This window comes from Phacochoerus africanus, unplaced genomic scaffold (assembly GCF_016906955.1).
Source record: "Phacochoerus africanus isolate WHEZ1 unplaced genomic scaffold, ROS_Pafr_v1 Scaffold_5, whole genome shotgun sequence".
Lineage (NCBI taxonomy): Eukaryota > Metazoa > Chordata > Mammalia > Artiodactyla > Suidae > Phacochoerus > Phacochoerus africanus.
This window is the reverse complement of record NW_025927421.1, coordinates 189,148-255,794: the sequence shown is the minus strand read 5'-3', so window position 1 is coordinate 255,794 and position 66,647 is coordinate 189,148. Positions and strand designations below refer to the sequence as shown.

Here is a 66,647-nt window from a genome sequence, read left to right as displayed (position 1 = left end):
TGTGACCTGAAGCAAGTCTCTTACTTTGGCCTCTGCTTCTCCCTCCTTATGCTCAGAATGAGGTTGATTATGCTATCCTCATAGGTACAGGGAGAGAAGGAAGAAAGGAAGGAAGGAAAGAAAGATGGAAGGAAGTGAGGGAGGGAGGGAGGAAGACGGGTTGGAAGCTAAGATTTCTGGCTCCTAGTGGGCACTGAGAAACAGTAACTTCTCTGCTCCCTACAAAAGGTAAGTCTATTCCTATTTATGGACAGAAAAGACTTGAAGTGGATCCTACACAATCTCTGGTAGGAGGATGTAACATGAGTGCAGAAGCGTAGACTGTAGTGTTTGAGACCTGGCTGAGCCCTCAGCATCATCCAACCTCCATCAGTCAAGTCTTCTGAAGAAGACCCAGAAAGGCCCAGAGAGGGGAGGGCATCTGCCCCAGGTCACACAGCTCATCCATGTCAAAGGTACAGCCAGAAATTCAGGTCCCCTGAGTCCCATCCTCTTCTAGGAGCAGACCTTTAGGGGTCTGACTTTATTGCCAGCCTGCCAATCAGAGGCTGTGTCCAAACGAGGATTGAAAACTTTCAAAGCAGAAGACTACACGGTGTATTGGAAAGTTGCTGAGAGAGTAGATCTCACTACAAGCTAAAAAAAAAAAATTAGAAAAAGGTATAGTTACATATGCTGCTGGGCAAATCATTATGCTGTACATCTGAAACTCACATAAACTCATATGTCAGTTATACCTCTATAAAAACATTTCTTTTAAAGATGAAGTTTGTAAATGAATGTCTCATGTCTTTTTTAACAATTCAATGTATTTTATTATATTCAATGAACGGTGATGGTTGTTCAACCATCATCACAGCCAAATTTTAAAACATTTCCTACCCTAACCTCCCGTCCGGTCCACTCCTCCCTCTCCCGCAAAAAGCTCCTCTTTCAGAGCAGCTGGAGCCTTTCTGCAAAAATTTTATCACCTCCCTAAGTGAGTCAAAACAGCACGCAGGCACATTCCTTGCTCTTTTTTCACCAACCATGAGACCTTGAGGGATCCTAGTCACCTTTGAAATGTGTGCAAGAAATAAGGTCTACTTTTAGGAGGGGGGATGGGGGGGTTGTTTGGTTTTGTTTGTTTGTGTGGAGTCTGGCTGAAGGAGATGATGCATATGAACCTGCTGGGTTATTGGCCACTTCCAGTATTTTGCTGAATTGGGGTTTACAGTTTCTGGTACACTTATGAGTCACCAGGTCCCTAACTTGGTTATTATACCTGCTGTAAGGGAAGGCAACTAGCTCCTCACTGGGATAAGTTCTCACCTCCTTGTCTTTCTTAGGCTAATTCTGAAGTCCTTCTCCTTTGTTAATTCAGCATCCTTAAAAATTGTGCTTGAAGTTCCCGTTGTGGCTCAGCTGTAACCAACCCGACTAGTATCTATCTGTAAGGATGCAGGTTTGATCCCTGGCCTCTTTCAGAGGGTTAAGGATCCAGCATTGCCATGAGCTGTGGTGTAGATCACAGACATGGCTCGGATCCCAAGTTGCTGTGGCTGTGGTGTAGGCTGGCAGCTGCAGCTCCAGTTTGACCCCTAGCCTAGGAACCTCCATATGCCATGGATGTGGTCCTTAAAAAAATATATTGTTGGTAAAGATTAAAGGGCACTGACTTGCTCAGGTGAGACAGAGGGCACCATCCTGGCTGTGGGGCCTGGGTAGATGGTCCTCTCTGTTCCCAACACAAATTCAAAGAGACAGTTTTCTCCTTGAGAGCAGAAGCCCTGGATCCCCATCTCCCCACCCACCCCCATATCCTACACCTGTGCCCTTTCTCTTTGTGTCCCCAAAAGTGTCCCAGCAGGCCTTTCTGGGCGTAGGCGCAGGAGTCCCTGCGGACAGTCTCTGGGACCAAGCCTACCTGGCTGCATCCTCCAACCTCACTAAGAGCTGGGCCACCCAGGCAATGTGCCAGAACTCTCTGGGTCTCAGTTTCATCAGCCATTTGATGGGCTGATGGATTGCTACGAGGATGGTGACACTGCACACGTGGTACTGATCCCAGACCTTCACTCTAAGAACTGCCCAAATAATTGGGAGCCATCAAATCTGCTCCATCACTCCAGGTAAATTGGGTGGGGTCAGTCACAAGGCCTAGTCCCCCAGCCAACCTGCCCTGCAAGCCTGCTTGACTTCAAAAGGAGAGGCTTTCACTCCTGGGGTGCCGGGGAGGATGTGAGTGAGTGGGGAGGCCCTTTCCTCATGTGTCTGGCCACAATCCCACCCCTGGTTCTGTCTCATCGAAGTTGTCTGTGTCCCTGTGACTCCTGCCCACCCACGGGGTGCCTCTGACTAAACGTATGCTTGGCCCTTCACTCCACTTCCTGAATGAAGGTTCCTGACCACACCACCAGGAGGGCTCTGCCTCTCCAGTCAGCACACTGTGCTTTTCCCCCAGCCCCAGACCTCACAGCTGTACCTGCTGCCTTCCACGTGCTGAGCCCTGCCCTGCTAGACATCGGTGACGTGAGAAACGACTAAGACCCACTTAAAGGGAAACTGGACAGCCAGGCTGAATTCGTGTCCTAGGAGTAACGCGGGACAGGCTCTGTGGGGACCCCACAGTGAGCCTTCATCGTTGACGCCTCTACAGTGTTCAGTGCAGTCTGGCCATATAGGAAGCATTCAATAGAGGGAAGCTCTTTCTTAACTTCAGTTAATGGCATCTTTCGGTTCCTAGGATTTCCATTACTTCCCTTTTTTTGGGTATGGTTTCTAGTTCTCTGCCAAAAGTTTCAGTCTTGTCTTGTGAATCCCTGATCCTATTCTTCATTCATGGTTCTTTCTTTCAAAGGCTGTTCCTGTTGACGCCATTATTTGAATCCCCTGGGTCTCTTTCTAGTGCCTTTTTTTCCTCTGGTGCACAGACTGTCTGGCATATGCTAGATTACTTTGTTTTTTGTTTGTTTGTTTCTTTGGGGGGGCCACGTCTATGGCATATGGAAGTTTCCAGGCTAAGGGTCTAATCAGAGCTGCAACTGCTGACCTATGCCACGGGCACAACAATGCCAGACCCGAGCCTCGTTGCTTATTTACTCTGCAGCTTGCAGCGGCACTGGATCCTTAACCCACTGAGCAAGGGCAGGGTTCGAACCCACATCCTCATGGATATTAGTCGGATTCTTAGCCTGCTGAACCACAATGGGAATTCTGCCCAATAACTTTGTATTGACTGCTGGACACTATATAGCCAACAATGTGGGGGGCATCTAAGGCTCTGGATGACATTGTAGGTATCCAGAGACAGTTCGCTTCTGTTCCTGCTGGGCACTGAGGCCAGGGGCACTGGAGCCCCAGGCGACTTCGCCCAAACAGGGCTTGGAATGCTTCAGAACTGGGCTTTGGGAATGGTGAGGGCTTCTCCTTTTCTGTTCAATCCTAATGCTCCAAGGTCCCAGCCCAAACCTGGAGTGTTTACGGGGACCCTTCCTTCTCAGTGGCAGATAAAGTGCAAACTGTATCCTCCTCCGACCCCTGAGAACCATGAGCCTGCCCAAAGGAGTGATGGAAAATGTGAGCAGGAGCCAGAAAAGGAAGGAAATTTAATTCCACTCCAAGGAGCAGGGAATTTATCTAAAAGAAAATTGAATCAGACGGCGACATGGTCAGATTTGTTTTATTATGATCATCCTGGGGACAGGGGACAGGGGGATCAGACTTGGACTGAGCTTTGGGGTGACCGAACCCGAAAGGTCACATCAGGCATGACCCTGATCTCGGCAGTGGGTGTCGACTGCTGAATCTCCAAAAAGATTTCCCATGTAGAGCCTCTGCTCTCAGGTGTAAATACACCTTTCATGATACCCATGTTATGGAATGTGAAGTTGGAAAAAGATGGACTCTTGCTGCCTCCAACATCCTTCAGGGACAGGGAAACGTGACTGCTCTCTAGTCTTTTGGAAGAAAGAAATCATTCCCGCATTTCATAACTCCAGTCTCCCTCCTCCTCAGCCCAAGCGGCTCACCCCACAGGTTGCTGTCCCCTTGCCAAAAAACAATCTCAACAGCTAAATCCAGCTTATCAGGAAACTTGATGAATCTTGGCACAAATATTTTCAGCTGTGCCTCCTGGAAATGCATTTCTTGTCACTGAAGTACCTTTGGTAAACATTAAAGCTTCTGGCTTTGGTTGGACAGGTGTGCACCCTGTGTTGTAATAGCTTAATCTCGTATTTAGAATCTTCAGCCAATTCTTGAATGCTTGAGTATCACAGTGCATACAACACAAGACAGGCAATGCCATTGTCTAAACTTTGTCAATTTTTTACTAAGATAATGGCACAAAGACTCCAGTTACTCTCTCCAAGGGATGAGTTAATATATTAATACAAAGAGGGGGAAAAAACAAAAATACAAGCTCCCATAGTATAATCTGCTGTTTTCTCTTTTTTTCACCTACCCAGCCCTGCCAGATAGCCAAGTCAGTTTTAACTAAATCCTGCAGTTTATCAGAAGCTCCCTAAAAGAGAAGGTCAGGTTCAGAGACAGGAGTTCTCAGCATCTCTGCCCATTGACCTGGCTGATGAAGTTCAGGAGATTGTGTATAAAGTCAACCATGAGTGACTGCTTCTCAGAAGCTTGCTATCCTCCCAAGTTTAAATGATAAACTTACTATGAATCCTTTCTGAGGTTTGGTGTTTTCCAAGATGGTCTTTGTCCCAGCGGTTGCTATGTTGGATATGGAACTGCATGGAAAGTCATTATTTATCTAGTGATCTTGTGTTTTCTGAGGTGCATGTTTGCTCTTGCCTTCTGGGCTTTGATGATTAGCTTTGTGGCAGTTTCTCTGCAGGCAGGAGGAGATGGGGAGGAATAAGAACTTGGGGGAGGCAACAAAAGTTCTTGCCTGCAGTGTTTTGGTCTCTGTGTTCTACTTTTTTTTTTTTTTTAACGAACAAGGCATGGCATTTGGAATCAGAAGAACATTTGCTTGTTTGGATTTTTCTGGGGGTGGGTTGGCTGTGCCCACGACACGTGGCAGTTTCCAGGCCAGGGACTGAACCCGAGCCACAGTGACAATGCTGGATCCTAACCTACTGAGCCACCAGAGAACACCCGTGTCCTACTTTTCCATACAGATATTATTTATTCCTCATAATACCTGTGCAAAGCAAGTATATTCACACCCACTTCTCTTGAGATGGGGATATACTTATAATCAAGGTTCAGAAGGATTAAATCACTTTCCCTAGATCCTGGCTAAGTCAGGATTTGAACCCAGTTCTTGTATTCCTTCCCACATCGCAGTCCTGCCAGAGAGGCAGCTGACATTTTTTCCTTTCTGCTTTATTGCTCAGTTAACAGAAACAGGAATTATAATTGTTCTTATACTGTTCCTTTTGTTTTGAACTTACATCTTATAGAGCAAGGTTGGATTCCACAGTTGTTTGGAAATGTTAGGAGGTTTTCTACTAGTGAGGAAAGAATGATTCTAAAACCTTACATAGGTTAAAGAGAAACTGCTTTACCTGGTTATGGACCAGGGTGGCCAGTTGCCTGGTTTTTCCAAGATCCTCCTGGTTTTAGAACTAAAAGCCCTGCATCCTGGGAAACCCCTCAATCCCGGGAATCAGCCCTATCATGTGAACCCTTAAAAGGTGCCGGCACCATCTGGTGGCTAGTGCTGCAAATTGCAAGCATAATTCAATCGTCGTATCTTGCCAGATTAGCCTAGTCGCAGAGGTGTTGTCCATTGTATTAGATGGATAGACAGAAAAAACACACCAGGAGTTTCCATCTTGGCTTAGCGATAATGAATCCAACTAGTAACCATGAGGATGTGGGGTTGGATCCCTGGCCTTGGTCAGTGGGTTAAAGATCCAGCATTGCCATTAGCTGTGGTGTAGGTTGCAGATGTGGCCTGAATCCCATGTTGCCATGGCTGGCAGCTGTATCTCCAATTCGATTTGACCCCTATCCTGGGAATGGCCATATGCCATAGGTGTGGCCCTAAAAAGCCAAAAAAAAAAAAAAAAGAAAGAAAGAAAGAGAAAAGAAAAGAAAAGGAAAAGCATACCAGAAAAATGTAGTAAGTCTTCCACTCAAGAGAAGAGACTATAGCAGGTACAATATTGGTCAATCTCTCTCATTCTGATCAAGTTAACATTTATTTAAGCCATTCATATTTAATTTCCTCCAACTATGTAATCAAGATACTCTAGTAGCTCAAAATTACTATCAAACTTAGGTCAATAGAAAGGATCTACTTTTTCATTATCATTGTCTCCCCGTCCTCCTCCTCTTCCTCCTCCTTCCCTTCAGGTCAGCAGTGTAGAGAGGAAGCAGGTCCAGTGAGATAAATGCATTGTCCAAGGTAACACAGACTACACACAGGATGGCCCCATCTTCATCCTTGCCTCTGTCCTTACTTTCCCAGCTCTTCTGTCAAACCATGAATCTTTCTAGGTTTTATCTTCTCAGAGCCCTGTTCTCTGGTTGGTATCAGTGGTACCACCTATACTCCTGGTCTTAGATGGACAACGTGGTTCCTCTGCCAAGGAAACATGGTGTCTTCACTGTACTTACATGCACTTGTCTCCTCATCTCAATCCAATTCAAGTCACACACTTTATTTAGCACCTACTATGTGTCAGTTTAATATTTTGGATGAGACTTTTATAAGTATAGTGAAGCCTTCACATTATATCCCTGTCTTGTTCCTGTCTTCTTCTTCCTTTACACATTTGAAAGAGACATAAGACCACGGGCTAACAGTTTAACACACCCCACTGGAGACTGTTACACCCACTAGGGGAAGGGAGAAGGCTTGCTGCTCCTGGAATCACTGCTGTGGTTTACAAAGCATTTCTCCCTCCATGATCTCATTTGGTCTCTGTGCTCCTAGAGCCTATCCAGTGGTTTGGAGAGAGATTGCTATCAAGGCCAGCTCCTCCCCCTGTACTGGCTGTCTGGCCTTGGACAAATTACTTCACCTCGCTATGCTTGTTTCCTCTTCTGAAAAAGGTGAACCATAACAGTCCTTCCTCATATGATTATTGTGAGAATTAAATAAGACAAACCAAGTCAGTATTTCAGCAGAACGCCCAGCTTGTAGTTGCACTGTGGGAGTACTAGTTATTACTGTGCTACTGAAACCTCAAGTTTGCCAGCTTCCTCTTGACACTGAGGAATGTGAGACTCAGAAAGGAGAAATAGTTTACCCATTAGAGGCCAACTTAAAATTAGAAATTGGATCTTCAGACCACTAATCTTAAGATCTTTTCTCTGTTCCACACATATCTTTTTTTTTTTTTAATGTCTGCACCCACAGCATATGGAAGTTCCCCAGCCAGAGACCAAATCTGAGCTGCAGCTGCAGCACCAGCAGATCCTTAACCCATTACATGAGGTGAGGATCGAGCTCCCTCCTCCACAGCAACCCGAGTCACTGCAGACAGATTCTTAACCCGCTGAGCCACAGCAGCAACTCCCCCCATGTCTTAACCAGAGGCTGCAAACCAGTGGCTCCTAGATTGAATATTTGGTGTGCTCACGTTATTGTTTCACTTAACTAGAACACTACACATCACAAAATCATAATATCTGATTCTTTTAGAAACATGAGAGGTTCTGGCCACTGGGGCTTGCATGCCCATGGGGCAATCATCTGCTGGAAATGACACGTGACAGGCCCTAATTCTCCACAGTCTCTACCCTTCCCTATTACCCCTCAGATCTATGGCTGAGTGCCAGATTCTTATAGTATTTCTCATGGAGCTCAAGCTGTTCTTTCTCACTTTTTACAGAAACATCTCACCAACTTCCAAGTCTCTATCAACAGTAGGAAATGACCGATGGACTCCGAGGTCGCCATGATTTTTCTCACTGCAGGCATGCTTCCTCTGTTCACCTGCTTCCCCAGCACGCACCAGCTTGCAGCCCCTGCCTCCAAACATCTGCATGTTCTCCCCATGGATGCCGTTGCCTGCACACTGGCCTGCACCAGACAGGCCCAGTACTCCATGCCCTTGACACTTCCCTTGAAGGCTGCTCTTCAAGAGTCTGAAAGTATTTAGTAAATACTTTTCATTACCATTTTTCAGGTGGAATAATAGGAGTGGAAGGAGCTTACCTAAAGCTATGAGGAGGGCCTGGTAGAATACAGGTTCTTCCTAGCTCTTCCAGCTTCTGGCTCTAGACTGAGTGGTGGCACAGGAAGGAAGAATAGCCAGGCCACTTCTGTGCTACTCTTCCCGGGAGAGCTGCCCCCTCCTTCCTGATGACCTGTGGAGGGGAGAGGAGGAGCCCCAGCCTGCCCTCCCACATACCCATGCAGGGCTGGCCACCCCAAGGAGGTGGACAAGCCCAGCTTCTGGAAAGGTGACTCAGGCTAACAGAAGCCAAACTGGTTCTGATCTGCATAAAACTGGAAGTCACATGTGAGGAGCCAGATGAGTGGGGCTGGACATTTGTGCCCATCCAACGCCAACTATCTACGTGCAGTCATTCACCCATACGAGGTGGGTGGACTTAACCCTGGGCGCCAGGTACTTTTCCAGGCACAAAATGTCCCTGATGTGCTAATGGAGGAAGGGCAGACAAGAAACAAGTAAACAAACTAACTTCCTATGGCCATAAATGCCAGAGGGAAATAAAAAACATGAGGTTTTCAGAATTCCCTGGTGACACAGCAGGTTAAGGATCTGGTGTTGTCACTGCTGTGGCTCAGGCAGATCCCTGGCAGCGCGGGTTTGATCCCTGGATGGAGAACTTGCACATGCTGCAGGCAGGACCCAAAAAAGGGGGGTACCTAGAATGGGTGGATTTTAGGAAAAGTGGTCAGAGGAACCCTCCCTGAGGTGACATTTGAGCTGACACTTGAATGATTAAGGAAGGGGAAAAGTGTTCTGGGGGAGGACAAGCAAGCGTAAAGGCCCTTGGGAGGAATGATCATGGTTGGACTGAGGCCAGTATGGTTGGGGCATGGCTTGGGGGCAGCAGGGTACCCGTCCTCTCCTCAGTTACCCTGCAGCCGCATGCCCAGCTGCTGATGTGATGCTATGCTCGAGACCGGTTACCCTATTCCCATCTTCTCTGGAAGATTCTATGTTCTAGACCTCCTCCTTTAAAAAATTATTTTATTTTATTTTTAATTTAATTTAACTTTTATTTTATTTTATTTTATTTTCATCTTCTTAGGGCCACACCTGCAGCATATGGAAGTCCCCGGGCTAGGGGTTGAATTTGAGCTATAGCTGCCAGCATATGCCACAGCCACAGCAACATGGGATCCTTAATCCACTGAACGAGGCCAGGGATCAAACCTGCATCCTCATGGCGATTAGTCGGGTTCTGATCCTGTTGAGCCACATCAGGAACTCCTAGACACTCTCTTCCTCTTTGCCATTCAGAACTGACCTGCTCACTAGCTTCAAGCCCTGGGACCCTGCCATCTGGGAGCAGACAATTCAGGAATACTTAAAACCATCATCCAGGCTGGCACTGGATCCTCACAAGGCTTCGATCCCAGGTCTTGTCCCCAGATCTGCAGATACGTGACTCTGGGCATGTGTCCCTTCCCTTCTCCAGGCCACTTTCTGATAACTGCAAAGGGAGCAGCCCCACCCTGCCCCACCCTGCCCTGCCCCAGGTGAAGGGCTGGCAGAAAGAAGGGATGACTGGAAGACCACAAAAACCTTTATTTATTTATTTGGTTTTTAGGACTTCACCTGAGGCATATGGAGGTTCTCAGGCCAGGGGTTCAATCTGAGCTGTAGCTGCTGGCCTATGCCACAGCCACAGCAACGTGGGATCCAAGCTGTGTCTGCGACCTACACCACAGCTCACTGAAACATCGAATCCCTAACCCACTGAGCAAAGCCAGGGATTGAACCCCTTATCCTCATGGATACTAGTCAGATTCATTAATCACTGATCCACTATGGGGAACTCCCCCAAAATCTTTTTTTTTTTAAAAACTTTTTTACTATAGTTGATTTGCAATGTTCTGTCAATTTCTCTGTACAACAAAATGACTCAGTTATACATTTATATACATTCTATTTCTCTCATATTATTTGTACAGCAAAGTGACCCAGTTTATATATATGTATATGTGTATATACACACACACACATACATATACATATATATACACACACACACACATACATATATATATATATACATATATATATATATATATATATAAATATAAATTTTCTTTTTCTCATATTATCTTCAGGCAGATCCAGACAGATCCTCTAGACAGAAAATCAGTAAGGTCACAGAGAACCTAAATGATACAATAGAACACTTAGACTTGATATTTTCGCCAAGAGCTTTATAAACTCTGCCCTTTGCTGTAGGTGATGTCTCAGGGAGCAGATGATGGGGAGGCCAGCCTAGTGGCTGCCCCTGATCATGTCACCATCAAGCCTGTCATCTCTGGAGGGAAGGACAGGCCAGTCACTTGAGGAAGGGGTCGTCATTCAGGACCCTCTCCAGAGGGGTCTGGGAGGAGCAGTTCACTGTCCCCTAACCCTGTCTCTGTGTTCCAGGGCCCTGTGGCTCAGCGCCCCCCAGGGGGCCTCAAGTGGGGCTGGGAGTTGCAGGGTGCCAGATCCTGGCAGGGCTGATGCCCTGACCACAGGGACTTCCCATGGGGCCTCACTTCCTGCTCTCGACAGCCTGGCCTTGCCACCTAGAATGCCAAGGCCTCTGAGCCAGGGCTGGGAATTTTTGAAGCAGGTTTTGTAGAGAAACCTTGGTTAATGAATCAGGAACTCAGTTTTGTAAACCTGGAAAGTTGGGTCTCGGGGCAGCTGGGAAGGTGCTGGAGGATGCGAGCTCGGTCACTGTGGTGCGTGTCTGTTATTACAACAGTAGGGCTGCTCTGGGAGGTGGGCTCTGGTGCCCGGAGTTTCAGCTCCTGCCCAAACGACATCTATGTGATCCTGAGCGCCTCTGGAGAATAAGAATAAGACTGGAGCCCCTGTCAGGGGGGTGGCTGTGAGGTGGTGCTCAGAATACAAGAAGCACCATTTAAGGATTAGCTATATTGGAATTCCCTTTGTGGCTCAGCATTAACGAACCTGGTTAGTAGCCATTAGGACATGTGTTTGATCCCTAGCCTGGCTTAGTGGGTTAAGGATCCCGTGTTGCTATGGCTGTGGTGTAGGCTGGCAGCTGTAGCTCTGATTCGACCCGTAGCCTGGGAACCTCCACATGCCATGGGTGTGGCCCTAAAATTAAAAAAAAAATGTATTGGCTACATTCTTGCAGGGCGTGGGTCTGATGTCTCTCCTGGGGAGCCAGGGGCCCAGCAGAGATGGTAAACTGGGCTTCCAGGCAGGGCCAGGGGATGGCCTGTGGATCTGAGCACAGCCTGGCCTTCCCTGACATGGGCCACATCCAGGGTGGAAGGACCCTTTGTGGGCACCTCTAAGCCCCCAGGCCTGGCTCACCCTAGAGCTCTCCTCTGCAGGCCTTTCCGGCACACCTCCAAAGCTGCAAGGCTCTGAGGGACCACAGCCTGGCCTTGGGTACCCAGAGCCCCCAAGAAGCCTGGAGCTATATGTCCCAGAGGTTGGGGAGACTGGCAGTGGTGGGAAGAGCTGGCATTTGGGAATCTGAGAACTCTCGGTGGCTGGCGACCCTTGGCTGTGGAGGGCATGGGAATGCTTCTGAAGAATCCCAACAACAGTGATGGACCACTCCCTCCAGCACTGACTTGCCTTGGGCCAGCCCCCTGCACAAGGAGGAAGGGTGGTGGGGGTGGGTGGTGTTGGAAGAAACGGTGAAGGCAGGAGGGAACAGGGGAGCAGGTGTCAGGAATGAGGGAGTGAGATATTGAGGCCAGCTGCCATTAGAACCCTGTTTTGGATTGAGATGGTCGCAGGTGAGGTCTCCTGGCAGGAAAGTTCCCAGGGCCCCAAAGAGAAGTCCTGCAATGAAAACAGAAGGCTGGGCCACTGGCCACACTCAAGAGTGGGGCTCCTGGCCTGTGGGAAGCCTAAGAACGCAGGGAATCCCTCCACGGCAGCCAGGGCAGCGGCCCCGATGGGTTGTCCTGGTTCCTGAGGGTCTGGGTACACGAGGCCACAACACTGAATCTGAGTTTTGACAAGAACTGGCACCAGTTTTACAATTCTCCGAATGGGAAATCCTCGCGATATTTCCTGTGGTCTTGGATAAACCCTAAAGCACTTAGGGCGTCCGTAAGCGCTGCACCACCAGATCCATTCTAGCGGAGCTCACAAAATGACCCCCCTTGTCCTTGGAACTCCAGCCACACAGGCCTTCTTTTGACTCTTCAAATTCACCTCTTCCTTCGGTCTCAGGAAGCCACCTCTCCTCCTCTGCTGACTAGTCAACCATCCTCACCCTTAAGATCTCAGATCAAATGCTCGTTTGGGTGATCCTCTGCTTAGCGTCCACCTCCCGGCAGCTCATGGAAAGGACCATACTTTGTTCACCACTATGTCCCTGGCCTGCAGCACAGGGCCTGCCATGCACAGAGATGAATCAAAGAATGGATGGGAAGAAAGAACGCATGGACACAGTGACCCCCCCCCCCACCCCGTCTCTCTCTTTCCAGATAAACACGGTTCCCAGGCATGGCATTCATAAACAACCACACACTGAAACACACAAGTTCACATCAATCAAGGTCAAGAGAAGCAGACTCTGCTTAACTCAAGATCCCCCCCTTCAGGGAACCACCCCCATCACCACCATCACAGCTCACAGGGCTAGTCACCTATAATGTCCTGACCTTGTCCCCAGACCATAGCTGCTTGGACCTGTGGGGACAGCTGCCTCGAACTAACCCACTGCCAGGAACAAGAAACTAAAAAGCAGAGAGGCCAGGCCATGGGTAGGCTGCTCTCAAACCAAGGATTTGAAACCCATCCGCTTGAAAAGGGGCCACTTAAGGCAGGTGTACAGAGAAGCAGAAAAAGCCATTCTGCTGGAGAAAAGAACAGAACAGACAGACAGATGCAGAAATGAGAAGGCAGTGGCCTTCAGCTTACAGATGATGATGGCTTCATTTCTCATAAACTTAATGTTTCCAGTTAGAGTCTCTCATGAGATCCTGCAATTTCTGCCACCGTGTCCCGTCTCACAAACTCCCCATTACAGCCAAAGGGAGCTGGAGCTTGTCTCGCAGCCAAAGGCTTAAATGAAACAATCCTATGAAACCCAACAAGCAAAGCATAAGGAAACTGATGAGTCAATCAACATGAAACTCCGGAAGGGACCGTCCTGAAGGCTGGCGTGCTAGCAGGGAGAATCATTTCCTGATCTTAATGGTACATCCCAGCTGATGGCTCCCAGCTGAGTCCAGGCTTCAGCAGCACCATCTGAGGTTTTGTCTACTGCGTACCCTGCCCCATATTGGCGAGCCGCTCTGCCTTTTCTCACTCCAGCCACCTCACCCCATCTTCGGCCACAGTGGGATCCAGGACTGGCATCAGAACAAGCCACCTCTGCCTAGTGCTGTCCAAGCTGGATCTGAAGGATGAGAAGTTCCTTGTGTTTTCCTGTGGCCACGTGGTAGAGCTGTCAGCTAGTTCAGGATGGGTTGGGTGCCTGCAACAGCCACCAACAATCAAAACCTAAAGCACAGGAGTTCCTGCTGTGGCTCAGCAGGTTAAGAACCCAACTATACTCCTTGAGGATTCAGGTTCGATTCCTGGCCCTGCTCATTGGATTAAGGATCTGGCATCGCCATGAGCTGCATCATAGGTTGCAGATGCAGCTTGGATCTGGCATGGTGGATCCAGCATGGCTACAGTGTATGCTGGTAGCTGCAGCTTCAATTAGACCCCTAGCCTCAGGCTCTTAAAAAATAACAACAGGAGTTCCCATAGTGGCACAGCAGAAACGAATCTGGCCAGGAAACATGAGGTTGCAGGCTCGATCCCTGGCCTTGCTCAGTGGGTTAAGCATCCGGCGTTGCCGTGAGCTGTGGTATAGGTTGCAGACTCGGCTTGGATCTGGCATTGCTGTGGTTCTATCGTAGGCCAGCAGTTATAGCTCCGATTGGACCCCTGGCCTGGGAATCTCCATATGCCATGGGTGTGGCTCTAGAAAGACAAAAGACAAAAAAAAAAAAATTAAAAAACACCAACAGCAACAACAACAAAAATCTAAAGCACATTTGCTTCCTGAAGATTCACTCCCCACCCACCCCTGCCCCCACCTCTGCCAGGTGCTACATTAGATCCCAAGGGCACAGATATGAGCAAGATGGGCATGTGCATGTCCTCCAGGGACTCAGTCTCCACAGCTCCAGAAAACAACATCACTGGGTGATGTGTGCTTGGAGAAAGGAAGCACAGGCTTTTCGGGAACATACAGCAGGGGCACCCCAAAAAGACTTGTGGGTGGGTCAGGGAGGGCGATGGGTCAGGTAGGGGAGGAGGAAGGGAAAGAGGCCCCAAAGGGAGAGAGAAAAGCATTGATGGAGGCTTCCAGTCATCGTAAGGAAGTCATTAGAGCCGAAGTGTAGAGTTCAAGGGGAAAAGCCTGGGAGCAGCCTAAGGGTGACAGGGGCCCACGCATCCAGACCCTTATCCATTTACTCCATCAAGGGCTCCGGGGGTGCCAGAACTTCCAACAGGACTTGGGGTGGCAACCTGCTTAGAAGTGGAGGGAAGGTCAGCAGCTCTTCAATTTGCATTTTCCCTCTTATATATTATCTATATGGGGGAGGGGCAGTTAGGGAGCTAATGGTAGTTATGGGGTCCTAGCCCCTCCCCACCAAAAAACCAACCTGAACTAAAGTGGACCTCTGTTGTTTCATGTTCCAGAATGGCTGGGCCCTGGAAAGCCCTGTCCCACATGTTAGTCACCTGAGAACACTTCCTTTTCTGAGACCAGGGGCTTTCATGGGGAAAGTAGAAGCGTACGGACGATAGGGACTTTGCGGTGCAGTCAGAATTCCTGGAGAGACTGAGCTACAAGCTGCTCTCTGCTGGGTAACAGGAACCTGCAACTGACCTGTGGGCTGTTACAAAGTATTGCACCATTGGGGAAAAAGCCTGTGCCCAGGAACAGAACAGCCCCCGAGTCTGGGGTTGCCCCAGATCAAGAAGCAGCTTCAGTTAAGTGGATCCCAGCGCTGGGGGCTGGAGTCACAGGCTTTGACCTCAGGAGGGCCTGCCTGTCCAGGTCTGTTGCAAGAACACAGGGCTTGTACCTCAGCCAGACCAGCCTCTCCGCAGTGTCCAGGAAGAGTGCTTCGCGTGGATGGCTCCAGGCAAGCTCACTGCCTCTGTGGTTCATGCCTGCCTGACAGAGGGTGTTTTTTAGTTATGTGCACAGAATCTAGTGTGCAATGGTGATTGGCATGCAGGCATTTGTTGAGGAGTTATCTCAGAATTGCCACCTGTACTATGTGAAGAAGGAAGGACTGGAATTTCTGTCGTGGTGCAGTGAAAACGAATCCAACTGGTATCCATGAGGATGCAGGTTTGATTCCTGGCCTCACTCAGTGGGTTAAGGATCCTGTGTTGCCATGAGCTGTGGGGTAGGTTGCAGACTCAGCTCAGATCCCATGTTGCTGTGGCTGTGGTGTAGGCTGGCAGATACAGCTCCAATTCGACCCCTAGCTGGGAACTTCCATATGCCTTGAGTATGGCCCTAAGAAGCAAAATAAAAAAAGAAGGAAGGACTAAGCCAAAATGTAACTGAGCAGGACCCTTTTCGGCCTTCTTGGGGCAGGCCCTCCCGCATATCCTCTGCTTTAACTCCTCTCTTTAACATGTTTTCTTTTTCTTTCTCTCTTTCTCTCTCTCTCTTTTTCTTTCTTTCTTTCTTTCTTTCTTTCTTTCTTTCTTTCTTTCTTTCTTTCTTTCTTTCTTTCTTTCTTTCTTTCTTTCTTTCTCTCCTCTCTCTCTCTCTCTCTCTCTCTCTCTCTCTCTCTCTCTTCTCTCTCTCTCTCTCTCTCTTCCTTCCTTCCTTCCTTCCTTCCTTTCCTGTCTTTCCTTTCTTTCCTTTCTTTCTTTGTCTTTTTAGGGCCGCAGCCACAGCATGTAGAAGTTCCCAGGGTAGGGGTCAAATCAGAGCTGCAGCCGCCAGCCTACACCATAGCTCACAGCAACACCGGATCCTTAATCCACTGAGCGAGTTGGGTTCATTTCCACTGAACCATGACAGGAGCTCCTTAACATGTGTCTTGTTGGAGGGTCACAGGAACATGGTGACCTGCCCTCTGGGGACAGCTGCAAGAACAAAGGATTTGTGCACCAAGAAGTTTGCAACACCAACCAAGCCCCTCCCTCACCTTGCCTTTAAATATACTTTGCAATTTAGGGATATTTGGAGGACACAAGCCATCTGGTTCCTTGCATGGCCCTGCGATAAACTTTTCTCTGCTCCAAACTCTGATATTTTGGTTTGTTTGGCCTCACTGTGCTTTGGGCACACAGACTTGTGTGAACAAAAAAAGGAGTTGAATTTCACAAGGGCCTCTGCCCATCCCTTGGGAGATCTGGAGCTAGGGTAGCCCTGGCAAGGAAGTCAGGCCTTTATGGCCCCACATTGGCGGGTCATGGGGTGCAGGTTACCCTTGGAAAGAAGATGTGGCCTCTTCAGCTGTGGGCCATCTTCATGAGGTTGGGGCAGGCAGTCTGGGCAGCGCCCCCAGCAAAAGCTGTGATAACAGTGACTGATGACAGCCATCATGCTTTCATGCGGGCTGTCTCGCTGAATTTTCACAACAGTCTTTATTTAGTTTTAGCCCCTTGGCCCTTAGAGGGCTTAATTTTTTTTTTTTTTTTTTTGCCTACCTCCATGTCATGTGGAAGTTCCAGGGCCAGGGATGGAACCTGTGCCATAGTAGTGACCCGAGCCACAGTGCTGACAACACCAGATCCTTAACCCACTAGGTCACCAGGAAACTCCTCCAAACAGTCTTTAGAATGTATAATTAGTGTAGTTCCTGCTGTGGGACTGTGTGTTAAGAATCCCACTGCAGTGGCTTGGGTGGCTTCAGAGGTGCAGGTTTGATCCTCAGCCTGGGAATTTCCATGTGCCATAAAAACGCAAAAATAGGGAGTTCCTCTGTGGCTCATTGGTTTAAAGACCCAACACTGGTCACTGCTGAAGCTTGGGTTGCTGCTGTGGCAAGGGTTCGATCCTTGGCACAGGAAACTTCCACATGCCATGGGAGTGGCTGAGAGAAAAACAAAGTTAAAATATTTTAAAAAGTAAAGATAAATAAGTAAACATTTTTAAAAGAATTTATAATTATTATCTTAATTTTACATATGAGGAAACCGAGGGACAGAACCATTTGATTTAGAGCCCACTTACCCACACCATGATGTCTCCTTTACCAATAAAGCACTACATGTATATTCAAGAAACTTCAGTGCAGGAGTTCCCGGTGTGGCTCAGTGGTTAACGAACCAGACTAGTGTCCATGGGGATGTGGGTTCAATCCCTGGCCTTGCTCAGTGGATCAGAGATCCGGCATTGTCTTGAGCTGTGATGTAGGCCACAGACTCCACTCGGATCCTGAGTTGCTGTGGCTGTGTTTTAGGCTGGCAGCTACAGCTCTGATTCGAGCCCTAGCCTGGGAATGTCTATATGCCATGGGTGCGGCCCTAAAAAGACAAAAACAAACAAACAAAACAGAAAGAAAATTTGGTGCAGAAAAGCTTAACTTCTCATTTACCCACTGACTGTTCCTAGGCAAGCCTTTACTCCTCTCAGAAATCGGATTTTCCCAGCTCTAAAGCAGAGGTCATGATGCTTGTCCTACCTTTTACCTCCCTCATAGAATTGTTGCTGAGGCCAATAAAAAACAAGGCTGGGTTTGCTGTGTGCCTTGTGAACTGCTAAATCCTGTTCAAACAGAAGATGGAATTCTTATTCCTCATGCAGGACAGTACATGACCTAAGGGATCAGCACACCTGACTGCCTCCTGCCAGGGGGGGACCTTGCTCCGAAGCCGCAGGAGCATTATGGAGGGGGTGCTGGGATCTTCAAGGGCCGGCCAGCGCTTGGACCTATTCCGATCCGTAATTTCAGAAGATGGAAGAGAGGGAAAGCCTTTGTCTCTTGTAGCAAGATCTTTGTCTTTATTTTAGGGATTCGTCTGAGGCTTTTTCTGGGGTTAATATGCTGGGGAGCCTGATGTGGTTGATCAGAGAAGTTGCAGACTGTGGAAGCCAGGATTTTAAGCCACCAGCATGGAAATAAATCCTGGGACAAGGACAAAAGGGCACAGAGAAGAGGTCTTCCTATAACCCAGAATGACAGTTGTTTCCTCCAAGAGCTCCAGAGTGGGACCTGGGATCTGAGGGTTGGCACCACTGCCAGGCCAGGAGAGGGCTGTGTGTGTGTGTGTGTGTGTGTGTGTGTATGTGCGCTCGCGCTCAAACATATGCATATGTACATGCACGCACATGGGTATGCAGTGATTGACCTGGGGTCAGAGGGCCACGAGGCCTCTTGATTCATTTACAACCAGAGAAATCTCCATCCAGATCTACCTAAAAACTTTCTTTTTTTTGTCTTTTTAGCATATGGAGGGTCCCAGGCTGGGGGTCAAGACAGAGCTGTAGCTTCTGGCATATGACACAGCCACAGCAACACCAGATCCAAGCTGCATCTGTAACCTACACCACAGCTCATGGCAACACCAGATCCTTAACCTGCTGAGCGAGGCCAGGGATCGAACCTGTGTCCTCATGGATACTAGTCAGATTCATTTCCGCTGAGCCCCGACGGGAACTCCTACCTAAACACATATTGAGGGTGACTTTGGTCCTTGAGCAAAGGCATACCATCCCCAGAGTAACAGATGATGAGAAAAAGCTCTACAGGTGAGGTGTGGCCTCAATGAGGAGGGAGCAGAGCCCAGGAGAAGCCAAGGCACCGTCCAGGTATTACCTCTTCCTGTATGGGGAGTTTCCCCATCTGTGAAATGCCAGCACTGGTAATACCAGCAAAGCTTAGCAGAACAACATGGACAAGTACCTACACGTCAGCTGAGAGCTGTGGCTCAGCCAACATTTTCTTTAAGGCGAGGTTATTTATTTATTTACCAGTCATACAAGTTTAGAAAGATCACGGTACTTGTGGTAAAATAAATACTTGGTTACTATGTCATGGCATTCCCCTTCTTCTCCTTTTTTTTTTTTTTTTCTTTTTAGTGCTATACCTCTGGCATATGGAGGTTCCCAAGCTAGGGACTGAATTGGAGTTGCAGCTCTAGGTCTTTGCTACAGCCATGGCAACACTGGATCTGAGCCATATCTGCAACCCATGCAGCAGCTTGTGGCGACGCTGGATCCTTAACCCACTGAGTGAGGCCAAAGATTGAACTGGCATCCTCATGGATACTAGTAGGGTTCTTAACCTCCTGAGCCACAATGGGAACTCAGGCCTTCCCCTTCTTATTAGTACTTTCTCAATGAAATTCTGCTCTGAGATTCAGAGTGACCCCAGCTCCCTTCTGGTTGGTGCTTGACTGTGTTCCTTTACACTTTTGCTTTTTAACTTTTCTGTTTAATATTTTAGGCATATCTCTTGTAAATAGCATTAGGCCAGATTTTAAAATCCAATCTGACAGTGTTTCAACTAGGAAGTTTTGTTCATATTCATTTTTTATCCCTTTTTGTGTACTTGGACTTGCTTTATGACCTTGATTTTTTTTTTAATTTCTATTTTAGTCCTTTTTCAATGCTTCTTATTTCTCTTCTTTGGCTTTTTTAGGGGGAGGTTATTATTGTTTTTTAACTTGAGTCCCCCTTCCCTTATTGGTTTAGAAGTTACATACTCTGTTTCTGCTCTTTTAGTAGTTACTACTGAAGTTTTTACCATGAATATTTTACTTTTCAGGGTCTAAGGGTAAAGAAATATCTAAATTTCCTTCTCCCCAAATATCTGGATTTATGAGCACTTTTAACTTTAATCATCAGCCTCTCAGCCTATACATTATTGTGGAATGGCATTTTAGTTCTGTCCTTTCTTTAACCCCACATTTAGGGTTTGTTTTTTTTTTTTAACAGACAAGTCAAGGTTTGTTTAGATTTGACTACATGTTTACTGGTTTCTTGTCTCACTATTCTTATTTACATTTCAGATCTCCTGTGATAGGCAGAATAATGACCCCCCAAAATATTTCATCCTATTTCTTGTGAATCTGTTATGTTACAAGGGGTAGAAAAGTTGATTATCAGCTAACTTTAAAATAGGGAGGTTATCCTGAATTATCTGGCTGGGTCCAATGAAATCACAAGGGAGCTTTGAAGTAGAAGAGATGTCACAGAGAAATAGCATAAGAAGGACCCAACTGCCATTGCTTGCTTTGCAGATGGAGGAAGGGGCCATGAGCCAAGCAAGGCAGGCTGCCTCTAGAAGATAGAAAAAAAAAAGGGTGTGGACTGTCCCCTAGAGCCCCCAGCAGCCCTGCTCACACCTTGAACATGGCCCAATGAAACTTGTATCAGAATCCTAACCTAAACAAATGGAAGTCAACAATTTTGTGTTGTTCTAAGGCACTAAGTTTATGAAAATCTGTATAGCAACAACAACAAAAAACTAATATGTTTTCTTTCTGAGATCATTTCCTTATTTTCAAAACACCCTTTTAGATATTCCTTTAAGGAGGGTTCATTGGTGATAAATTTGTTTATTGTTTATCTGTAAATATCTTGTGTCCTTTTCCTTTAATTTTTTTGTTTGTTTTATTTTTGGGGAGGGGCATATGGAAGTTCCCGAACTAGGAGATGAATTGGAGCTGCAGCTGCCAGTCTATGCCACAGCTATGTGCAACCTATGTCACAGCTTGAGGCAATACCAGATCCTTAACCCACTGAGTGAGGCCAAGGATTGAACCTGCATCCTCATGAACACTATGTCAGGTTCTAAATTGGTTGAACCACAGTGGGAACTCCTGTCTCCTTTTTCTTAAGAGATGGTTTCAATCTGTAAACAATTCTGTATTAACAGTTAATTTTCTCTTAGCCCTTTGAAGATGGCATTCAACTGTCTTCCTGCTTCCACTGTTATAGAGAGGTCAGCTGTCAGTCTTCTGGTAAAATAATCTCTAACTTGCAATGTTTTATAGATTCATCACAGTGCATCTCTGTGTGTATCTTTATTTATATTCTTTGTATGAACTGTGTTTCCTGGATCTGTGGATTCATTTATTTATCAGTTCTGGACTATTCTAAGATATTAATACCTCCAGTATTTTTTCCTCCCTGCTCTCTTTTTCCACCTTAATGGACTATGATTAGATGTGTGTTAGACTTTCTCATGCTATCCTTGCAGTGTCTTAACATGTCTGTCATACATTGAGTTGTGCTGTTTCCATGTTTTGCACTCCATGTAATTTTTTTGGACTGAAATTTCAGTGCAATAATTCTTCTTTAGGGAGTTCCATTGCAGCTCAGCAGTAATGAACCCGACTGGTATCCATGAGAATGTGGGTTTGATCCCTGGCCCAGCTCACTGGGTTAAGGATCTGATGTTGCCATGAGCTTTGGTGTAGGTCACAAATGTGGCTTGGATCCCTTGTTGCTGTGGCTGTGGCACAGGACGGCAGCTGCAGCTCCAATTTGACTCGTATCCTGGGAACTTCCATATGCCTCAGTTGTGTCCCTAAAGAGACCAAAAAAAAAAAAAATCCCCAAAACAATAAAACTGTCCTTTAACTGTCATTCATTCTGCTGTTTAAACCACTCACTGAGTTTTTATTGCAAAAACTATATTTACTATTCCTAAAATCTCGATTTATTTCTCAAACTGCCAGATCATTTATTATGCTTGTCTCTTGCTCACTTTTTAGTTCAATTCTTTATATTAAATATTTTGCACATAGTTATTTAAAATTCTGAATCTGGTAAAACTGAAGACTTTGGGGCTCCCTGTGATTTTTGTCTCAGACTCTAAGGTCCACGCATCACTGGGACCATGTTAGTTAGAGGGTCTGAATGGTGAGGTCAAGTTCCCGTCTGAGATTTGAAGTCTACCCAGCCATAACTTCAAAATTCTCTTTAAAAAAAGGAAAAAGAAAAGAAATAAAGACCACAGGGAATTTACTTACAACATTAACTTTCTAACACAAAACAGTTCAGCTCTTTAAGATAGCTAAAAATAGCAATAATTAAATGAACATCTTAGTTAAAGCAGTTATTACAAAACAAAAGCTCCCAACCTAAGAGGGGTCTATGCATGGACCTGAGGGCCATGAACTCATTTAGATTTTATGCAACAGGCCAGGTTCATTTTGCGGATAAGGACTCATATCTCTAAAGGGCGTATAGTCTTAAAAAAGATCGAGAATCACTAATCCAGAGAAACTATAGAAATGAAAATAAATCCTCAGGTATTATTTTTTATCTTTCTGGTTCCTAATCCATCCATTCATTTCTGTAGCTTCCAAGAGAGACCTTAGCTCATTTCCCATGCATGATTTTGGAGTCATAGAAGTTGGAAAGAAAAATATTAAAATTCCAATAAATAAATGAGTGGAGGAAAATCTGCAAAAAGTTGAAATCAGATGGAAAACTGAAATATAGAAAATGCTTAGCTGCCACCATTAGAAGGAAATCATAGACAAAATAAAGTATTTACAACTAATAATTAACAAAAATTAGGAAAAGCACACTTCCCAAACCTGGAGAGTTTGCAGTAAAATATTATGCCAGTGACAAGCTATTGTCCCAGCTTTTTCAGAAGATAATTATGTGTCATGTAACAAAAGCCATGAAAATATTACAAATCTTTGATCCTTTAATCCCATTTTGGAAATTTTCAACAGAAAATAATGCAAGGGATTAAAAACCACATGATTATTTCAGCATGGATGAACACCATGCTGAAGAAGTAGAATTAATTAATAGTGCTCCATTTCTGGGAAAGTATGCAACAATTTTAAAATGTTTAATTTTAAAGTCTGAGTATGGAGTTCTCGTCGTGGCACAGTGGTTAACAAACCAGACTAGGAACCATGAGGTCGCAGGTTTGACCCCTGCCCTTGCTCAGTGGGTTAATGATCTGGTGTTGCTGTGAGCTGTGGTGTAGGTCGCAGACGTGGCTTGGATCCTGCGTTGCTGTTGCTCTGGCGTAGGCTGGCAGCTACAGCTCTGATTAGACCCCTAGCCTGGGAACCTCCATGTGCCGTGGGAGTGGCCCAAGAAATGGCAAAAAGACAAAAAAAAAAAAAAAAAGAGGGACTGAGTAGCAAACATCTAAGATGCTTATAATACACTGTTGGTGACACCCAACTGAGGCTCAAAAAAAGGAATATTTCTGAGGTGCATAGTTCTCAGAAGCTATGGACCTAAGATGGATGCAAATTTCCCTCTATTTTAAAAAAAGTTCTGAGCACTTGGTCGTGCCTCATGATCGGATGACCGCGTTGTATGAGTAACAAACTGAGAAACCTATGACTCCATGGATAGAGTTTACAGTTCTCAGCAAACAAATCTCACCAAAAACATCACTCTGGCACATACTAAATGGGCAACATAGTGATTTCTGAATGGATTAGTAAGTGGACCAAATGTTCGCTTACTCTGATCTCATGACGGATGATGTAGAACCAGCGTGGCTTTAGGACTTGACGGGAACGGTTGAGGGGTTTTCTTTTCACAGACTCTTCAGTCATCATTCATGTCAATAGTAGACCCTGATGCCATAAGCTCTTGACTCATCATCATGGTTGCCAGCCTACTCACTCTTGCCAACCTCATCTACCATCTTCATTCTGCATGATTCTCCCTCTACCCAGAATGCCCTTCCCCTGGCCATAAACTCATACAACTCTGAGCTCAAAAGCCACCTCCTCTGAGAAGTTGCCTCAGAGGAGGTGGCCTTTGATGCATTTCCCCATTAATGTTAGTGCTTCTTCCCAGGGCTCCCCTGCCCTTCTTATTATTTCCACACTGCTGTATTGTGTTATGGTGAATTGTGATTCCCACCTGCGAAATCAGAATAATGTTTAATTCATAGCAAAATGGATCAAATATGGGATTTGGAATTGGATAAACCTGGTTTTAAATTTTGGTCCAACGTTGACTAGCTCTACGACCTTGGACAAAAAAGTTGCTGAGCTTCTCTGGACTTCAATTTCTTCCTCAGTACAAGAGAAGTCAAGGAAAACCTTCTCATGAGACTATTAGCACAGGTTAAATATTCAACAAATGTTAGCTACACACTCAGGCAATGAACCCCCGGAGTAGACTAAGACGGAGTCTTTTGATTCTCAGCTCCGTGCCACACCTCATGGACTAGGGGAGGTATCTGAAGCACACAACACCCAGCTCCTTCAGACAACAAGAGTAAATATAAGTCTAGAAATCAGCAGTTGCTTTTCCTGTATCCTTGGAGCCCTCAGACACTGGGGAACTCCCTTCACCCATATCCTTCTGCCCCCGCAGTGAGGAGGCCCAGAAATAGATCACTGTAGGGGCGAGAGGAATCAGACTCCCGCCCCCTCCCATTGCTGGGCCAAGAGACAGTGAGTCACTGCTGACATCACCCATGACACCCACTTGCCGTGGAGCTGATGACCTTATGACATGAAGAAACTGTCCTTCTGAGAAGCATCTCTTCCAAGTTACTAAAGATTCTCCGCCTCTCCTACTGTCATTACTCTGAACTTAACTTACCTCTGAGTGACCCCTTAACCCTGAAATTACTTGTTGGGGACCTCATCTTCTGTGTTACTGAGAAGGATTAGGACATTTTTCAGGGACTTCCTTCACTTCCTCCCTCAAGACTGTAGTAGAATAATAACAATGTGTAATGATAACAATCACAGAGTCTAGAATCAAATGGGACCCAGAGGTGAGTCTGGTGTCTGTCCATTATTAGCTGAATCATCTATAGTACATTTTCTAACCTCTGGCCACTTACCTGGGTCCCTTACCTTGGAAAATCGTGTTAAAAAAAAAAACACCCACTTTTGTGGTACAACTGAAACTAACACAATGTTGTAAAGTGACTATATTCCAATGAAATAAAAAAAAAAATAACTTGGCAAAAGAACCAGAAACCTTGTAGGTACTCAGCAAATATGATTATCCACTTTCTTTACTTTCAAAATATTATTGTTCCTTCCTTTCTCTCCCTGAAATTCCAGCTGGTGGACAGACATCTCCCCAATAAAACATATCCTACATATGACACCCAGAGTGTCTATGCCAGAATCCATCAACTTCCCACTCCACCCTTCGAACCACCCTATTTCTGTTGATGACACATCTTTCTTGGATTTGTTTCCTATTGCTGCTGTATGTAGGGAATGACCAAAATTTAATGGCCTAAAAAGTAAATATATGAGCTCTAGTCTTGTAGATCAGAAGTCTGATGAAGCTGTCACTGGCAAAATCCAGGTGTCAACATGGCTGTTTATGCTGGAGGCTCAGGTAAGAATCCTTTCCCTCACATTTTCCGTCTCTAGCAGCACCCATGTCCCCATGACCGCATTGCCCTGACCTCTCCTTCTGTCATCACATCTCCTCTCCAACTCCCATTTCCACCTTTCTACTATGGGAGCCTGTCGTGAAGACCATGTTGGCATAAGAAGCGAGATAATGTCCTTTTGCAGGTGGAGGAGAATGGTGGGCATAAGGCTTGCTATGATCAGGGCTGTGATTTAAAACAACTGTTCACAGGAGTTCCCGTCATGGCACAATGGAAACGAATCTGACTAGGAACCTTGAGGTTGAGGGTTCAATCCCTGGCCTTGCTCAGTGGGTTAAGGATCTGGCATTGCGGTGAGCTGTGATGTAGTTCGCAGAGGTGGCTCAGATCCCGTGTTGCTGTGGCTGTGGTGTAGGCCAGAGACTACAGCTCCAATTCCACCCCTAGCCTGGGAACCTCCATATACTTCGTGTGTGGCCCTAAAAAGCAAAAAAATAAAATGACTGTTCACAGACTTGAATAACTCATGCTGGTGCATTTTTTTTTTAATTTAAGAAATCGTTTTTTAATTTTTTTTTTCATCTTTTTAGGGCTGCACTTGAGGCATATGGAAGTTCCCAGGCTGGGGGTTGAATCAGAGCTGCAGCTGCCAGCCTAAGCTGCAGCACAACAACATGGGATTTGAGCCAATCAGTGACCCCACAGCACAGCTCATGGCAAGTTCAAATGATGGAGCCAGATCTTTAACCCACTGAGCAAGCCCAGGGATCAAACCCCATCTTGTGGATACCAGTCAGATTCGTTACCACTGAGCCACAACGGAAACTCCTCATCTTTTAATTTTGACAAAGACCTTAATAAAAATACGAAGTAACATCTACTGTTACTATGATTTCATCAAAGAAAGGCTGTTTTTACACTCCTCCCCTTCCACAATTGGAACAACTTGTCCAACGGATTGAAATAGCCCTTTAGGAGCAGAAACCCTAACTTTCTTCTGCCTGTAATCTCTCCCCAGCTCCAGTCTGCCTTCTGCACGATTGCCAAAGCTTTCAGAGCAGTGGTTCCTACATATTGGTTCTTAGACCAGCTCCAAATACAATGAGAAAAGCAAGAGCCCTGTACTTGATGTCTAAACAGTGAGAGCCTTGTGCTTGATGTTTAAGTAGAGTTGCTGTTAACATTTTGCTTTTTGAGAAGGGCTGGCCTTTCTTCTGCGATTGTATCCCTTTTGGGGGGTGTAAAATGGCCTTTCTTTTATGAAGCAACAGTGATAGTAAATGCAACTTGTTATTTTTATTAAGCTCTTTGTTAAAATCAAAGGCTGATTTCCCAAATTAAAAAAAAAATTCACTGGGAGTTCCTGTTGTGCCTCAGCAAGTTAAGATCCTGACTAGTATCCATGAGGGTGTAGGTTCGATCCCTGGCCTCGCTCAGTGGGTTAAGGATCCAGCACTGCCACAGGCTGCAGTGTAGGTCCCACATGTGACTTGGATTTGGTGTGGCTGTGGGTATGGTGAAGGCTAGCAGCTGCTGCTTCAATTCGACCCCTGGCCTGGGAATTTCCATATGCTGCTGCAAATGTGGCCCTAAAAAGAAAAAAAATCACTGGCATGAGTTATTCAAAAGTCTGTGAATAGTGGCTTTAAATCATAACCCTGACCATAACTAGCCTTCTGCCCCCAAATCACTCCCAGTCTAAAAAGGTTAATGCCTCCGTCCACCTGCAAAAGGAGACCATCCCGCTCCTTCTGCAAGCCAGGGGACCTTTCACTGCCTCTAGAGCTCTCCCTGCCCCCACACCCCTTCCTCTGGCTTGTTTTGCTCCTTCAAACTGCCATGTTCTCTTTCGCGCATATATTTGTCTGTTGAAATCCTGGTGGTCCCTCAAAGCCCATACAGAACGCAGCTTCCTTCACGCAGTCTTCCTGATGCTCCAGCTTTTGGCCTCCCCATCTTCCTTGCAGGCTAGTTGGACCTCGCAGCACCAAATCTTACCTGATTTGAGCCTGTTGGCACCCTTTACCCAGAAGGAGAAGGAACAGGTAGAGATGATGATAAACCCAGGCTTGCAGTCAGGAAGATCTGGACTGGAATCTGGTCTCCACCACTTACTCACCAAGGCCAACGTCCTATCTCCCCTGAGCCTCAGTTTCTTGGTTTGCATGGTGGGGTCTGAAAGGGTCCCTCATGAGAGATGCCCCGAGGAAGTGGTGCTCAATACAGCACTGTCAGGGTCAACCATAGGCCAACTGCCTCTTTGTAAAGACCAGGAGCCACTCCTTCTGTTTCCCAGAGCCTCCAGCCCTCAGCCTGTCCTGGTACCACATCTTGGCATTTTCTACTTCTCCTGAGACAGGACTCAACTAGCCCCTGGCCATGTGAATATGAGCGTGTCTAACCACAAAATATTTCCAACTCGTCAGCTTTTAAGAAATCTCCCTCTTCTGGTTTTTTCTTTTTCTCTTTTTCTCTTCACAGCCACATCTGTGGCATACGGAATTTCCCAGGCTAAGGGTCGAATCAGAGCCACAGCTGTGGTCTACGCCATAGGCAGAGCAATACCAGATGTGAGCCACATCTTCGACCTACACTGCAGCTTGCAGCAATGACGGATCCCTAACCCTCTGAGTGAGGCCAGGGATCGAACCTGTGTCCTCATGGAGACAATGTTGGGTTCTTAACCTGCTGAGCCACGATGGGAACTCCTTTTTTCCATTTTTTGAAGTTTTATTGAAGGATAGTCAATCTACAACATTGTGATAGTTTCTGCTGTACTACAAAGTGATTCAGTCGTACATGTACATACACCCATTCCCTTTCAGATCCTCTTCCCTCATAGATCGTCACAGAGTACTGGGCGGAATTGCCTGCGCTCTATAGCAGGTCTCTGTCAGTCAGTCATTCCATATGCTTCAGTGTGAATACTCCAAGCCCATCCCTTCTCTACTGAGTGAGTGGCCCTTTGCTCTGTCCTTTCTTGGCCTTTCCTCCTCCATTTGCCCCCACCCCTAAAATCTTCCTTTGATTTCTGCCTATTTTCTTTCCTTCTTCTTCTTCTTCTTCCTTTTTTTTTTTGTCTTTTTAGGGCCATACCATGGCAATATGCAGTTTCCCAGGCTAGGGGTAGAATAAGAGCTGCAGCTGCTGGCTTACAGCGCAGCCACAGCAGCATGGGATCTGAGCTACATCTTCAACCTACACCACAGCTCATGGCAAAGCCGGATTCTTAACCCACTGAGCAAGGCCAGGGATTGAACCATCATCCTCATGGATGCTAGTCAATTTAATTACTGCTGAGCCACAATGGGAACTCCCTCTGCCCATTTTCTGAGTCAGTTCTCCAAACTTTCCATCCATTCTAGAACCTACCTGATCATTTCTTCAGTACATTACTTTTTTATTTTCATTAGTCTGAGTTGCTTTCCATTACTTGTCCCTCAATTCCCAGCTGTTAAAGTCAGGCCTGTCAACAATGACTGACTTTTCACACTATTGTTGTCAACATTGCACCTGCCACTCCTGACACTTATGGTCACCAAATGTGTGAGAGTGTTACATGAGACAGTTTCAGATCTCAGGACATATTTTTATATTTCAGTGTTTATTCTCAGATATAACAGAGACAGATATAGCTTGTACATTCAACTTGTGATTTCACGGATATCAAATGAGGAGGAGATGGATAATTCCTATTTTTAAAATGTGTCTGGGAATTTCTGCTGTGGTGCAGTGAGTTAAGAATCCAAATGCATTGGCTTGGATTGCTGCAGAGGTGTGGGTTGGATCCCAGTGTAGTGGGTTAAGGATCTGGCATTGCTGCAGCTACAGCATAGTCACAGCTGTCCAATTCAACCCCTGGCCCCAGGAACTTTCATATGCTGATGGTGTGGCCATTAAAAAAAAAAAAAAAGGTCTGTAGTATAGCTGCTTTTTATTTTCTATCGACTAACTACACAGGCTTTCCGGTGAGGGTAAATCCACCACCTATCATGTCTGGGTAGGAAATAGGGCTTGCTTTCCATTTCCTAACTTGAAAGAACCAAATACTCCCTTCCTTTTCCCTGGACAGTGACGGGGGTGGGGGTGGGCACATTGCTAGAACCAGAATGGCTGTGTGCTCCGACAGAGGACTTTGAACTTGAGGGATGATATGCAAAGACACAGCAAGCATTAAGTTACCCATGGCAGGGAGTTCCCATTGTGGCTCAGTGATAATGAATCTGACAGTATCCATGAGGACATGGGTTCGATGGCCTTGCCATGAGCTGTGATGTAAGTCGCAGAAGCAGCTCAGATCTGCGTTTCCCTGGATGTGATGTAGGCCGGAAGCTGCAGCTCCAATTTGACCTCTAGCCTAGGAACTTCCATAAAAAAGCTAAAAAAAAAGGTTATCCATGGCAGCAGTGGTAGCAGCTGTTATCCTAACCCCTCCCTTTATGGGTGAACATCTCGATAACAGTAAGCACTGAATGAGATCCAGAATATCAAAGTAAGTGGCCCACAGTCACAGAGAGACTGTGGAGAAGGGCTCATGGTGGGGCAAGACCTCTGCCCCCTGCCCCCACGTCCCTTGGGGCCAGGGCTCCGTGGAGACGCTTTCCACACTTTCCCACAGGAGGATAACAGACTTGTCATTGTGAGTCAGCCACCACATGAGCATGAGCCCCACTCGTGCTGATTCTAAATTGGGCTCCAAGTGCAAAGTGGAAGCCTGAGTGGACCCTGGGCTTCGTGGAGAGGAATAGGAGTGTTGGCTCATGTTAAAACCCAGCAAGGCCTGCACAGTGGGACAGGGTGGGAGGGAGGTGGGGCAGCTGCCCTGCGGAGAGCTTTGCCTTCTCTCTATGGTCACGCTTGGACCTGGACCATGTCTTGTTACTATGACTCCATAGGCATGGGAAGGGACAGTGCACGGGCTCGCCTGGCTCCTCGGCATTTTTTTTTCCTCTTTCCAGCTTGTCGTTGCAATGCCTAGAAAGCTAAAAACACTCTCTCAGACTCCCAGGGAGTCAATCCTGCCAATCAAATACATCCACAGGAGACCCAAGATCAGAAAGCATTATTTGGGGAGAGTAGTCTATTCTCTTACTGCAGAGTTTAGCAGGCACTGCAGGCCTCACAGGGTGGCTTTCTGGTCTCCAGATTCTGGGTGAGGCTGTGTTCCTGAAGCCAACAGCCTTGGCAGCTGCCTCCTGGTTCCTGCGTTGGGCTCCACTGGTGTTACCTGAAGCCAGGAGTTGTGACAGCACCTTCCTGATAGTGGGAGAGATGACGATTCCCCCAGCAAGCCAGTTCTGGAACGTTCTTCTAGGGATTATTCCTGGATGCCTAAGGTAAAGGACATTTTAAATGTAAATCCCCCAATTTTTTTTTTTTTTTTTTTTGCCTCTTAGGTCCACACCAGCAGCATGTAGAGGTTCCCAGGATAGGGGTCCAATCAGAACTACAGCTGCTGGCCTACACCACAGCCACAGCAATGCCGTATCCAAGCCACGTCTTCTACCGACACCACAGCTCACAGCCATGCCGGATCCTTAACTCACTGAGTGAGGCCAGGGATCGAACCCACAACCTCATGGTTCTTGGTTGGATTCATTTCCACTGCACCACAATGGGAATTCCTAAATCCCCAATTTTTTTTTACATGAAAACATTTCCTGATAATTTCCTGATTAAATCAGCCAGAGTATTTTCTGTTGCCTGCAACCGAATACTAACAAATCAACATTCTAGCATCTTCCTCATCTCATTGCCTTAGCATGTGTTCTTGGCTCCATCTAAAATTCCTCTTGCCCTGACTCTGCCTAGATAATGCCTACTTTTACTTCAACACTTGGTCAAACATCCCCTCTTCCTTCCTTTACTGCCAATTTCCAGTATGGTTTAGTTCCTTTTCTTTTTTATTCCAAGGTCCTCTCCATCTTTCTTTTCTGTCTTCCTTCCCTCCTTCTTTCCTTCCTTCTTTCATTTGTTCTTCTTCCCTCTCTCTCTTCCTTACATTCACTCTTTCTTTTCTTTCATTTACTCATTTATCATATATTTACTAAGTACTTACTATAAGACAATCAGGGCAGATACAAAAATTCATAGGGCTCAGCCTCTTCCCCTAAGTGCTCACAGATTAACTGAAGAGGCTCACAATTAAAAGAGAATTTGGCAGGTGCTATGATGGAGGTGATCCAGGGTCTCATAGGAGCACAGAGAGGAGATTCTTCATCTGGTCACCGGGCTGCACATTGCTGCCCAGAAAGGTTGAGTCCTTAGCTGAGTTCCAAAGTGTGGGTTAAATTAGCCAGTGAAGTGGAAGAGGAATGATTTTCTAAACAGAAGGAGCAGTTTGTGCTAAGACAGATCTTGTGACAGAAAATAGCATCCCTTGGGTTCCCACTGTGGCCCAGAGGGTTAAGAATACCGAGTCGTCTCTGAGGCAGAGCAGGTTTGATCCCTGGTCCGGCACAGCAGGTTAAGGATCTGGAGTTGCCGTGAGCTGTGGCATAGGTCACAGCTACAGCTTGGATTCAACCCCTAGCCTGGGAACTGCCCATATGCCACGGGTGTGGCCATAAAAAGGAAAAATAAAAGGGGGCGGGGGGAGTAACCAGCTAGAAAAAAAAATCTTCCTGGAGATCTCAAGAAGAAGCACAGGTGAAGAGAGAAGCAGGAAACAGGACTGCGGGATTCAGGCAAAAGGGAAAGCAGACCAGGGGGTGTCACTGATCTGGGCCTGGGTGAATTTCCCTTACCCTGGCCAATCAGGACACCAGAGAGGATTACAGAAGCCAGGACTTCTTGGGCCACCTGGAAGGAAGGGACCCTCCTGAAAGTCCCCAGTCCCCATTACCAACTAGTTCTAGCTCTATCCCCTGGCTATTCCTGGTCTTCCTTTCACCTTATTTAGAGATTAAGAAAGTAAATCTATGTCTACTAATCCCTGGCACAGTAAAACTTCCCTTTCTTTGCCCTAAAAAAATGTCTCCTCTAAGACTCAACCAAGTCATGTCTGAAGCGCTAGCCACTTCCCTTTGCTCAACTTCAAGAACTCCATTGCTTCCTGAGCTGTGTGCAGACTATTTGAGACTGCCGCAGAGGCTGCCACCAAGGCCCGCACAGTCTGGTGACCCATGGGCCTCAAGGGCGGGGTTGCAAGTGTCTGCCATTGGCTTTGAGGTCAGGCAGTCAGAAACAATGGAGCACTGGCCAGAGCTCCTCCGGGTCACCACCAGAGAAACCATTTCTGTGAAAACCCTGGCAGTTATTTTGCATCTCCTGCAGGGGTGGTTTGTAAGCCCTAATGGGCTTTCCTCCATCTGCTCTCCAGCAGAACTGTTTATCCTAAGGAGGGTTAATCCAAGAAAATTGATCTGGGTTTACCATTGACACAACTCTGACCATCCCTCCACTCTCTTGTTTTTTGTTTTTTTTGTGGGTTTTTTGCCCTTTTTTTAGGGCCAAGTGTATGGCATATGGAGGTTCCCAGGCTAGAGGTTGAATTTGGAGTTGCAGCTGCTGGCCTATGCCACAGTCAGAGCAACACCATATCCAAGCCACATCTGTGACCTACACCACAGCTCTCTGCAATGCCAGATCCTTAACCCACTGAGCAAGGCCAGGGATAGAACCTGTGTCCTCATGGATACTAGTTGGATCCGTTTCCACTGGGACACAATAGGAATGTCCCCAGCACTCCCATTGGAGGACTCACTTTGTGACAAATAAGTTTCCACTTCCTTTACTCTCTCTTTTTTTTTCATCCTGTGTCACTAACCGAAATTATATTCAGTATGTTGTTGTTTGGGTGTTTATTTTCTATTTCTTGACACTGAAATGTAAATTATTTTTTTGTATATAATATATATTTGTATTTTTTATTAGAGTATAGTTAACTTACAGTGTTGTGTCAATTTCCCCTGATTTCTAATGACTTGGTCACAGGTATATATACATTTTTTTCTCATATGATCTTCCATCATGTTCTATCCCAAGAGATTGGATATAGTTCCCTGTAAATCCTTTAATATGCCCCAATACCCCAAACAGGATCATAGGCAAAGCAGGTGCCCTATAGTTATTTCTTAAATTAATGACTCTATCCTTTCATGGTCTTTTCTAAATGTTCCCCTGGTTCTGGCTTTAGCTGACACTTGGCTTTCCTTCTCAAGGAGAAAGAACTCATGCCTCTACACACAGGATAGTTCCCGGCCAGGAAGCTGGGGTCAACATCGGGTCATCTCTCCAGTGACATCACATCATGACTCCAGCCACCTGGTACAAAGGATGACCAACCCAAACAAAAGCCCCAGTTCTTAGATGTTTATACCATCCTATAGCTCTCTTCCTAGCTTCCAGCTATTGACCTCCTGGTCATACCCCTCCACTTATTAAATATTTGGCACCCGGAACCAAGTCCTCTTCTTTGTCCCAAAAGACAAGGAACCCTGTGCCCATTTGGATGACCAACCCCATGGCCTCTCAGGCCCTTGATTTTTCTCATCTCTAATGACTTCTGCCTCTACTTTCTTTTATATCCACTCCCAGGTTCATACCCTGTGCCTGGTCGTCACTCTTCACCTCTAGAAAGTTCAAGCATCCTACTGTCTGACCACAACAGACCATATTTATGGCCTGTTTCTCCTTCTTTGCTCACCTTCTCTCCACTGTTCTTGCTGCTCATGTTCTTCAAACACCAGAGACCTCTATTCCTATGACCTACTAAACTTGGCTCTAATGTTCCCTCCTTCCAGCCCCTCACTTGATATTCTTTTGCCAATATTCCCTACTTCCTGGCCCCTCTGCCCTCCCATTCCACTGCCTGGCAAAGCTCTGGACCTATTCAATGTCTGCCCTCTCAGATCCTGCACCAAAATCACTGAGCACCTCGAAAGATCATGGCTGTTGGGCTCCATTGCACATCAACAGTACCCAAACCAACTGGCCTTCACAGTTGCTTAGCAAACCTTCCATCTTTCTATAATCTGCTGGATACTCCCTCTCCATCAGGAAATCTTCCCCACTTTCTTCAGTATCCTACCCTGCCTCCTCTTCCTTCACTGACAGCAAAATAAGAAAAACAAAAAAACCAGAAGTTAGCAGAAGACTGTCTCAACTGACCATCAATCCACTTATTGAATATTTATTCTTTTTTTCTCTTTCCTCTCATCCATCAGAAGCAGAGGCCCCACTCTTATTCAAGACCAGCCCCTACTCTTTTGCTTTGGGGACCATTTCATTTACTTTCACCCCTTAATTCAGTTACTCTCCATCATTTAGTGACATCCTGTGTGCCTGGTCCCATGCTAAGGGCCTGGGGCATTAGCTTACTCAATCACCCTCCAAAAGGCTATGATGAGGTAGCCACTATTGGTACACCCTCACTTTGCCTGCTCGAGTTTACACACAGTGGGAGAAAAACACTTTGTGCTCCCTATTCCACTATCATTAAATAAAATCCTCTTTAGTCCTTTTCCATTTTTGCTGGTGAAATTAAGCCAAAGGCCTGCTGTTTGCTTGTCATCCAAATAATATTCCTCTTAGTGCTAGTCATCATAATGAACAAACACAAAATCTCAGCAATGCAAGAGGTATTTCCTCTCGCTCAGAGCATCAGTGGGAGAGAGAATGGTTCTGCATCATAAACTAGTTGAAAGAATCCACTTTGAGAAACATTAAATTGAGAACATCCAGAGACTATCACCTTTTTTTCTGTGCATTATGAAGACCTGTATAAATATTCATTACTATCTCCACTATGTCTGTTCTTAGTGAAGATAAATATGCCCTTGCAAGTAGTAGTTGAACAAAGGGGTCTTAATACAACACTGAAGTGTTCAGAAGTTGTGATGTCCTGTAGAAATAGCCCAGAAAAAGAAATCTGTAATTTGAAAGTGTTTTAATTGGTAATGTGTTGCCATTGTAGATTTACAACATGCCCACATATTCTTGGGGGTTTTCTCATTAAGAGGTGGAGTCCTATTGTTCTCCCTTTGAATGTGGGCTGACCTTAGTTATGCATTTATAATGAACAGAATAAAGTAGAAGTATAGAGACTCTCATACTATAGGGAAGTAAGTCAGAAAGAGAAAGGCAAATACCATATAAGATCACTTATATCTGGAATCTAACATACAGCACAAATGAAACTTTCGACAGAAAAGAAACTCAAGGACTTGAAGAACAGACTTGTGGTTGCCAAGGGGGTGGGGAGGGAGTGGGATGGACTGGGAGTTAGGGGTTAATAGATGCAAACTATTACATTTGGAGTGGATAAGCAATGAGGTTCTACTGTATAGCATGGGGAACTATATCTGGTCAGATGTGATGAATCATGATGGAGGATAATGTGAGAAAAAGAATACATATGTATGTGTATATATATATATGTATATATATATATATATATATGTATGAATGAATGAATAGGTCACTTTGCTGTACAGTAGAAGTTGACAGAACACTGTAAATCAAATTTTAAATTTAAAATAAAAAAAAAGTGATGCTGAATTACTTCCAAAGCCAGTCATCCAAATTATACAGCTCTGCCTGGCTCTCTCCCAAGACACTCACTCTTGGAACCCAGTAACCATGCTGTAGGGAAGCCCAACTAGCATGGAGAAGCCTTGCAGGGGTGTTTTGGTCAACAGCCCCACTGAGGTCCCAACAAAGAGCCAGAATTACCTCCAGATCTGTGAATGAAGGAGCATCAGAGGACTCCAGCTCCTACCTTTTGAGCCACCTCAGCTGATATAGGGTGAGTAAGAAATGAGAAGTTCCCCCTTGAGTCCTGCTCAATTGCAGACTCATAAGCAGAATAGATAGTGTATCCTTTTTTTCCCCCCTTATGCCACTGAGTTTCAGGATGGTTTGTTTCACAATAATAGATAAAAGAGTTGCCTTGGAAATAATGCTGAAAAAGCATTTCCACATCCTTAAATGGCATAAAGATCTAAAAGATTTCTTGTTGAGACTTTTGTTTCAGATGTATCATGGAAAGATAAAAGCGTATGACCCTACTATATTTGTAATTTCAAAGGAACTTGAGTATGTCTACTTCATTCAGTTCACTCAGATGAGAAATTTAGTCAGATGGATTTTCTCCAGAGCCCAAACACTCATCCAAGAACACACACTGCATCCTACCCTGTTCTGCCCAGCCCGTCCTTCTTCTGAAGCCACTTGTTTAGACCTGTCACATTTTGAAAAGTCCTTCCGTTGGACATGCATCTCCTTCTAGCTTTGCCGGTATCTCTCTCTTCCCCTTCACAACCGAAGCTACTGAAAAAAAATCACCTCTACTCATTGTTTCCATGTACTCACCTTCCACTCACTCTTGAAGGACTTTCATTTTAGCTTTTGCTCAACCACCTTCCTGAAAGCTCTCCAGGGTCTCATAGCTTCTATTCCCAATGGACGTTTCGCAGACTTGATCAGACTTGTGCTGTTAGTGTTCTACATTGTTGATTCTCACTTCAAACACCTTTTCTCTAGAGTTCCATGCTCTGTCTCATGGTCTTCCTTCCACCACTGAAGTCCTTTCTTTCTTAGCTCCCAACAAAGCCCCTGCATCCTCTCAATTACTCTCTGTCCTGACCATCTTCTCTTTTATTATTTTAGTTATTTATTTATTTGGCCATGCCCACAGCATGAAGAAGTTCCTAGGCCAGGGATTGAACCAGTGCCACAGAATCCACAGAGCTACAGCAGCAACGTCAGATCCTTAACCTGCTGAACCACCAGGAACTCCAACTTATTCTCTTTTAAACTAATTTCTCTTTGTTTCATTCACCTCCAAAGTTCAGTTATCTTCTTTATGCTGAAAACTCTTAAATTTATGTCTCCATTCTAAATTCCTCTCCTGAACTCTGCTCATTGAACACCTCTATCTGGATGTTTAGGTGCACCTCAGACCTCAACATAGTCAAAAGATGATCTTACTCTCTTTCTCCCCAAACTGCCGCCCTCTCCTCCATTGTTCCTTGTCTGTCAATGGAATCATCATTCATCAATAGAATCACCACCCATCAGTAGTAATATCCACTAATGGACAACAAAACTAGAAATTTAGTTATCACCTCCATTCTGCATAAACTAAATCACTAAAATCAATCAACTCTACCTTTTTACTGTATCTTAAATCCATTCACTTATGTCAAATCCCCTGCAAAAATCATTCGCCACTCATCTCTCAACTGGACTGGAGGGGAGCAACACTAGAGCAAGGAAAATCACATGAGAGGCTGAGCCAGTGTCCATTCTCCAGCCAGCAGCCAGAAGAGATTATTTCGAGAGGCAAATCTGATCATGTCATTTCCTTGTTTGAAATCACCCATTGACCTCCTGTTAAAAACTAGGCTTCCAGGAGTTCTCTTGCGGCTCGGTGGGTTAAGGCTCTAGTGTAGTCACTGCAGTGGCTGGGGTCACTGCTGTGGCAGGGTTTGATCCCCGACCTGGGAACTTCTGTGTGCTGCAGGCACAGCCGAAAAAAACTAAAACCAAGTTCTCAGTGTGCCTCACTGAGTTTCATGATCTGGCTCCTAGCTTCCTCCCAGCCACATTGGTGCCTCACCCCCCTTTCCTTGTATGCTTCGCTCCAGCCACTTCCAGCTCCTTGGAGAGAATTAGCAAACAGCCTCCTCTCCTGATTTTAATCTCATCTGCTAGAAAATCATTAGAGATACTGGCTTTTTAGTATAAGGCACGTTACTGCCATCTGCCATAACATGGTCATAACAAATATTAAAGAGTACAGTATCAAAACATGGATGGTGCCCCCTAGAGCCAAAGACCTGCACATCTGTATGAGGTGGTTCCAGCAGCTTGGTATTCGTTTATGAGCCTATGGAAGTGAACAGGCCAGTCTTTGCCCCTTAGGAGCTCATAGTCTGGTGCCACATGATAAGAATGTTGATGGAGTTCCCCCTGCGGCTTGGTGGATTGAAGATCTTGCATTCCCACAGCCGTGGCATAGGTCACAACTGTGGCTGGGATTCGACCCCTGGCCTGGGAACTTCCATAAGCTGTGGGTGTGGCCCAAAGAAAAGAATGTTGATAAAGAGGCAAGCATCCCCCTGCTGCCGGCAGAGAACTGTCAGCCAGTAAGAATGGGCTCTGGCATACCTGTATTCCCTTGTTGGGATCTCTTTAGGGTGGGAGCCCCTGTACCTGTGGCTAAGTCATTGGCCAGGCCTAGGAAGTGCCACCTACAAGGTGCCACGACTGCGTGCCCAGGGACAGAACAGTGAGGACAGACACCCAAACTTCAGAGTAGGAAGTGAGGGAACATCAGACTTGAACCCTCATCCCAAACCATGCCCCTTCCGGGCATTAGTCAGTCCTGGGCAAAGCACCGCCTGCCCCCAGTAGAGTCTATTCTAGAGAATTCTCAGAACAAAGCTTCCCTGAATTTCCATGCTGGTCACCCCCTCGCCATTCTCGCGGGGTGTATGTATGGGGAAGTCATGACGGATGCACAGCATCACATAATGAGGATGATTTTCCATCTTCTATGACTAATGAGCCGAGCAGAGAAGGACAGGCTGGTCACATTGGAGGCACATATTCTTGTGTAGGAGAGTTATGTTTTGATTCTCAACTTCCTGTTTTCTTTATTTCTTTTTTGTCATGGAAACATACACATCCAGAGGGCCATGTGCTCTGACTGGGATCTAATTTCTGTGGGGCCGATGCTGAAGGGAGTTCAGTCTACACTGGGGATCCTTAGAGGCTTCCCTAGAATCACATAGAGGCTTCCTGGAAGCTCAGGTTCCTGGCCTCCGCTCCAGTCAGTTGAAGGTGGAGACCCAGGGATCAGATTTAACCAGCTGATGGAAGTGGCCAAGAGAATTGGAGAACCTGTGGTGCTCTGGAGGCAACTTATTATTTAACATGGTGAACATGCCAATCTAAATGGTCTACCACGTGAACAATGTGGAGGGGAGAGAGTCTCGGATGAGGGTCAGGCTACGCTTGAAGATATCGGTGAAAATGTTCTCTTCATCTGCAGTTTGCTCAGAAGCCTGCAAAGCCACCGATTAGGCTCTTGCTCTGTCCTTGACACTGAGTCCAGGGCTTTGGAGAGCAAGAAAGGGATTTGAGAAGGCTTTGGGATTTGAAAGAAATTTTCCTCTACTCTTCTAGGTTCTTCTGGCTGGTCTAAGAATTAAATTGACATGAGACTTAACAGGAGAAAATCAAACAAAAGTTTAATAATGTGTACACATGGGAGAGACCCAGGAGACCTGTGTGTAGCACACCGAAATGGCTGAAAGGCTTACCTTAAATCTTAAATACCAGCTAAAGATAAAAGAGGATGTTGAACATGATGGAGGATAATGTGAGAAAAACTATATACATATATGTATATATACTCCACATAAAAACTATCTATATCTATATATATGACTGGGTCACTTTGCTGTTCAGCAGAAACGGACAGAACATTATAAATCAACTATAATAGAAAAAAGTCTTAAAAGAAAAGAGGATGTTGAGGGCCGGGGTGGTTTGGGACTTCAAAGGGAAGGAAAGCAATTGACGCGGAGATGGAAAAGCAAACGTCTGGTAAACCAATGTTTGCTGGCCAAACAGGACCATGGGGCCCAGAGGGGAATTTCAACCAACCGGCTAGGCTAGGTTTCTCCCTGTCTACCTAGTTCTCCCTGTAGTTATTTAAGGTGATCAGCTCCCTTCCCAGAACAGGTCCTTTACCTACATTCTTTTAGGCAATTAGAGAGAAAGCCGAAGTTTTTCCTAAATCCTTTGGGCCTTGATTGTTTTCACCTTGAAATAATCTACATGCCTGAGAGACATTTGGGGGTGGTCATTTTTGCTCTCCTACAGGCAGTTAAATCTTATGTGTATCTCCTAGCACAGAATATAAAGCAGGATTCAGTAAATACACATGGGAGAAAAGGGAAGCAGGAAAATACAAGGACAGAAATATCAAAAGAATAGCATAAGAACATTTATCATAATAAATATGGCTGGGGAAACACACAGCATTGTGGAAAATATAAACTGTTGTTGTTTTAAGTTAATAAGTTTGGGCTTGGTTGTTACAGAGCAGTAGATAATTGAGACACCAAGCAAAGGGCTTTGGACGTGGGCTGGAGATCTGAGGCCCTGTTCACCTCTACCAGCCCTCCTTCTGGAAACTAGCCCCCTCCCTACTCCTCCTCACTTCTACAGGCTTTCCTGACAAATCTGGACTGGTGCCTAGATTCGCCCTAGAGCCTGACCACCAAATGAGACCATCTGGGGAATCCCACTTTAGTTTCCTGGGACTCTTCCCCATGGCCACCTGTGTCACCACTAGTCCCCCAACATACTTGTGCATTTATTCCCATATTCACTCAGCAAAAGTTGATGAGTGCCCGACACATGTCATAAAAACGTATGCATGCTTGTGAAATATCAATGAACACAACAAGCCAAAACTCTCTGCCCTGTGGAACTTGTATTCTAGTGGAAGAAGGGAAAAAATACTGAAGAAATAAAATTCATATTTTACGACCAGACAACATAAAATTTTTCTCTGCCGATTTGGGCTTTTTCCCTCCCCTTTAGTGTGGCTTGTGTATCTGTGTTAACCAGACTTCCTTAGCCGATAACATTCCTTCTTAACCTCTTAAAGGGTCATGATGACCCACTCTTTTGTACGTGCAGATCTGGAATGTTTCAACTGTGTCAATACGTCATTGGATGTGTAACTGTTTATCTCAAAAATGTGTCTCCCTGTGCTTTGACCTCTGACAGTGGAACAGTCCCCAGAGCTTTCTGAAAGACTGCCTCCTGGTTTATAATCCTCCCGCTGGCTGGAGTAAAATTTTCCTTCTTAGATTGACTATTGAGTCATCTTTTTCCATTGACAGTACAAAAAATAAGTCATCAGAGATGGGGTTAGAATGTGATAATACTGTAGGGGAAACAGGAGAGCCGAGATTCAGAGAGGGGTATGGGTTGCAGGCTTAAATGAAGTGAGAAGAGGAGACTTTCACTGAGGAAGTGAAACTTCTGGGCAGAAGGGTCGTGCAAAGGCCCTAGGGTGGTATCAGGCCTGGAGAATCTGTCTATAGCAAGGAGTGAGGAATGTGATATGGCTGAAGGAAATTTCACAGATAGAGGCAGGTAGGGGAATAGACCAGAGATAACTGTATAGAGTTTTCCAGAGAAAATATATCTCAAACAGCTATGGAAGCCAAGAAGCCCCATGGTCTTTTGACCAATCAGGTAAGCTGGTGGTATAATTCAGTTTGAGTCTAAAGCCATGAGAACCACTCGGGGGCAGGGGTGGGGGCACTGCTGGTTTATATCCTGGACTCCAAAGACTCTAGAATCAAGAGCTCCAATGTCCCAGGGCAGGAGAAGATGGACATTCCAGCTCAAAAAGAGAGAGAGCAAATGCATCCTCTCTCAGCCTCTTGGTTTCATTGGCAACCTTCATGGATTGCATGACACCATGCATATTGGTGCTTGCATCTCCCTTAGTCTACTGAGTCAAATGCTAACCTCTTCCAGAAATGCTCTCACAAACACATCCAGGAACAGTGCTTTACCAGCCCTCTGGGCATCCCTTCATTCAGCCAAGTTGATGCATAAATTATATATACAAGAACTCATTCTCCCCATAAACCCATGACCATTCATTGGACTCATGTTCCCTGGAACCAGTCTGGAAAATTCTTAGCTCGGAGATAACCCATGTCTGCAGTCCTCTGAGCAGACAGGCTCATGTGACTGTGCTATTTTGACAGTCTCTCGTCCTAAGGCACCTCAAAAAATGTCTGTAGGAAATGGTCCAGCGTGGAAGAGCTGGAGCTGAAACCCCAGGCGGCTAGCCTCCTATCACTCTATTGCTTCAACCCCAGCCTGGGTAAGGGTGTCCCAAGGGAGTCAGAGGCGGGGTGAGTGTGGGAGAGGCTGATTCAATGCAGTGTCTCTGTCCCAGGCAGAGGGGCTGACCCACTGTGAACACTAAATATCCAAGGGATTGATGTAGTTGAGTTGCTCACACAGCTCCAGTCTCTAAAAGCAGCGCTGAAATTGCTCTTTGTCGCCACCTGCAGCCCACAAGTCCCACTGCAGGCTCCTAGCCTCAGAAAAGGGCCCCTGAGATACACATCCTGCAGTGCTTGGAGTTTGTGCTTTTCAAGGGGACCGAGATTAGAATTGACTTTAGGGATATATAGACTTTTTGTTTTGGTGTAATCACTAGCAAACTTCTTCTATTTTTTTTTGTCTTTTGTCTTTTTAGCGCCGCACCCACACCAAATGGATGTTCCCAGTTTAGGGGTCCAATTGGAGCTGCAGCTACTGGCCTACACCACAGCCACAGCAACGCCAGATCCAAGCCGTGTCTGTGACCTACACCACAGCTCACAGCAACACCGGATCCTGAGTGAGGCCAGGGATTGAACTTGCAACCTCATGGTTCCTAGTCAGATTTGCCTCTGCTGTGCCATGAGAGGAACTCCACTAGCAAACCTCTTAAATGCACAAATGTAAAAATCCGACTGGAAAAGTAGTCCAGTTATTCAAATGCCAGTGCTTCTAAGACATTAACTTTTCTCTTTACGCTCATCATGTTCATTTCTGTCACGTTCATGTATAACATGGTTGCATGTCACATTGCAGAATGGTCTGAGCAGGACCCTGTGGGGATGGACCTGGACAGACCCCCATGTCCTCCGCCTGCTTCTTGTTTGTAGAAAATCTTTAGCCTCCTAGGTCTTCACTGAGTGCCAAAGAATAAATTTAATCAGAGAAGTGACAGAATGCAGAAACAAAGGAGAACAGTCAAGCCAGACAAAATAACAATAGCTTAGCTGTTAAAGTCAAGGACTTTTAGTTCCTCCTCAAAGACTACAGATAATATTCTGAGCAATGTTTTTTGGGCTGTTTTGAAGATTCTGAAACCTCCAAGAGGTGGAAGAAGCCACGCTTCTTACAAGCGTGTAGACTCCAGACTGGTTGGAATCAGAAGGTTGATAATGTTGACTTTTAGTTGCCTCACCTCCCACCAATCAGAAGACCGTCCATGAGCTGATCCCACCCCCACAACCCCTTCCCTCAACCCATCTTTAAAGACCTTTCTCTGAGAGCCATCAGGGAGTTCCAGCCTTTAAGCACTAACCTCCCGGACCCGTTGCTTGGCACCTGCAATAAATATGCACTTTCCTTCATCACAACCTTGTGTCAATAGATTGGCTTTACTGCATGTGAGTGGACCCAATGGTATCCCAGAAGATTTGTTTTTCTTGAGTTTTCCTCTTCACTTTTACTTTTTCCTCCCAAAATCTGGGTTTAGATTTATCCACTGCCATGTGCTCTATAGCCTGTGGAGTTCTGTCTGTGATGTTTTTTTTGCAAATTGTTTGTAGGGGCTATAGTGCAGTCATAGGATCAAAACTTGAAAATTTAGGTCCCAAGGGGAGTGTGATAGATTTTTCAATCTGTGTGACTCAGGACACACAAGTAACAGGAGACCCTGAATGTGTCACCCCCTGGTATAAAGTTGCTTCAGAGCTTCTCAGAAGAAAGACTAGATCCTCTATCTATCAGCCAAAAAGTCTGGATACACACACACACACACACACACACACACACACACAGACACTCATGCACACATAGTTCTCATGGCACCCATGTGTGTATATGTTCACACACGCATGCACACAGAGGCTGTCTATGGAACAAAGGCCGAGGAAGGATGAATTTGCCCTCTCTTTTCCTCAAGCTAGAATGTCCTTCTTCTCCCACCCTTGGCCATTGCAGCTTCTGATTCTAGAGCCTTCAGAGTCCAGGACCTATGCCTGCAGTGCCCTCCTTCCTTTCCCCATTTTTCCAGCCTGGTTCTCATGCCTTTGGACTCAAACTGAAATATACCACCAGCTTTCCTGGTGAGCAGATTGTGGGGCTTCTTGGCTTCCATAACTTTTGGAGATATATATATATACCGCCTACTATTTCTCTGGAACCCTATACAGTTATCAGGACTTCCTTCAAGCCTGTCTCTGGCTGCCTCCTCCACCTGCCCCAGCATCTTCCTGGGGACCTCACCTGGCTGGCCCCCAGGCATGTCTCACCCCCTCTAACTCCTTCCCTGACCCTGTTGGATGGGTTCCCCCCATTGCCCAGTTCCCTGGTGCTGCCTGAATGAGAGGTTGTCACACTGTGTTCTAATCACCTGCTTACTAGTTCCTGGCTCAGCACCTGCCAGGTGAGCTCCCTCTGAGATGTAAAGGGTAGATAAGGCCTGAAGTGTGCCTCTCCCAGGAATGTACATAATAACAGCCCCGATGGTCTGGTTGCGGAATGAAGACTTTGGCGTGATCACTGGGAAGGAGGAAGAGTTTCAGGGACATGACTTGGGAGGGGAGAGAAGAATATATTCCTGGCCTCCTTGAACAGTGCCTCTCAGAAGCTGTTTCCATTCTTACTCTGAAATCCCCAGGGCCAGAACATCTCATCATTATCTTTGACAGAGCCCTGCAGAATTTCAGCCCAAGGCTCCCTAAGTGCTGTTTGGAGCATTTTCTAGTTTTTCCATAGAAAGCAGTCAGTGGATGTTTGCTTTTATTCTTAACCCCTGGTCGCCTCTCCTATGTGGTGTGTCTTTATTTTTTTGTCTTTTGTCCTTTTAGGGCCGCACCTGCAGCATATGGAGGTTCCCAGGCTAGAGGTCTCATCGGAGCGGTAGCTGCTGGCCTAGGCCAGAGCCACATCAACGCCAGATCCTAGCCTCATCTGCGACCTACACCACAGCTCACGGCAACACCGGATCCTTAATCCACTGATCGAGGGCAGGGATCCAACCTGCAACCTCATGGTTCTTAGATTCGTTTCCACTGCACCACAATGAGAACTCCCTATGTGGTGTGTCTTTAAAGGGTGGGGACCAAGTCTTCTAAATCTCTTGTATCCTCTTCCTCTCCTAAGCACTAATGCAGAATTGACATGTATCAGATGCTCCAAATGGTTTTTACCTAAATATAGACCTTGGTCCAAGTAATCTTTGCTGGCCCTTCTTCTGTGAGCTGTGCCTACAACTCACCCAGGTATACCCAGCCTCCTCCCACTCCTGGCCCTGCTCCAAGTTGGGTCAAGTTGAGTCACCACTGGTGAAAGAGATGAGCTGGGGTCAGGCCAACCTTGTAACCACAGCTTCAAAGCTGTTTCCAGGCAAGACCAAAAAGCAGGGATCTGGGGAAGGAGGCAGCACAAAGAGGAAGCTGAGATGAGCTAAAGCCCTAGTGGCAGCTGGGTTGGTTGACCTCAGGAGCCCAGACTTAAAATCTGGGTCCTACTATAACCAAGCAGGGCCATGTGGGGTTCCTGGGCACACAAGCCTTTCTGTGTCCCCCATTTCTTGTTTTTAGGGAATAAACTTTAGCCTCCAGGACCTTCCCTGAATTCCAAAGGGCAGTTGCTAATCAGGGAAAGGAGGAGGCGCAGAGACCAGGGAGGAGCAGTCCAGAGACAATAGTGCAGCTTTTGGGTAGGGTCCTGAGTTCTCTTCAAGGAATGTACAAAGCAGTATCTTTGAGGCTTTCTGAGGAACTACAACCCCCAGCCAATTGAAGATATTAACTACTTGATGGAGCTTTCTTCATTCTAGAGAGGAGGGCCATCAGAACCAGTCCTGGGGACACTAAACACCAGCTCTGAAAAACAAAACAAGTTTGCCTTTACCCAGATCCTATCTGTGGCCCTATTTTCTACTCCCCAAACTATAAAACCACCTCCCAGTCTCTCCTAAGAGGGGGCACAGTATTTAGGGCAATAGCCTGTTGTTACCCTCCTTTGCTTGGCAAAGCAATGAAATTATTTTTTCTCCTTCACCCAAAACTCCGTCTCCAAGTTTCTATTCAGCACCAGTGGGCAGAGGCCAGTTTCAGCAACACTACTTGAAATACTTGTAAGATTCCTCCAGGCTTCCTGCATAATGTCTAATCTCCTCTACCAGGTATCCACAATTAAGCCCCACCTATCTTCCCATCTTAATTTTTGACAACTCCTTAGCTACAGGCCCTGGGTCCCTGCACTTGGATGTCAGATTTATTGAGAGTTCTCCACCATCACACCTTCTTGAGGAGTTCCCTCTGCCTAGGAATGCCCGTCGCTGAAACTGACAGCACTTACGACTCAAACCCAGCCTAAACCCAGAATGGGACTTGAACCCATGGTTTTTAAATTGGAATCACTCACCCAGTGTCTGGATTACTGAAGTTCAGGTTCTTTTTGCCTCAGTGAAGAAGGAATTCAGTGAAAGACAATGTGATAGGCACGAAATAGATATATTAATATAGGACGCTTGTGAGAGGTGTAAGCAGGCAGGCAAGGAGGCTCTCCCCTAAGGATCAGGTGGGCTACAGTTTTATCATCCAGGGAGAGTGGGGATGGGAAAAGACGGCCTATTTTTCTTTCTTCTAGTAGTAGCTCCTCTTGGTATCCAGTAAGGGAGCATTTGACCCTATAAGGTCAAACTAGGCCTGTCATGGTGCTTCTTCAAATCAGCAGAAGGGTGGTCCTTGAACTCCTGCCCTTGGTCTGAACAGAATGCAGGCTCACCCCATCCCCCACCCAATGACCTGCCGCCTCCACTAGTCAAGCAAGCCTGCTTTGTTCTGATGGCTCTCTTGAACAATTATTAACTTATAGTGATCTCCCAAAGTTCCCTAGGTTTCCCTCTCTATCTCTGGTCCGTTATAGGGGCTTCTACAACCACTTTTGTAACTGTCCTACTCCATCCCTATCATCCCCATATCCTCCCCCTGGAAACTTATTCCTTGAGGCGCAGATGAAATGCTCTTTCCTTTGTGCAGCTCCTTCTGCCAACTGCACCTCCATATATTGCAAGGATGTCCATCTACCTCACACCATAGTTACTCTCACGCTATATCCTGAATGAGCCACAAGAACCACCCCAGCCTCCACAAGTTCATTTAAGACTCTGGCGCTTGCTCAGTGCCCTTTATATGCCAGCAGCTGCTCTGGGCTCTGGTGATCCCAAATTGAACAGAACATGTCCTCAAAAAGTGCAGAGTAATAGCAGCACATAAACACATAGTTTATGTAATAGCCAGGTGATAAAGTGAGGGGGCTTATGCAGCCCATGGGAGAGGGGGGATCTAAAACTATTATAGCCATGAAGCCTAGCTTGTCTATCCTCTGCTTAAACTCTTCCTATTGCATCCCTTTGCACTTAAATAAATCAAAACCCTCATTTGCCTTCCAGGCACCCCACGATGCAGCTCCTGTTGGTCTCCCTCACTGCCTAAGTTTCTCCATCTCCAAGCTCCAGCCCCCAAGCCTTGCAGTGCTATATGGACACTCTGAGTCCCTTCTGTCTCAGGGCTGTGACTGAGCTAGTTCTCTCCTGCCTCACTCCAGGTTCCACTCCCTCCTGTCCTTCAGCTTCAGCTTACATGTCACCTCTTCCCAAAAGCCAGAGTCACCTCCCCTGAGGGCCATCTCTAATGTTACCTCCACCCAACCCTCTCTCATGCAACTTGCCCTTGATTTCTTTCTTGTTTGTGAATTTGCTCATTTAGAGTTTCTCACACTCAATTATCCATGGCAGGGAGTTCCCATTGTGGTGCAGTGGAAACGAATCTGACTTGGAACCATGAGGTTGCAGGTTCGATCCCTGGCCTCGCTCAGTGGGTTAAGGATCTGGTGTTGCTATGAGCTGTGGTGTAGGTGGAAGACTCGGCTCAGATCTGCTGTTGCTGTGGCTGTGGTGTGGGCTGGCAGCTGCAGCTCCTGTTGGACCCCTAGCCTGGGAACCTCCATATACTGAGGGTATGGCCCTAAAAAGAAAAAAAAAAATTATCCACTGAAGGAAGCTTGTTTATGTTGCCCCTAGAATAAGAGTGGAATATCAAATTGTGAAATGACGTTGGGTGTCGAATGGGCCAGATGTACATCTGTGTGCCCTTCAGTTTGTTAGGTATGTCACTTCTTTCAGTCTAGTCTCTTTCCCTATCAAACTTGTGTTAGGGTACTTGCCTTACAGGGTCGTTCTGAAAGAGAAGACACACTGCTCTTCACTGTCCTGGACCACAGAACATGTTGGACAGATGCTGTGTGTACAAGAGGAAGAGAACCATGGGCTCTCTGCTCTAGCTGGAGCCATAGATTGATCCTCTATGAAGTGCAGAGGGATCTGGGCTCTGAGGATGAGAGTCAGTTTGAACTCTCAGTCAACCGCTGGCCCTATTATCCCAGCTGTAACCAGTCAACTTAATTCATCAGTTCCACAGAAACAGCCTCAGGACACTCACTGCCTCTCCATCACTGCCCTGCCTTGCTCCTCACATAGCAACGATAGCAGACAACTAATGGTACTGGTGGTACCAGCCACTCAGTTGGATGACTGATTCACTGGGAAGTACCTGACTGAAAAATCATGACCCGAACCAAAACTGAAATTGGAAGCAGCCCGAGGCATTGTCCATGACAGAGGAAGAGAGCTGGGTTCTGACTGGAGTGTCTTAGTTATTTCTAGACTATCTGGAGCAGAGGGACCGGGGAAGAAGCCTTATCTAGGCTTCCAAGAAGAACTCACCAGTTTACCCAAGCCCCTTGTATTAAACACTGCACACAGGGGGAGTTGCCGTGCTGGCTCAGCAGATTAAGAATCTGACTAGTATCCATGAGGATGAGGGCTCGATCCCTGGCCTCGCTCAGTGGGTTAAGGATCCGGCATTTCCCCAAATGTGATGTAGGTCCCAGACTTGGCTCAGATCCCCCATGAGCTGGCAGATACATCTCCAATTTGACCCCTGTCTGGGGAAGTTCCATAAGCCACAGGTGCACCTCTAAAACCAAACAAACGAAAACCCCACTCCACACTGGGGCCAACTAAAGTCTTATATTAGTTACCTATTGCTGCTGTAACAAATTCACACACACTTAATGGCTTCAAACAGCACACATTTATTATTGTACAGTTCTGGAGGTCAGGCATCTGAAATGGGTTTCATTGGACTGAAATCAAGTTGTCACAACCTACACCATGTTTCTTCTGGAAGCATATCCTTTCCCTTGCCTTTCCCAGCTTCTAGGAACCACCTTGGCTCATCACCCCTTCCTCCATCTTCAAAGTGAACAGCATCACATCTTCCCATCTCTCTTGGGCTCTCACCCTCCTCCCTCCCTCACTGGAGGGCCCTTGTGATGGGCCCTACGGGATAGTCCAGGATGCACTAGCCTCCACATAATCATGGTCACAAGGTAAGATAGCATATTCACAGGTTCAGGGATCAGGATGTGGGACCATTGCCTACAAAGTTTGAGCTCAGTCTGGGGGCTCCAGGCTGGACCTCGGCCTCCTGCCTCCCTACCGACTCTGTTCAAAGTAGAATTCAGTGCAGGCCGATGGCTCACTCTCTTCGATGAGCTGGACTGGCTGCGGGGGCTCAGAGGAGCGGCAGAGAAACCAGCCTGGGCAGGCGGCAGCCTCCAGCCTGAAGGCGGGGCCGGAGCTTCTCTGGAAGAAGGTGAAGCGAGTGGCCTGTCCGCCGCCCTTGTACAGGTCCTCAATGTTTACATCCTGTGGGGGCAAGGCAGAGGCTGTGGGCGGGGCTGCTGTTTTGAGTGTCAGCCCTAGAGAGACCTGACGGGGCAAGTCTTTCCCCAGTGAAGTACCCTCTGCTTGTTCTGGAGGTAAGGCCCTGGGCGCTGAGTGCAGGGGGAGATGGTGGAAACCTGAACGGGAGGGGCCGGTGGACCTGGCCAGAATCCGCAGCTGAGTACAGAGACTCCGGAGCACCTCAGAGGCCAGGCCAGGCCAGGTATGCCGGGGCACCAGAATGGGGTGTGGCCTCTCACCTCCAGCTCCAGGAGAGGTCCCTCTCCAGTCTCCACACATGCCAGGCAACGGCTGCCCCCCTGGATCCCCAGGAAGATGGGGACCTTGGTGCGGTCCAGGCCTCTGCTGTCCAGGTCTCGGTTGGGGAGAATGCAGATCTTCTCTGGGAGGGAGGAGAGAAGAGAGCCAGGAGGTGAGGGGACCCCAGGAAACAAGCTTTTATTTTTTTTTTCTTTCTTAAAAAAGGTCACACTTGTGGCATATGGAAGTTCCCAGGTTTGGGGTTGAATAGGAACTGCAGCTGCTGGACTGCACCACAGGCATTGCAATGCCACACTGGAGCTGCATTTGTAACCCACGCTGCAGCTTGTGTCAATGCAGGATCCTTAACCCACTGAGCGGAGCCAGGGATCCAACCTGCATCCTCATGGATACTAGCTGGTCTTCATGTTACTGCTGAGCCATGATGGACACTCCCCCAGACCGAAAGTTCTTGAACAAGCTGAGGTTCAGGCAGGAATGGACCAGGCCAGGGCACAGCTAGCCTGGGCCCTGCATGGAGCTGCAGGGTGAGCCGGGGCTGTTGAAGGGGTGCTGGCTCTGCACTAGGAGAGGTCTTCAGCGGCTCCCTGCCTCTCCTCCTGCAACAGTGAGGTAGATGGAGCTGGGTGAGGCCCAAAGTGTCGAGGCCCCGGATGCTCACCTGCACAGCAGTTGTCTGCATCAGGATCTCCCACCAGTAGCTGGCCGTCTCGCATGTACAGAGCCTTCTGATCCACATCCTTAATTCTGGAACAGGATAGCAGTGCTAATACTCCGCCCCCTTCCGGTGCCACTGAGCCCCCACCCTTTCGCCCCGTGCTCTGAATGCCCACACCAAGTACAGGGCTCGAGATTTTTTGAGAGACTGCACATTTTTTTCTTTTATTCTTTCTTTCTTTCTTATTTTCTTTATTTCTTCCTTCCTTTCTTTCTTTTTTCTTTTCATATAAAGGTTCCCAGGCTAGGGATTGAGTCAGAGCTACAGCTGTCAGTCTACACTACAGCCATAACAACAGGGAATACAAGCTGTGCCTGTGACCTACACCACAGCTCACAGCAACCTGGATCCTTAGCCCACCAAGCAAGGCCAGGGATCAAACCCGCATCCTCATGGATACTAGTTGGGTGCCTAACCCACTGAGCCACAGTGGGAACTCCAGATATTGCATCTTTCTTTTCCCCAGGCTTGGTCCCTGTGGGGCCCTGGGGATGGGATGTGAGCCTGTGTCTTCTTACTGAGGGATGAGTTTTCCTGACCTGCCAGCCCTTTTCCACGGCCCTCCTCAGAAAGTTCCTGACACAGTTCCCAATGTCTCTGGGATACGGTGAGGCTTATGCCAGATTTTCTTGGCCCACCTGATTCTCCATAGATGTTTATTCTCATTCAATGAATCCTCCTTATTCCCGCCTGATTCTCCATAGATGTTTATCCTCATTCAATAAGGATTCATTGAATGTATAATATTCTTATTCCCACCCAATTCTCCATAGATGTTTATTCTCATTCAATAAGGATTTATTGAATGTATAATAAAGTATGATTTTGATTTCAGATATTTTGGATTTTTTATAGAAGAAAATTCACAAATTAGAGAAAAAAATCCTATATGACAGTAAGTGTGCCAGCCTGGCCATGCTGCTCCAGCAACAGTGCAAGTGTGTAAGGAGTGGGGGGAGGGGCTCCTTGTGGGTGCCAACTAAAGATAGTCAGCAGAGAGCTGGAGCAGGGCCTGATGGCAGGCCCCAACGTTGGCTGTGGTTCAAACCATCAGCTGGGGAAGCCAGGAAAGAACCGTGGTGAGTCTGTGCAAAGTCAAAGCCACACCCCTGGGTTAGCCCTTGGCTGGCTGGTCTCAAAGATGGCCTGGGGAGCCCTCCTCACCTTCAAGGGCAGAAACTCTGGACCATTACGTCCACCTCCAGGAGATTCTTCTCCCTCAATAATAACAACTAATGATAATACCCTTAGCTAATGACTGCATGTGTTTTAAAGCAGGTTCACGCATACAATAAAAATGAAGATCTGAAAAGAGCCTGGGTTTGCCAGGTAGCATTCTCCCTCCAACCTGGATACCCGGGAACTCTGGATATATAGCTCACCTGCCAGCAACAGTCTGTTCAGACACCAGAACCCAGGCTCAATACCCCAGAGAGCTGACATCTGTTTGTCATTTGCACACTTCATGCACATGCGTTTTGCCTCCCAGCCACGTTGTAACTTCCCCAGTGGCCCTGACCAGTCCCCATGTCTAGGATAGGACAGGCCTATGGAAAAGCTGAGGAAATACATCCTAGGCTCAATCCTATCTTATTTTTTTTTATACCTTAACTCATTCCTCGAAGGGCTTGAGATAGTTTACAACAAAAATCACAGGCCATAAAGTGGTAAACTCTAATTAAAAATACAAATGTCCAATGAGATAAAATGCAAGTAAAAGTTGGAAGCCCAGACTGGCCACAGAGGCTAATGTATAAAGATGCTGCCATTGAAATTCACAGTTATCTCTGATCTTATAGAGAAAGGAGGTCGAAGCAGCACGGGGAACATGGAGTCTAAGTCCTGTGTAACATCAGGTATTTTATAACCTCTTTGAGACTCAATGTCCAGATCTATAAAATGGGCTTAGTAATGCTCCCCTTGTGGATTTCTCAGGATGGGGGCAAGACGGTAGAATGGCTGGCATCTTGTAGAAGCTCAGGAAAGAAAGCTACTGTGATTATGATGATGATGGAGCTTAATTATGGGGCACTTGAGCTTTCTGGGGTGAGAAGGAGCCTCGTTCCTCTGATGCAACTTTCTTTTCTTCCTCTGTAATCCCAGACCCCTTGATTAAGAAAGGGAGAACTCCAGAGAGACTTACATGTAGTATCTTGCTGTGGGGAGGGAGCACATCCTGCAATCAGGGGTCCTTGATGAGAGGGAAGAAGAAAAAAGCTGTCAGAGGATGAGTGGATAAAAAAAGTGTGGTACATGTACACAATGGAATACTACTCAGCCAAGAAAAAGAATGAAATCATGACATTTGCAACAACACGGATGGATGGATCTAGAGATGATCATACTAGGTGAGGTAAGTCAGACAGTGAAAGACAAATATCATGATATCACTTACATGCAGAATCTTAAAAAATGATACAAATGAATGAACTTATTTCAAAACAGAAATAGACTCAGACACTGCACTGATGCCAGCTCTGGGAAACCAGATAATAGGTTCCCCCAAAGAGTTCATCCAGGAGCCTTTCCAGGGGCTGAGCTTGGGATGAGATGCACTCCAGCCTCACAGTTTCAGGATGAACCTGGCTCAAAACCTGTCTCACTCCCCATCTCACGCCCCAGCTTGGCCTTAAAGTCACAAACTTCTGGAACTATAACACCAGCTCGGTTCTTCTCAACCCCCTCCTTTTCTTTTCTTTCTTTCTTTCTTTTCTTTTCTTTTTTTTTTTTTTTTGCTTTTTAGGGCCACACCCAAGGCATATGGAGGTTCCCAGGTTAGGCATCGAATTGGAGCTACAGCTTCCAGCCTACACTTCAGCCACAGCAACATGGGATCCAAACTGCATCTGTGACCTACACCATGGCTTACAGCAATGCTGGATCCCTGACCCACTTAGTGAGGCCGGGGATCAAACCACAACCTCTTGGTTCCTAATTGGATTCATTTCTGCTGTGCCACGACGGGAACTCCCTCTTCTCACTCTTTAATGAACGTATAAATCACCTGCAGCTCTTGTTAAAATACAGATTCTGATTTCTTACGTCTGGGGTGGGACCAACGACTCTGCAACTAAGTGATATTAATGTTGCTGGTCCCTGGACCACACTTTGAGTAGCGAAGAACTAGTTGATCCCCCCAGTCCTGATAGGCCAACAGCAGCTTGACCCCGATGCAAGCCCACTTGATGCTGTGCTCTCTCTCAGCCAAATATTAGTACTCCTTTTGTTGTGGCAGAAGAAATGTGGGTAGCCTGGTCTAGCTGGAGCGTCCCTGTGTGAAGCTGGACAGGCAAGCTGATGACTCCCACTTTTAGCCGGTGTCAGATCAAAAAGCCAGTAGGAGTTCAGGGCTGGTCCAGTCCAACATGATTCCCCTGAGGCCCCCAGAAGCCTCTTGTCCTGTTCCAGCCCTCAAACCCAGTGTCTCTCCTAAAGACTCCCAAATCAGAAACCCCTGCCTGGGTTCTGGATAGACTGTGATGGAGTGAGGATGGTGTTGGAATGAAAAGTCAGCTCTAGTCCATCAGAGAGCCTGAAGCCCTGGTGTTGAGCATCTGCCATGGTACTTCCCAATGCACCACCGCATCCCCAAAGCTTTCCCTTCTCTATTGTCCCCAAGTGTCCTTTCACTGGACTTTGGTCTATTCTCTTCTCTGGACACCATCTTTGGCCATCTCAGACCACCTCAATTCACCTGTCCTGAATCAAATACTACCACCAAACAGTCCTGGGCTTCTTGTGTTCATTTGTACATCACACTTGCCCTACCCTCTTCTTCATCCTCCTACACATGATCTCCCTCAAGTCTGCTCTCTTCAAGACCACTATTAACTTCCATGCAGCCAAATCCAAACCCTTTTTTAATTCCTCTGATCATTGGCCACTGGCTCTGGAAATCCTTGACATTGATTCACGCCTCTCCATTTTCTCCTTCTCAAGCCTATTTTAGAGTCTCCCTTTTGTTGGGGAGGGGAAATCCCTAAAGCTGGAAATCATAAGCCAATGCCCTAAGCACTTCTCTCTCATATCCCTTGGAGCTGCAGTCCATCCATTCACAGCTACTATGATCGTCTTTCTCTAATGCCTCCCAAGCCCAGAATGAACATCCTACTTTACTTCCACCATCAGTCTACAGCACTCTGCCCTTTGGATACCTTGCCATCATGCCCAGCCAAATGTACCTCAGGTCAAGTCCATCTTCTCCTCCCAGCCCTTCCGCCCCTCCCAGTTTCATTTCTCTCATCACCATAATCTTCCTCTAGACAGTGAGATTCAAGGCCTGGGAACTGTTGATAATTTCTCCTACTCTTCCTGACTCTACGGCAGCTGTATCCACTTGTTCCAATAAATGGCTTCTTCAAAATATAGCTTTGTTTTCTTCATAGCCATAGAACCGTGCCTGTATTCCCGATTTCTCTGCCTTTAAACCAACCGAACCTATGTGAGGAACTCGGACTCATAGTCTAAGTACGGTGTTCCTCACGTCACCGACCAGGTCTAGAATCCCACTGGCTTCCCACTGTATGACACACTTATTTAAGAGTATCTCACTTCCCCGGGGACCCTAAACCACTCCTCACCCCCAGACAATGAGACTTCTTATCTTCTCAGTGGGCATACTCAAAGTTATCTTGATTTTCCCACCTCAAAGTGCATCCCTCCTCAATGCTCTCTGTTCAGCTCTTTTGGCATTAGGGTCACTGGACACGGTGTAATTATCTACAGGTTGAGTATCCAGTTCTGCCAAGTTAATTATCGACACAGAGTAATAGCTCAGACACGCAGGTCATGTCATTTAACCTCTAATCTTCAGTTTCAGCATCTATAAAATCATGGAAATAGAGTATGTGGTTAAGATCCTTTCTAGATCAAACTATCAATGATCCCATGACTCAGAGTTTAATGAATCTTTCCTTTACCATTGCAACCATACGCTGAACTCCTATTAAATTTCACTATATTATTTATTGCTTTCCATATAGACATTTATAAAAGTTAACCAGCTCTTGAAGCCATGAAGCATAGCTTGTAGCTCTCTCTACCTGTTCCAACTAAGATACATTGATGCTTACAAGCAGGATATAAAAGCACTCACAGCAGATTTGAAAGGCAAGTTTGGTTCTAGACCTAGCTCTTCTACCAATTTGTTTTGCCACCTTGGAAAGTCCCTTTTGTCCTTAGGCCTCCAATGTATTATCATTGGAATGAGAGACTTGGCAAAGTCGATATATTTCAAAAATATTTTAAGTTTCACAAGGAAATTTTACACAGATCAAAATGCAAGTTAAATGGAGAAAAAGCACCTGATTTGACATAGAGAACAGACTTATGGTTTCCAAGGGGGAGAGGATAGGTGAGGGATGGATTGGGAATTTGGGATCAGTAGATGCAAACTATGATGTGTAGAATGGATCAACAACAAGGTCCTGCTGGATAGCGCTATATCTAATATCCTGTGATAAACCATCATGGAAAAGAATATGAAAAAGAATGTATATGTAGGTATAACTGAATCACTTTGCTGAACAGCAGGAATTAACACAACACTGTAACATACTTCCCTAAAATAAATTTTTTTAACAAAGCACCTGCTTTGCTGAAGCAGAGAGTGATGGAGACCCTAGAACCCAGGTAGCACTGACTCCCGAAGCAGACACCGGGGAATTTCTAAATAACCCCAAGCTTCACCAATACTACTGGCCTAGATGATTTCTTCTGAAATTACTTTCTAAAGTCTACGGTCCTCAGTAGTTAAAAATCTTGACTTGTCTTGACCTGTACCTTCTCCCCAAGTTCTTTCTATGTGCCCCTAGACTTATTTAGCAATCCATGGTGTTCTGTGGAGGGAACACCTTCCTATAGAGAGCTTTCCAGGAGGAATTAAAGAGATATTGACAGAGAGAGAAGGATTGAGAGAAAGGGACAACACTGCCTGTCCCCCACTGACCTGCAGATCCCGGTGCCTGGAACCTCCAACTGATTTCTCCAGGGCATCCTCACTGAGTTTATATTGCCTGACTCGGGTGGGTCAGGCCTGTATCAATCTTTATAATTGGCTCCAGGACAGAGAAGAAGGGCCTAGGTATTTTGCAATGTCTCTGGCACAGTGTGGATAATAAGAAGGTGGGCGTATTAATGAGTGTTTGTTGAAAGGGGAGAGAGTCACCCATAAAACCTTAGCAGAAGCCAGGCTCTGGGGCCCTGCTCAGGGATAATGTCACTGATACCATCATTGGTGGTTTTGGCAGGCAGATAAATGACACTGGGGTCAAACACCTTCATGTCACCTTCCTTTTGGTACCCTGCGGGGCTCCATCCTAGGCTTAGAAAGGCAGAAAGGCAGAAAGGCAAGAGTGGGTCTTTCTGAAAGGCTTAAGAACAGACTTTTTCTGTAGCCAGGTTGTGGCCAGCAAGGCAATGTGAGAATGGGGTGCTGATGGTATCATGAGTATGGCCCTGTTTGGAAAGATGAGAAGGAAGTGTCTGTTTTTCAATAGGTACTATTAGTTGGTATCAGCTTGATGAGATAGAATGTCTAAGGAAACCCACTGCAGACAGAGGACATTGGCCTTAGATTCATCATGGGACTGAGCACGTGCCCTGTGCCCTGGACTAGGAGGGCACATGGCACAGGGTGAGCAGGACAGGGGTAAACAGCACTCAGGCCTCTAATTGACGTTACTTAATTCAGCCCATCCATCCACTTACCCATCTGTCTATCCATCCATAAGTCCATCTACCCATCCATTTGTCCTTCTATCCATCCATCCATTCATCTACCTGCTCACAGGGGCAGAGACACTTGGGCACAGTATTCTCTGGAGAGCATCTTCTTTATTGTAATTCACCCTCGCAGGTCATTTGGAAAATTCCATAAAGGATTTGGTTGGTATGTGGGAGAGGTCAGTCCAATACCTAGAGGTCCTCAGAGTAAAAGATGAGATGGGCAGAGAGGGGACCAGATTTCTCTTCTCTAAGACCAGTGGTCATTCTTCATCTCTCTCCCAATCTCTTATCCCCTCAGCGGAAAATGTCAAAGTGTGGAATATTATTCCAGGCAATCAATGGGTTTTTACTGAACGTTTACAAGGCTGTATGACAAAGCACACAAGACATGGTACCTGTTCTTAAGTAGCTTTACCGTCCAGCTAGGGAGCTAAGTCATAAACACTTGAAAAGATAATTAACAAGACCAGACTCTCTAATCTGTGAGCCAAGGGAGTATTGGAGACAATAGAAGCAAGAACCACCTTGAATAAAAAGAAAAATTCCTAGACTTGAAAGGGCCCTAGACAGGGTGTCCTAGGCTCCCTCCAGATTGAAGAATTCATGCTATAGCTTCCCTGAGAAACAGATCAATCAGGCTCTGTTTCAAGCCCAACAGAATCAAGGGCCTCACAACCTCTTGAAAAATCTCTAGTGATATGTGTGGTGCTTATGGTTGTAATTTGGGGGAGCAGTCACATCATTTCCACTTCTCCGTTCTATGTGTACTTCCTGGAATTATACAGAACAAATGCTGCAGTCTCCTACTAGGCTGGATTTAGTGCCTGAAAGGGGGAAGTGCTCTCTGTTTATTGCCACTTCAAGATAAAGACCCTCAACTTCTTAGTCTTATAATTTTGTCTTGGGACCCTCTCTGTTCTTCAGGGTGCACTATTAGTCCCCAGTGCCTACAAGAGGGATAAATTCCACATGATGTGGCACTGTACCTCTGTAAATATGGACTAGCCTGGAGGCTTATATTGAAACTGAAGGAACCTAAAACCACTAAACGTCTTTCACTTGAACAGTCATGATGTCCTTCAGCCCACCCTTTCCTAAATGAAGTATTTTACAGTCTTCCTTTTTCAAATATGTTTGTCAGCTCATCCATGCTAAAGCCCTTTTGAATCCTTTTGTTGGCCTATAAATGATGTAGCGGTCACTGCAGGCTGGAGAAAACTTCAGGAATGAGCTGGAATTTCAGCTGTTCTGCAAGGGGTGGGTCTGTTGAGATGAGTGGAGGAGAAAGAATAGTCTGGGGTGGAGGAAGAATTTCCACATCCTACACGCGCTGGATTCCAATGATTTGCCAAAGGGTATTTGAGGTGCTTAGAAACAAACAGATACAGCCTTGACCTTGAGGTCATTTGAGGGGTGTGGACCCCAAGTCAATTTATTCCAAGGAGCAGAAATTGGCTTAGAGGTGTACATGAAGAATTGTCAGAGCAGATGGCCGGGAATCTCAACTCAGCCAGGCTGGTCTGATGGGCAGGGTGCAGAAAAAATACCTGGGTCTCAGATTTGGGCCCTCCTCTGGCTTCTGCTCTCCCCCTCAGGGTTTAGATAGGGACACTGCAGTCACAGCCCCTGGCATGTACGTCTGAGGGTGCAAATGTAGTCAACAAAGATCTAAACCTGGTAGGAACCAGGAACATTCAACTGAGGTGGTATGATCAGTTTTGAAATCAGATGTTCAGGGAAATAAAAGACCTGCTGTTCATTTTGAAAAGGAAAATGTAAGTCCCAGAGAAAATTGTGATCATATAAATAAATACATTTATTTCTCTTTCCCAGTATATCAGTTATCTATTCTGTGTAACAAGTGATACCCTTACTTAGCAAGGCAAAGCAAGAACACTTATTTTCTCTGAGTTTCTGAGGGTTTGGACTCTAGAGCAGCATAGCTGGGTGACTCTGCTTTGGGGTTTCTCATAGGCTGCAGTTGCTCAGGGATGCATTGCCTGAAGGCCTGCCTGGGCTGGAGAAGCTGCCATCAAGCTCACTTGTGTGGCAGGAGGCTTCATTTTTTTCACCAATGGGCCTCCTTAGAGGGCTGCTGGCACAAGGCAGCTGGCTTCCCCCCCAGAGAAAGTGAACAAAGGTGTGGAGAAACCAAGGCAGGAGTCACCGTGTCTTTTATGAACTAATCTCAGAAGTGGCAGAATATCATTTCTGCCATGTTTTGTTGGTTGCAGAGACAACTCTGGTGCAGTGTGGGAGGGACACACATGGGGTGTGAATTCCAAGAGGCAGGGATCATCATAGCTCTTTTGTTTCTTAAGGCCGCCCTAACCAAGTGCCGCACACGAACTTGGTGGCTTAAAACACAGAAATGTATTACTTCACAGTTCAGGAAATCAGAAGGCCATACTCCCTCTCAAGGCTCTGGGCAAGAATTCTTGCCTCTTGGCTTCTGGGTCAATGGCATACCTTGCCTGGTGGCACTGTAACCCCAATCTTGGCCCCATATTTTCGTAGCCTTCTTCTTTGGGTGTCTCTCTTCTTATAAGGATACGAATCAGATTGGATTTAATCCTCCCTCACATACAATAACCTCTTAATTCACTGCATCTACAAAGACCCTACCCCCAAACAAGGTCACAGTCTGAGGTTCCCTGGAGGACATGAATTGTGGGGAACACTATTCAACCAGCCCAGGAGACTTCCTTAGAGGCTGGAACCCACCCCTGGGAATCTAAGAAGGCCGTGACCAATCCAGATCAAAGTACAGGATTTTTCTATCTGTCATTTCCTCTCCTGAGAGACTCCAGCCACATTAACTCATCCCAAACTCCTGCACAGCTTGGCTGAGGTCCATTTTCTGATTCCTGCTGTTACCAACCAGAGCAGAGGAGCTCAATCCAATTTCACTCAGGAGGAAGAAAGATGAGGAGAGCCAGAAACAACATTCGCTCTGCTTCCCTCAAACTTATTTTTTCTTATTATTAATCCATCTTCACTATAGAACAATTAGAAAATACAGATACTGGAGAAAACCATAATTTGAAAAGACCCACACACCCCAATTTTCCTTGCAGCACTATTTATGACAGCCAAGGCATGGAAGCAACCTAAAGGTCCGTCAACAGAGGAATGGATAAAGAAGATGTGGTACATATATATAATGGACTATTACTCAGCCATAAAAAAGAATGAACTCGTGCCACTTGCAGCAACATGGATGAACCTAGAAATCATACCAAGTGAAGTAAGTCAGAGGAAGACAAATACCCTATGAATCACTAATATGTGAAATCTAACAAAAATGGTATAAAATAACTTACAAGACAAATGGACGCAAAGATTTTGCAACTAAATTTATGGTTACCAAAGGGGAAATGTGCGGTGGGAGGGATAAATTGGGGGGTTGGGATGAATATATATATACTACTATATGTAAAATAGATCAGTAACAAAGACATACTGTATAGCACAGGGTAATCTACTCAATACTGTATAATATCATATATGGGAAATGAATCTGAAAAAGAACAGATATATGTATATGTATAACTGATTTACTTTGCTGTACACCTAAAACTAACACAACTTTCTAAGTCAACTATACTCCATTAAAATTTATTTTTTAAAGAAGAAAATACAGATAAACAAAAAGAACAAAAAGAAAAATAACCTCTGATACCACCACCCTGACATCACTAAAATGAACGTAAACTCTTTCTGACTTTTGCTTCTATGAGGAAACATACAGACAGGTATTTTTTTCATTAAAGGGAATTTGCAAGATATGCTACTTTGTAACTCATTTTTTTTTTCACTCAATAATATGTCAAGAGCATCTTTCTACATGAATAGACACCTTGAGTTTCAAAAGGTAAAACATGTCCTTCCATCTTCTGCACCAGAACCACTTCCTTGGACACTACCATCCTCTCATGCCCTTGGCTAAGTATGAGGGTAGAGGTGAAAAAGGTGGTGTATGATGGCAGCCAAGCTAAAGAGAAGGGGGAGGGGCTGGGCCTTGGGTCCCTCACTCTTTGACCACTCTCCCTCCCCTGCACAGTGGGACCTGATGGGTGGCTGATAGCCCCAACAGGATCAACTGGGGATGGGCTGGCCTGTGGGACTCAGGGCCATTGGGTAAACCAACCCAAATCATGATGGATTCTTCCCACTCCCCAGACCCTGACCCCTTAAGGGTTTACCTCTGGTGGTTTTGCAAGATTTGACACCAGTAGCACCACCCAGTGGGGAAGGAAACTATAGACAAAGCCCCAAATCTCAGAAGGATTTACCCAAACTGGGAAACAGACGGAGGAAGTGTGGCTGTGTGCCCAGCCCATCCAAGGGGGGAGCCCTGGGAGCAGAGGCAGGTTCATCACCATGGGGTTCTCTTCCTGTGCCTCCCGCCCCGGCCTGAGCTGGTCTGCAGGGAGCCCAGGAGGCACGTTGCACTAGTCACATGGCTGGAAGTAGAAGTCAGTGATGGGGTCATCCCAGCTGGCATCCTTTGGGAGCTGGGTGAGTCGGAGAGGCTGGTCTGCCTCGGGCATGGTGCAGAGAAACCAGCCCGGGTAGGCGGCCGACTCGAAGCTGGATGTAAGCCCTGTGTCCCGCCGGTAGAAGGTGAAGCTCTTGGACTCCTTGGCTCCATGGTAGAGCTCCATGATGTTCACCGACTACAAGCAGAGGGCACGGCAGGTGAGGGGCAGGAGGCAGGCCGAGGGCACGGGAGGCAGAGCTGCCATCCACAGAACTCTGCCAGGGAGGGGTGCCCGTGCTGCCGTGGGATGGGCATCCTTGGCTTAATGATGCCACGTGGTGAGGCTGCCCTGAGGGGACCCACCTCTAGCTTCAGAATTGGTTCCTGCCCCGTCCCACACGACAGGCACTGGCTCCCACCCTGGATGCCCAGGATGACTGGAGAGAACTTGGCATCCAGGGACCGATTGGGGACAACGCTGATCTCCTCACCTGAGGAAGGAAGCACACTCCAGAGCTTTGACCGCCCCTCTCTCACTCTCCCCACCCTGTGCCCAGGCTGAGCAGGAGCAGGGGCCTTGTAGCAACTGTCATGGAGGGAAGGGTGGTCTCCTGCCGGGTGGCCCAGAGGACATCAAGGGGCACAGCATATGGTACCACCTCCCCCCCACACACAATGCCCACTCCCTTGTCCAGTCTTCTCCAAGCCCCAAGAGAGATTTTACCATCTCTCTCTCTCTCTCTCTCCCTCTCTTTTTTTGGGGGGGGGTCTTTTTAGGACCACATCCTCGGCATATGGAAGTTTCCAAGCTAGGGGTCTAATCAGAGTTGCAACTGCCAGCCTACACCACAGCCACAGTAACACTGGATCCTTAAACCACTGAGTGAGGCCAGGGATAGAACCCGAGTCCTCATGGATACCAGCCGGGTTCGTTACTGCTGAGCCACTAGGTGAGCTCCTCTTTTATGCCCCTGGACCCTCCAGCATCTTTTCTTAATTTTGTCTTGATGAGCCTCCCATTAGCATTGTTGGGACATCTTTCTATTCCCTGTAAGAGTCCTGAGAACAGAAAAGGGTCTCATTCCTCTTTGTATAATCCCTCCATCACACACACACACACACACACACACACACACACACACACACACAGCCTCACAGAGGTCTCTGCCTGGCCTCAGCACCCCGTAAGGATGTTCCAGGCGGGCAGGTTATGCTGCTTTAGGGAGAAGGTACATCACGCTGTGTGGAGCAGAGTGAGTTAGCACGAGGCCAGGTGATGCCACCTGCTGCTCTGGGTCCCTGCACTGTGAGTAACCAAGGACCCTCAGAGAGCAGAGGGTGCCCAAGAGGACCCACTCCCCCTTAGGGGTAAAGATGTTGGAGAATCTTGTAAATCAACAATAATTCCAATTTTTTTTTAAAAGGTGTGAAGAACCTGTCATAGTTCATTCCTCAGCACCGGCTCTCAGGAAAAAGGATGTTTGACCCAAGACCACCTATGAGGAAATGACAAAATCTCCATCTTGGAAAATACCCCCACTTCTGCATTGAGGCTTCCAGTGGAACCAGGGCATGGCACCACTCTGGAAGCTGTGGTATTTCTTTTGGTCCTTGCTCAGAGCCTGGTTTTGTGATGTCCCATCTACTATGTCAGGCCCAGGGTCTGTAGACTTGTGCCAATGTTTTTGACCCTCTTCAGTTCCCTCCCTTCAGAGTTCATAGAGACCTGGGGACTTGGGGTCACGTTTTGTCACCAACCTTTAATGACCTTCCCTGCTTGCAGCCCTCCGGCTAGAAGCTGGTTATCTTGCAGATAAAGCACCTTCAGTGCTGCATCCTTCATTCTGAAACAACAGCCAGGAGGACACACAGTTACGGGAGGTGGGTGTGCTCCAGCTTGCCTGGGCCCTAGAGAGTCCCCCAGTTTCAGGCACTGTCACTCTCTCTTCCTACTGTGCTGGAAAGTTCTCTCCCAGCCCTGCCAGGTTCATGCCTACCAACAGAACAACCCATAGCCTCCCATTTTACTCTGGGATTGGCCTCTTGACCTTATTCAATTAATTCTGGACTAACTAAACTCTTCCATGTGTTATATTGGGAAAGAAACTAAACTTGGCCTTGAAGTCCTGGGTTCTCATCCTGACTATGCCACCATCACTGCTGAGTCACAACAGGTGAGACAATCACCCTTTCTAGGTCTGAGTTTACTCATTGCTAAACTGAGAAGATGGGTTAGATGCTGCTCAGGCCTCTTGCAGATGAAAATGCACCTTCATTGACTTCTGCCTTTACCTCTGCATTTACTGGCCAGTTAGCCCCTACCAAGTGAGGAGTTTATTTTCTGTTTTTTCTTTTTAGGCCCTCATCTGTGGCATATGGAAGTTCCTGAGCTAGGGGTCCAGTTGGAGCTGCAGCTGCCTGCCTACACCACAGGCACGGCAATACCAGATCCCCAACCCACTGAATGAGGCCAAGGGGATCAAACCCACATCCTCATGGATACTAGTCACATTCTTAACCCCCGAGGCACAATGGGAACTCCAGGAACTTCTTTAAATTTAAAATTGTTTCCTTTTGCTTTTCAAATTTCTTTCACATCTACGATCTCAACTGATTTTCTGACCTCCTGTGAGGTGAAAGATGCATTCTAAAGGGGGTTCCTCCAAATGCTATATGGAAAAAAAGTATGCTGGGTACAGATTCGACGTTGGCTAAACATAATTAAACACATCTCTACTTCGAAGTGACCAATATGCTGAGTTGCGCTATGGTCCTGTTTTATGACCTAGAAAGCAGTACTTCCCCCACTTCACTGACTGAGGAACGCCCCTGAATAAAGCCACTCATAGGACTGAGGGTTCCACAGAACACACTTTGGGAAAAGCTATGCTAGATTCTGAATTGAGTGAGAGCAGACTTATCTTATTCACTGTTGCAAAAGTCCAGAGCATAGCAGAGCTCCTGGCTCAGCACATGGCAGTGGACAGACAGACTGATGAAAGACTTCTGCTGTTGCTGTTTTGTCCCAAAGGGCAGCAAGAAGGTAGTGGCCAAACCGTCATCAATTAATCCTTGTGGGTGGTGACACCTGAGCCTCCTAACTCCCATTCTCATTGGGATGGACAAGGTCTCAGCTCTATACAGGGTGAGTCCCTCCCTCTCATCAGGGAACCCCCAGAAAGGGGCCGGACACAGTCTTGGAGAATTCACTGCCTTCTCTAAGGGCAGTGAGGTTTAGCCATACCTTTCCTGCTGCCACCCTACCAAGAGAGCCCCGGCTCCAGACAATCATAGCCCAGCCCTCCCTGGAAAGGCTGGACAACAGATCTACATGTAAGTGACCCCCCACAAAGGACATGACCAGATCGGAAGTTCAGACACTCACCGGAAGCACAGCGCCCCACTCAGGACCATCTTGAGCTTCACAGGGTGTGGACTCTCCTATTTTGAGATAACAGATAATCTTAGGTGGAGAGAGAGGCAAGGCTGGCAGGGGCTTTTTAGCAAGCAGCCTCCCAAGCCCCACCCCATCCTCAGCATGAAAACAACCCCCACAAAGCTGATGCTTTTAGGTCTGGGATTGGAGGAGGATGGCGCCCAGCTCCTCAAAGGACACCTCAGAATGCTTTTGTCTCCTGGCGGAGCCTGTGATTTCTGCCTGCTCCTCCAAGGATGCCTCAGCCCTTTTAATGATGCCCTAGGGAGGGGCCCCTGAAACTGCCTCGGCCCCAGGAGTGGCAGGATTTCCAGAGTGATTTCATATGACCTTAAGCTTCCAGAAATACCTGCTGTTCATTTTCTCTCTCAGGGAGGGACGCTTCTGGAGACAGTCTTCTTCCAGCAATTCTGAAGGACTTTCAGGGGCTTTCCAGCCTTTCATGAGCACTCAGCTCCTGCATATCTGGCCCTTCCAGACCCAAGGGCATCAGGCAGAGGGCAGCTCGAGGAGAGCAGATTCTAGAATGACTACAATTCCCCTTCCTCCCCCCTCCTTCCTTCTCTCCCTCTTTTTTCCCTCACTCCTTCTTTTCCCCCTGCCTCCTTGCTTTTGCCATGCATATGTATGGGAAACATTGGAGGTGAAGGTCTCCTGCTTAGGGGATGTTAAGTCTTTATATTCATTGAAGAAAAGCCTGAAAATCTAGAATGGCCAAAAAGAAAAACCATGAACACAGTGTCTTCTGTGTGTACATCATCAGCAAACCAAGGACAACAGATTTTCCTCTGCACATATGTACATGTAATCATCACAACTTTACATACAATCACACCCCAGAATCTGCACTCTTCAACCCACTTTTTTAAGGTAGCAAAATAGCAAAATCTCTTTCCATACCAAGTATAATGATATCAGAACATCAAATAGTTGTATAGTGTTTCATTCTATAGATGTAACATTATTTATTTATGGCAATCAGTTATTAGTCTTTATTATTATTATTTTTATTATTGTGTTTTTGAAAATAAAGTTGTGGCAAACATCTTGTAT

At 46.4% G+C, this 66,647-nt stretch overlaps 3 protein-coding genes across 5 annotated transcripts in view; all 3 read right to left on the bottom strand.

Annotated features, from left to right (window-relative positions):
- Window positions 1-8,364, bottom strand: part of IL1RN (interleukin 1 receptor antagonist) — a 14,955-nt gene extending 6,591 nt beyond the window's left edge. Inside the window, exons 1-2 of one of the 2 annotated variants that reach the window (XM_047766154.1) lie at window positions 8,117-8,364; window positions 4,658-4,831 (exon numbers count right to left, since the gene is read on the bottom strand). In XM_047766154.1, coding sequence (XP_047622110.1) covers window positions 4,658-4,736 — 79 coding nt within the window. In that variant the 5' untranslated portion in view covers window positions 4,737-4,831; window positions 8,117-8,364. The remainder of the gene's footprint in view (window positions 1-4,657; window positions 4,832-8,116) is intronic. The other variant, XM_047766155.1, reaches the window with a different exon arrangement.
- Window positions 8,365-49,295: 40,931 nt separating this feature from the next.
- On the bottom strand, window positions 49,296-65,596 carry IL1F10 (interleukin 1 family member 10). 2 transcript variants are annotated; one of them, XM_047766158.1, is made up of 5 exons: window positions 65,544-65,596; window positions 53,093-53,140; window positions 50,893-50,978; window positions 50,210-50,352; window positions 49,296-49,931 (listed from the first exon to the last, which is right to left on the bottom strand). In XM_047766158.1, exons 1-5 carry the CDS (start codon window positions 65,570-65,572, stop codon window positions 49,719-49,721), a joined length of 519 nt encoding a protein of 172 aa, XP_047622114.1. In that variant the 5' UTR covers window positions 65,573-65,596; the 3' UTR covers window positions 49,296-49,718. The 2 variants fall into 2 exon arrangements, with proteins under 2 accessions (XP_047622114.1, XP_047622115.1); XM_047766159.1 differs by lacking the exon at window positions 65,544-65,596 and adding an exon at window positions 63,917-63,960.
- Window positions 61,305-65,593, bottom strand: IL36RN (interleukin 36 receptor antagonist). The gene is made up of 4 exons (XM_047766160.1): window positions 65,544-65,593; window positions 63,917-64,002; window positions 62,522-62,649; window positions 61,305-62,354 (listed from the first exon to the last, which is right to left on the bottom strand). Exons 1-4 carry the CDS (start codon window positions 65,570-65,572, stop codon window positions 62,130-62,132), a joined length of 468 nt encoding a protein of 155 aa, XP_047622116.1. The 5' UTR covers window positions 65,573-65,593; the 3' UTR covers window positions 61,305-62,129.
- Window positions 65,597-66,647: the final 1,051 nt, after the last annotated feature.

Excerpts from the sequence above, each read along its gene's own strand:
- IL36RN (XM_047766160.1), bottom strand. The coding sequence starts at position 65,572 with ATGGTCCTGAGTGGGGCGCTGTGCTTCCG. Across the intron at positions 64,003-65,543 it reads AGTGGGGCGCTGTGCTTCCG|AATGAAGGATGCAGCACTGA; the intron begins GTGAGTGTCTGA and ends CTGTTGTTTCAG. Across the intron at positions 62,650-63,916 it reads AGCAGGGAAGGTCATTAAAG|GTGAGGAGATCAGCGTTGTC; the intron begins GTTGGTGACAAA and ends TTCCTTCCTCAG.
- IL1F10 (XM_047766158.1), bottom strand. The coding sequence starts at position 65,572 with ATGGTCCTGAGTGGGGCGCTGTGCTTCCG. Across the intron at positions 50,979-53,092 it reads CCCACAGCAAGATACTACAT|AATTAAGGATGTGGATCAGA; the intron begins GTAAGTCTCTCT and ends ATCCTGTTCCAG. Across the intron at positions 50,353-50,892 it reads TGCAGACAACTGCTGTGCAG|AGAAGATCTGCATTCTCCCC; the intron begins GTGAGCATCCGG and ends CCTCCCTCCCAG.